We start from the raw sequence: 72,089 nt of genomic DNA on the forward strand, positions 1-72,089 counted from the left end.
GCACGAAGCTCTCAACGGTATGGCTGCGCTATTGGTGGGCCCCGTTAAATGCTGTAGCCAATCAGCATACCCGGCTCCGGGATAAAACGCGGTCGCGCGGTGCTCCTGCTTCGGCGGCAGGGCGTATGCCCCGGCGGCACGGCACGGATGAATGTAGATCGTCGCCCTTTGTTACACGAGTTTAGCGGAGTTTTTAGATATAGCGCGTCGTTTACAAGGTATGAATGACGCTGAAAAACACGGAGCATCTCTGCGGGCCTAAACGCCCGCTACAGGCGCGACCGCGGCAAGCATCTGCCTGCACGGTAGACAAGCAGCCCACTTTGCGGTGTATGCACGATACGGCATACACCGCAGCAGCTAAAACTTGTCACCGCCCGCCAGAGTGGGACTATTGCTGAAAACCAGTTTGCAAATACTTGAAAGGGGGTGACAGTGCAGTGAAAGATTGCGCGGGGGATCGTCGTCGTCGCGGCCTCGCAAAGCAGTGTCTATAACTGCGGCGATGCTAAGCCTTTCCCCTGACCTCGGGCGGACGAGCTCACCGCCGCAGAGCTTTGCGCCGCATGCTGAAAATTTTGAGTTTGGAAGCCCCCTATTTTGCCTTCAAACGCTCGTTTCCGCTCGTTTCCGCCGACGCGAGCACGGCCGGCGCGAGGAGCCGTTCGATGCGGGCCGGCTACCGACCGACCCCGCCGAGCGGTAGCGGATGTAGTAGGCGGAGCTTAGCCGTCATCTTTAGAGACCGGATTTTAGGCAAATGCCTATTTTTTCCCTTGCGTTCCTATCGCCCCATTTCGATATATGAGCACGAATTGGAGGTCAAGGATGGCTTTTATGGTGGGTTTATAGTGCCTATAAATGCCTATTTTGGGTGTTGGTGCCTAAACTCCGATAAATGCCTATAAATGCCTTTTTTTCTCAAATTGGCGCCTAAATCAGCGCTATGTAGCGTCAAGTTTCGCTTTCTAATGCAATTTGATACCTTTATTCATTCTACCTGGAAATATTTACTGTTCTGAATTCTATGGGTTTGAACCTGGTCCTCTTTTTAACACTCACTCCCCCCCCCCCTCCCTTTGCGCCGATGCAACCGGAGCGGCGGCTTCTGCATGCTTTACGGGTGGCTTTCCCGCAGGACTTGGCGGTGGACGCACAACTCTACTCCCCAGGGGAACTATGATACCGTCAGGGGCAAAGAAAGTGATGGGGAAAAATTACGCCCACCTCCCCTCGCGGGAACCGTGGTGTGATGCAACGCATCTGGGTGGTTCCATTGGTGTTTCCGTTGGGTTTATTCTCTAGAGGAACCGTCGCATCAAGCAATCGTCGAGTACTTCGAGAGAGTGCAAACGGAGCACGGACGACCGTCGACTGAGACCGCGTTCGCTATCGGAGAGAGGAGAGGAGGAGAGTGGAGGAGAGACGCACCTGTGCCGCCGCCGCCGCCGCCGAGAGGAGAGGAGGAGAGTGGAGGAGAGACGCACCTGTGCCGACGCCGCCGCCGCCGCCGTTGTTAGGCGAGAGCGTTCTCTATCGGAGAGAGGAGAGTGGAGGAGAGACGGACGCCGCCGCCGTACAGACGCAGGAGTGACATAGCCCCGAGCAAGAGATGCGTTGCATCTAAAAACACTCTGACGAGCATGCCCTTATCTTGTTTGTAATGTACTAGTTGAAAGGTTCACTACCTGGTGAGACATTGGCTCTAGGCGATTGGACCCGACCAATAGGAGGCACCCTTCCCTTCTGGTCCGGTCTTTCAACGCGCACGGTCTGGCCTTCTCCGCTGCCCTTTCAGCCATGCCGAAACGGAAGACGCCCAGAAGTGCGTAGATCCGACAGTGGACACTTAACTCACCATTCTACAGAATAGACGGAGAGACCGTGTTCTGCCAACCGTGCGGAAAAAAGGTGAGCCGACGAATTTTTACGTGGCGTGAGTGTTTCATGTGTTATCCGAAACCACGGCCCCTCGATCAAGTGCGCTTGATCCAGGGGCCGTGGTCGAACTCGAAACTATGCAAAGTTGTCCATTGCGCCGCCTTGGTTGGCGCCTGGGCGTCATGGCCGCGATTCGCTGTTATTGCTTTTTGCTTATACTGCCCCTTCTTCTGAGAAAAGAAAGGAGGCACCTGTGTATTTTGAATACGGCAGACACCGTTCCTTTCGGTGCCTGCATTTGTTCAAACGTTGGTTATTTTGATTGCTAGCGTTGTTTATAAGTTCTAAACTTTCAATACCATTGAGAATATTGAAATGAAATATTTTAGATACCTTGAGAAGGAGATTCACATTTTTATGTACCGTCCCTGTGTGCTGCGTTAAGTGAAAACCCGGAAATTTCTTAATCAAACGAGCAATTGATCGGTTGGTGCTGAAGGATGATTTTTCAAAACTAGCGCTGATGAACGGAGCGTGTTTTTAAGATATGCACTGGACATCCGTTAAATCGAAGTCCACCTCGTAGCTACTCAGTTAATTACATGCAGACGCTAGCTAGAATAACCGAAGTACGCCACACTAAGTTAACACGCAATTGAATCTGGTATCTTAATCCCCTGCCGTGCCACCGTGAAATTTAGGGTATTGATGGTGCGCGCCGAGTCAGTGGAACAGACCGTCAATGGAATCTCACCTTGTTTTTCAAGTACGTTTTGGTGGTACAACACGCGTAGCAGCGCGGTGCTCAAGTGCAGTTATACCATCAAATAGGACGCAGCAGGGGTGTTCGAGCGCTTCTCTGCGGAAGTTAGAATGTTTATTGATGCTTATCGTATTTATTTGTCTTCTGTTAGCATGTCAAGACGCTCAGTATGCTAGCATGTTTATCTGCGCTGTGGTGTTGAATATACGCTTCGTATTTAAGAAATCCTAACGCATTTGCGCAGATTCCTTGCGAGAAGAAGTACTACTTCGCTCAGCATGAGAAGACGGCAGGTCACCTGGCAAACCTTAAGCGGGACAAGCCCTCAACATCCAAACAGTCTTTTTTGACAACAGCCTTCAAGGACGACAGGACGAACGCTTGCAACGTTGATTTGTGCGAGGCCCTGGTGGCCGCAAACATCCCTTGGACCAAAATTGAAAATCCCGTGCTGAAACAATTTCTACAGAAATACTGCAATCACAACGTGCCGTCTGAGTCTACTTTGAGGAAGAACTACCTCCGGCCTTTGTATGAACAGACATTAGCAAGAATCAGAGAAGAGCTTGGCGACTCCTGCATTTGGATTTCCGTAGACGAAACAACAGACGTCAAAGGGCGCTTTGTCGCTCACTTTCTTGCTGGGAAGCTTGCGGCTCACGAGAAGACAAGGGCTTTCCTCGTGTGTTCGAAACCTTTGGAGAGAACAAATGGGGAGTCTGTAGCATTTTTTGTAAACGAATACCTAAAGGTTCTTAACCCTACAGGAGTCGAGGCCACCAAGGTTCTGTTGCTCTACACAGACGCTGCAGCCTGAAGGCCTTCTACCCGCAGATGCTCCAGAGTCACCTTCCTAGCGCATGCGCTTCATCGTGTTTGCGAGGAACTGAGGGAGCACTTCACTGACGTCAACGAGCTTATTGGTTCAGCCAAGGCCCTGTTCCTGAAGGCACCCTCTCGCGTGCGCGTCTTCAAGGAGATGCTGCGTGATGTGTCCTTTCCGCCAGAACCCGTCGTCACACGATGGGGAACGTGGCTAGAAGTTGTTGAGTACTACAACTGCTACTTTTCGGACATCAAGGGCGTGATCAACGGCCTTCCAATTGACGGGTGTGTTGCAGTCACTAAGGCTCAAGCTGTCCTCTCCGTGAATAGCCTTCCAGGAGACCTCGCGTACCTTTGCACCAACTTCACGTTCTTAGGGGATTCTATCAGAAAACTTGAAAGTGCGGGAGAAACTCTTGTTACGAACGTTGGGTTAATTCTCCACGCACAGGAAAGAATCGCCACCGTTCCCGAAGGACCTGTCGCCGAAAAGGCACGTGCGAAGCTGCAATCGATCTTGGACAAAAACAAGGGGCTTTCTGTCCTTAAAGAAGCTTCAGAAGTCCTTGCTGGTGAGCGCTGTAGGATCCCAGTGTCCAAGAACCCATCGAATCTTCCCAAGTATTAGTACGCACCAATCACATCTGTCGACGTCGAGCGTGCGTTCTCCGCGTACAAACTCATTCTCAGCGACAAGAGGTGCAATTTTGAACCCGGAAATCTGGAGCTGCTGGTAGTTACCTATTGTTTCTATAATTTTCATAGTGATTCTTAAACTAGGTTCCGCGTTCTGTCCAAACACAATTCTTAATATTTATATTTCGAATGAGCGTATGTGTATTTGGCAGTGTTGAAAGGTCTATCCTATATAATTAAGGTACCTGTAGAAAATTGCTAAAGTTTGTACGTAAGTTCTCACGTAACAACATGTTAATTTCTTAACAAACCTTGTCTATCTTGCATTTATTATTTTCTTGCTTTATTGTAATTTAATTGCGTGAGGCAGACATAACTTTGCGGTTTAGAAATCAGTATTACGATATTTCAAGTATTGTGTCTCCTGCCTGTTTCACAATATGCGACGCTTGAGTGACTTTCGCATGTGAACATGTATGTAAGCAATGCGCTTGTGAAATTAAGCCAATTGAACGCCATTAGCCCGTAGGCATTACGGGGCAATTGCACGTGTAAGGTCAATATATAGAACTTGTTATGAGATAAAAATAAAGAATTGAATTGAATTGAATTGACCTGTTACTGCCATTGTGGCCTCATAGCAATGACATTTTTGGATTTCCTGTCGTGCTTACAGTTCGCTCACGTCTTCACTTGAAATTATTAGCATTTATTTAAAAATTTATTGCGCCTATTTTATTCTTTTTAGTGCCTAAAACGTTGTTTTTGCCGCGTATTTTTGGCGCCTAAAACGTGCTTTTTTAGTGCTTAAAAATCCGGCCTCTAGTCATCTTCTACAAAAAGAAGCGTGACGTACCGCCGAGGGGAGCCAATGGCTGCGCGCTTCTCAACGCACCCCTGTTTCTCTTGGTGTCACCGACCAGGTCTTGCGCATGGCCGGTGGCGTCCCCGCTTCCACAGTGCTTTGGAGGCGCGGTTTAAGAAGAACGCGCCAGGCCTTGTTGCGGGCCCTTTTTAATGAGCGATAACTCTTTTAGCGAGAACGCTTTTAAAGCATTTTTGCGGCAGGACGTAAATCTCAACTTTTGGAACCCTGTTTAGGGCCCCTTTAAGTGACTTGCTTTTCGTCCCCGCAATTCGCGCGCCAGGTGAGTGCGGAAATTACGACGGGCAGGAGGAGGCAACCGATCGTCGGTCAATCGCGGTTCAGACTTGCAACGCATGTCGTGACGCTGTGTTCGTTCGAAGCGCATCTATAGGTTGTTTTGAAGTTGAATAAAACGTATGCGTCAAACCCGAGCATTCGGCACAAGGCGTTCTCTGCGATTGCGCGAAAGAAGTGCCAGGAGGCTTCAACGCTTTCTTTACGGAACGTAGTCAGGTAAGAGAATATCCATGTCGTGTTATGGCCGTGTTGCATTCAATACAAACGGTTAAGCGTTTGTTTACACTTGTTTGGATAGACGTAAAATGTCCAAGCACTCCGCCACTCCGCCGGCAGATCAGCCGGCAAATCGACGCTGAGCAGACGACACATCTCTTGCCGGAACTGCCTGAAAAGCCGCCCAATAGCAGGACGTCTACCTCATGACGAACATCTGGGAATGGGTGACGTAGACATGTGAAGGTGGCGGAGTCCAAAAACACGCAGGGAAGAGTGAGAAAATAGCGACGAACTTTGCAACAGAAGTGTGAGCTTTCCGCTGCACGTAAAAGAGTAATACTTGGCACAGCTGACGCTGACGACCCATTCTTACGATTGCGCTAGTTCATTTAGTGTGCTCAAAACGCCTTTCAGGGCCCCTTTAACGGTCACCGGGCAGATACGCTTACTAAATTCTCCATAGCTTTAGCGCAGCATTTCAACCAACCAGGCCACATTTTCGATGACCTTAAGTTGTATATACTTGTCAAACTTTAAGTCTCATAGGGACAGAAAATACTAAGAATCCCATGTAATTCACAAATTCAACTCATGAAACCTGCTTGAAATAATGCGTCTAGGTGCAACTTGGAATCCTTGGAAATAATCACAGGGAATACCGCATTAGGCATTGTGTTCCATATACTTTATCCAAAGACTATGACCCCTCCCTCCGCTCCTTACTTGGTTACCTAACTGCTTTTGTTTTCATTCCTTAGCTTCCGGTTTAGTACGCGCCCGCATCCCCCCAACATTTTTTGTGGCATTCTATTTTATTGTTATGTTTTCCTGTCTTTTTTGCTCCGCTTTGTCTTGTGCCCCGTACGCCACTCTAACTTTATCTTTTTATTTTTGAGTTTCAGGACAGGCCTGTTCCAGGAATGCTGCGCTGGCGACACGTGCAATTTCAGATGTGGGGTTATTGCTTTTTCTTTTGTGTGTGTTTGTGTGGTTTTGTCCCTGTTTTTGTTTTTTCCTGGACCTAGTTATTTCCCCCTTCTCTACTTTTTCTTTCGACCGGAGGCTTTCCGATAGTTTCTCATGAGAACTCCTTTCGCCACGTGTGCTGCTTCCGGAGTTTCTGGTAACTATGGGTATGCAGCGCGGAGCGGCAACAAACACTCTCTTATCCATTCTCTCCAATATCGCGGAATATCAACCCCTGGCTGATTTCCCTCTGGCCTCTCTTCGCGGCTCAAACTATACAACCTTCTTTCCCTCTCAATATCTCTCCCGAGATACTCCCAAACCAATCCGCTTTCTCAATTTGACTTCCTTCGCTCCTCACCTGGGGACCTACCCCTATATAAAGCGTGCGAGCCAGGCGAGAGGTTGCCCTGAGGAAAGCAAGTCTCTGCTGAAACGTTGGCAACAATCGTGGATTCTACCTTCATCGAAGTTTTATTTCCTATATATATATATATATATATATATATATATATATATAGCGAATCAGAATAGGAAATGAGGGGCTCGTTGAAAATAACACAGAAATAAGGGTTGGCAGTCGAGAAAACCTCGGAAAGCAAAGGGGAGGATGTGGTAGATCATTGAAACAGATTAAGAATTTGGAAAGAAAGAAAGAAAGTGAAGAAAAAATGCCCGCCAGGTGGGATCCGAACCCACGACCTCCAGAATACCGGTCTGGTGCGATAACCACTACGCTACCGGCGGGGCGATTTTCCCATTCACTTTCTGGGGTATTTATGTTAGGTATGTTTGTTTCCTGTGCTTGGGGGTGGTAGCCAGCGCCATTCGGACTAATCGGGGAGAAGGGGACCTTCTTTTTAACCCCCGGGTCGTGACTCGAGTGTCTACGACATGTCCAGAGTGGTCGACCAGCTTTGAACCCTCTTAAGCTCCCTTTGGCAACAAGACTGCCAGAACAGAGGCCCTCGCTATGCATGTAGCGAATCAGAATAGGAAATGAGGGGCTCGTTGAAAATAACACAGAAATAAGGGTTGGCAGTCGAGAAAACCTCGGAAAGCAAAGGGGAGGATGTGGTAGATCATTGAAACAGATTAAGAATTTGGAAAGAAAGAAAGAAAGTGAAGAAAAAATGCCCGCCAGGTGGGATCCGAACCCACGACCTCCAGAATACCGGTCTGGTGCGATAACCACTACGCTACCGGCGGGGCGATTTTCCCATTCACTTTCTGGGGTATTTATGTTAGGTATGTTTGTTTCCTGTGCTTGGGGGTGGTAGCCAGCGCCATTCGGACTAATCGGGGAGAAGGGGACCTTCTTTTTAACCCTCGGGTCGTGACTCGAGTGTCTACGACATGTCCAGAGTGGTCGACCAGCTTTGAACCCTCTTAAGCTCCCTTTGGCAACAAGACTGCCAGAACAGAGGCCCTCGCTATGCATGTAGCGAATCAGAATAGGAAATGAGGGGCTCGTTGAAAATAACACAGAAATAAGGGTTGGCAGTCGAGAAAACCTCGGAAAGCAAAGGGGAGGATGTGGTAGATCATTGAAACAGATTAAGAATTTGGAAAGAAAGAAAGAAAGTGAAGAAAAAATGCCCGCCAGGTGGGATCCGAACCCACGACCTCCAGAATACCGGTCTGGTGCGATAACCACTACGCTACCGGCGGGGCGATTTTCCCATTCACTTTCTGGGGTATTTATGTTAGGTATGTTTGTTTCCTGTGCTTGGGGGTGGTAGCCAGCGCCATTCGGACTAATCGGGGAGAAGGGGACCTTCTTTTTAACCCCCGAGTCGTGACTCGAGTGTCTACGACATGTCCAGAGTGGTCGACCAGCTTTGAACCCTCTTAAGCTCCCTTTGGCAACAAGACTGCCAGAACAGAGGCCCTCGCTATGCATGTAGCGAATCAGAATAGGAAATGAGGGGCTCGTTGAAAATAACACAGAAATAAGGGTTGGCAGTCGAGAAAACCTCGGAAAGCAAAGGGGAGGATGTGGTAGATCATTGAAACAGATTAAGAATTTGGAAAGAAAGAAAGAAAGTGAAGAAAAAATGCCCGCCAGGTGGGATCCGAACCCACGACCTCCAGAATACCGGTCTGGTGCGATAACCACTACGCTACCGGCGGGGCGATTTTCCCATTCACTTTCTGGGGTATTTATGTTAGGTATGTTTGTTTCCTGTGCTTGGGGGTGGTAGCCAGCGCCATTCGGACTATATATATATATATATTGTAACGAGGGTAATGAACAAATGCAATAGACGCAACATGCCATCCAGACATCGGGGTATATGCCTCACCAGCATAGCCCATGTAGGATTATGCCGAATCCCCACACGGGGATATGCTCCAAAGAGGTGTCAGGGAAGACGATGAACCCCAGGGCGTGCATGCGCCAGAAAAACGCGCTTGGTGATCGCAACGCTCAGATCTGCGTTATCCATCGGCTTCTCTCCTGCAATTAAACAGCCTCAACCGGCTACCGGCGTGTCGGCTGTCTTCTTGACAAGTGGTGGAGGTGAGGAGTTTCGATCCCGCCCTGGAGCTTCGTTCCCGGACGCTAGCACCCCCAATGTCCAGAGAAACCAGTCAGCCTGTGATCGGTCGCGGCTCCATGCGCGAGCGGGAGCCGGCCAAGTTCAGCGGTACAGACGACAGTGACGCGGAGGACTGGCTTGCTTCCTTCGAACGCGTGAGTGCGTATAATAAGTGGGACGACAATGCCAAGCTTAGCAACGTCGCCTTCTCTCTAACGAAAGTCGCGGAAACATGGTACAACAATAATGAATCCGATCTCCGGCCTTGGTCTCATTTCTGTAGTGAATTTATTAGAATTTTCGGCCGCCCCGCTGTACGAAAACTTCGTGCCGAACAGTGCTTACGTGCACGCGGACAGAAGGCTGCCGAGACGTTCACCAGCTATATCGAAGACGTCATTGACCTATGCAAACGCGTCGACCCCTCCATGACGGAAGCTGACAAGGTCCGGAACATCTTAAAAGGCGTTGACGACGACGCTTTCCAGATGCTCTTGGCTAGAGACCCCAAAACTGTTGCGGATGTCGTCCGCTTGTGTCAGAGTTTTGACGACCTACGCAAGCAGCGAGCTCTGACTCGACAAGCCTGTGCTCGCGGGGAGTCCGTGGCGAGCATGGTGGCTACGTATGACGAGGATTCCGCTCTGTTTTCCCGCATCAAAGATTTTATCCGAGAAGAGGTGGCCCGCCAAGTTTCCCTGCTCCCCTGCACCGCAGAGCCGCCTGCTCCACTGGCGCCTACACTCCGGAATATGATACGGGACCAGGTAGCTAACGCATTGCCACCAGCCGAACACACCGCACCAGTAGCTGCCCCTACGCCCCTCTCCCCTCTCACCTACGCCCATCTCACCTACGCTGGAGCGACAGCCAGGCCGTCACCATTGCCTGCTCCATTCTTCCAGTCCCCAGCGCCGCAATCAGCCGTGTCGTTCCAGCCTGCGGTGCGCATTGCGCCGACTCACGTACCATCACGACCACTTCCAAGTCCTATCACCAGTCCTTACGATGCAAATGCGTGGCGCACACCGGACAATCGACACATCTGTTTCGCGTGTCGGACACACGGCATGTCGCCCGCTACTGTCGTCGTCGTGTGGTGCCGGCCGCCAACAATTTTCAAGCACCTTTTTACGCTAGCTCCCACATCCCGTCTTATGTTCCGCCGCAAACTCCACAGAATTTGCCCACCGAGACTTCTGAACAGCCGCCGTTCACCAGCCGCCGATCGTCCTCCCCACGTCGCCGCTCAGTTTCTCCCATGCGTCGCCGCCCGACCAGTTACTGGGAGGAAAACTAACAGCCGCAGTTCCTGAGGCAAGAGCTGCGTCACCGTCGAACTGTACAAGCCCTCAATTTTCACCAAAAAATGTTATTGACGTAATTGTAGAAGGTGCCCCTACCGTTGCGTTAATCGATGCAGGAGCAGCTGTTTCTGTTATCCATGCCCGTCTCTGCCGCTCTCTACGAAAAGTGATGACACCCCTTTCTGGCCTTTCATTACGAGCCGCCAATTCGCAGCCCATTAAGCCGCTTGCTGCCCGCACTGCCCGGGTCGTCATCAAGAACATCTCGTACATCATTGAGTTCATCGTCCTGCCATCCTGCTCCCATGACGTGATCCTGGGTTGGGATTTTCTTTCAAGCCACGACGTTATTATTGACTGTGCTCGGGCTGAAGTTGAATTTTCTACTGATGTCTTAGAGGATTCCGATGATGCCCCTACTACCGAGCTACTAATTGCTGAAGACACTGACGTTCCGCCAGGCTCCTCTGTCGTCGTTCCATTGTGTTGCACCACTGTCCCAGACGCAACTGTTCTCTTTACGCCCTCAGCCATTTTCCTCCGTCGGAAATGTCTCCCTTTGCCCTGTGCCGTTTTAACAACTCGTGATGGCGCAAGCACTATGTTAGTCACGAATCCGTCGGCGACTCCATGTTCCCTTTTTAGTGGAGAAACACTTGGGTTTATAGAGATTGTTGATGCCCGGCTAGTCGTCGACGTACCTGACCATTTGCACCATCTCCAGGTTGACGGACTGAGCGTTAGTTCCGGCGTACCAGAACAATTGCCATCTGCTGCTTTCCACCAGTGCATGGACGCAGACCTGGACGCAACCCAACGAGCACGACTTGCTGCATTGCTTCGGAAGTTCTGTTCGTCGTTTGATCACGCGCAAAGCTCGCTGGGTCGCACGTCCCTTGTCACGCACTCCATTGATACTGGCTCACACGCCCCGCTTCGACAGCGCCCATATCGTGCGTCACCGACTGAGCGCCAAATCATTGAAGACAATGTACACGGATATGCTTAAGCGAGGTGTCATTCGCCCTTCCAAGAGTCCATGGGCGTCGCCTGTGGTACTTGTTCGGAAGAAAGACGGCTCCATTAGGTTCTGCGTAGATTATCGACGCTTGAACACCATTACACGCAAAGACGTCTACCCGCTCCCTCGCATCGATGATGCGCTTGATTGTTTGCAGGGAGCCGAATTTTTCTCATCCCTCGACTTACGATCCGGGTACAGGCAGGTCCCAACGGCAGAGGCTGATCGCGCAAAGACGGCATTCGTCACCCCTGATGGCCTCTACGAATTTAACGTTATGCCATTCGGGCTATGCAATGCCCCAGCCACGTTCGAAAGAATGATCGACAGTCTTTTGCGCGGCCTAAAATGGAAGACGTGCCTTTGTTACTTGGACGATGTAGCCGTTTTCGCTCCAGAATTTGAGACGCACCTGGTTCGCCTAGAGCAAGTTTTGACGTGCATCGCCGCGGCTGGACTGCAGCTCAATCTGAAGAAGTGTCACTTTGCCGCGCGCAAACTGACCATCCTGGGTAATGTTGTTTGCAAGGAGGACTTTCGTCCGGACGAGACCAAGCTTCGTGCCGTCGCGGAGTTCCCGAAACCGACCACCCTAAAGGCACTTAGGAGCTTTATCGGGCTGTGTTCGTATTTTCGGCAGTTTATTCGCAACTTTGCGACCATCATTTCACCACTAACAAAGCTTCTCAGCAGTGATAACGGCATTTTGGCTTGGTCAGCGTCCTGTGACGAGGCGTTTGCGACACTCCGTCGTCTACTCACATCGCCGCCCATACTTCGACATTTTGACCCGTCTGCTCCAACAGAAGTCCACACAGATGCTAGTGGTATTGGTCTTGGTGCCGTGCTCGCGCAGCGAAAATCTGACTTTGCGGAGCACGTCGTTGCATACGCGAGCCGAACGCTGACAAAGGCTGAGTCCAACTACTCAATCACTGAAAAAGAGTGTTTGGCCATAATATGGGCATTGGGAAAGTTTCGTCCATACTTGTATGGCCGCCGATTTGATGTCGTCACCGACCACCACGCACTGTGCTGGCTGGCCTCCCTCAGTGATCCTTGTGGTCGCCTTGGTCGATGGGCTCTTCGGCTCCAAGAGTACGATATTAACGTCGTCTACCGTTCAGGCCGGAAGCACTCAGACGCGGATGCCCTCTCACGCTCTCCGCTGCCGGCTGACGTGCCTCACCTCGCCACTACCGACTGCAGCTTGTCGTCTCTCAGTGCTACTGACATGTGCGCTGAGCAGCGCAAGGACCCATGGATAGCTTCCATGATCAGCTTCCTCTCCGGTGCGTCAACTGCCCGTATATCGAGGGTCCTGCGATGGCAAGCTTCTCACTTTCAACTGCGCGACGAGCTGCTTTACCGCCGAAATTATTTCTCGGACGGTCGCAAGTGGCTTCTGGTTATTCCACGCCATTTGCGCGCAGATATATGCGCTTCATTTTATGACGACCCGAGCTGCGCCCATGCTGGCGTCATCAAGACATACGAGCGACTCCGCCTTCGTTATTATTGGCGTGGAATGTACAACTTCGTACAGAAGTACGTTCGCTCGTGCCCGGAATGCCAACACCGCAAGTCGCCACCTGCTCGCTCGACCGCGCCACTGCAACCACTACCCTGCCCGGAAAAACCCTTTGACCGCGTTGGGATCGATTTATACGGGCCAATGCCTCCTACAGCTTCCGGTAACCGATGGATAATTGTTGCCGTTGACCACCTGACAAGGTATGCTGAAACTGCTGCACTGCCCGCATCCACGGATCGTGACGTCGCCACTTTTCTACTACATCATTTTATACTTCGGCACGGGGCGCCTCGGGAGCTCCTGAGCGATCGAGGAAGGGTCTTCTTATCGGAAGTCGTGAAAGCGCTACTCGTGGAATGTCACGTGGTTCATCGGACCAGCTCATCATACCACCCACAGAAGAATGGGCTCACGGAACGATTCAACCGCACCCTGGGCGATATGCTTTCAATGTATTTGTCATCTGACCACTCCAATTGGGACCTCGGGCTCCCATTTATAACGTACGCCTACAACACGGCCACACAGGCGACGACGGGATTTCCCCCGTTTTTCTTGCTTTACGTACGCGAGCCGACATGCGCCCTGGATGCCATACTCCCTTACAACCGCGATGCCACAGAATATACACCGGTTTCATAAATGGCGCAGCACGCCGAAGCATGTCGACAACTAGCCCGTTCTTTTACAACTGCTGACCAACAGCGCCAGAAGCATCGTCGTGACGACTCTATCGGTCCAAAGACGTTTAATCCTGGTTCGCATGTGTGGCTTTGGGTGCCCTGCCCAACACCCGGTCTCTCCCAAAAATTGGTGGCCAAATATCATGGTCCATACAAGGTCATTGCCCGCACTTCGCCAGTGAACTACCTTCTTGAGCCCGTTACTCCGTCCTCGGATCTTCGCCGCCGTGGCCGTGAAACAGTCCACGTTGATAGGCTCAAGACTTACTACGACCCGCTCGTGTCGACATCACCTTAAGTCGCCAGGTTGGCTCCTTTTGCACCGGGGGCGATTGTAACGAGGGTAATGAACAAATGCAATAGACGCAACATGCCATCCAGACATCGGGGTATGTGCCTCACCAGCATAGCCCATGTAGGATTCTGCCGAATCCCCACACGGGGATATGCTCCAAAGAGGTGTCAGGGAAGACGATGAACCCCAGGACGTGCATGCGCCAGAAAAACGCGCTTGGTGATCGCAACGCTCAGATCTCCGTTATCCATTGGCTTCTCTCCTGCAATTAAACAGCCTCAACCGGCTACCGGCGTGTCGGCTGTCTTCTTGACAATATATATATATATATATATATATATATATATATATATATATATATATATATATATATATATATATATATATATATATATATATATATATAAACAAATATACCTTAACATAAATACCCGAGAAAGTGCTGGGGAAACAGCCCCGCCGGTAGCAAAGTGGTTATCGCACCAGACCGGTATTCTGGAGGTCGTGGGTTCGGATCCCACCCGGCGGGCATTTTTTCACCACTTTCTTTTGGACTAAAAAAATTCTTTCTATGACCCACCACAACCTCCCCTTTGCTTTCCGAGGTTTTCTTGACTGCCAACCCTTATTTTCTGTCTTATTTCACGGAGCCCCTCATTTCCCATTTTCTGATTCGCTACATGCTTATCGAGGGCCTCTCTTCTGGCAGTCTTGGTGCCAAAGGGAGCTTAAGAGGGTTCAACGCTGGTCAACCACGCTCGACATGTCGTAGACACTCCAGTCACGGCCCGGGGATTAAAAAGAAGGTCCCCTTCACCCCGAATAGTCCGAGTGGCGCTGGCTACCACCCCCAAGTGCAGGAAACAAAAATACTTAACATAAATACCCGAGAAAGTGCTGGGGAAACAGCCCCGCCGTTAGCGTAGTGGTTATCGCACCAGACCGGTATTCTGGAGGTCGTGGGTTCGGATCCCACCCGGCGGGCATTTTTTCACCACTTTCTTTTCGACTAAAAAAATTCTTCATCTCTTTCTATGACCCACCACAACCTCCCGTTTGCTTTCTGAGGTTTTCTTGACTGCCAACCCTTATTTTCTGTCTTATTTCACGGAGCCCCTCATTTCCCATTTTCTGATGCGCTACATATATATATAAATATAAATATATATATATATATATATATATATATATATATATATATATATATATATATATATATATATATATATATATATATATGTAGCGAATCAGAATAGGAAATGAGGGGCTCGTTGAAAATAACACAGAAATAAGGGTTGGCAGTCGAGAAAACCTCGGAAAGCAAAGGGGAGGATGTGGTAGATCATTGAAACAGATTAAGAATTTGGAAAGAAAGAAAGAAAGTGAAGAAAAAATGCCCGCCAGGTGGTATCCGAACCCACGACCTCCAGAATACCGGTCTGGTGTGATATATATATAAATATATATATATATATATATATATATATATATATATATATATATATATATATATATATATATATATATATATATATATATATATATTTATATATATATATATATATATATTGTGGGAATCGTGGAGAACCGCGACCTGCGATCCCGAGCCAGCGCGCGCTTCGGGAGAGACGCTTGTGCGCTGGAACCGGTCCGGCGCTCCGCTGGTTCGTCGGCGTCCCCCGAGAGATGGCGCCACCGATGTGTGCGGGGATAGGCGCGCGGGCGCGGGCGGCGCGAGCGTGCGCGCACGGGAGAAGGAGACTCTCGTCGGAGACCCGGTCGGGACGAGATCGGCGGAACGCGGCGGTGATGGATACTTGTGTCTCAGGTGGGAGCTTTGTTTGTCGCGCGCCGTGAGTGCCTGCCTCCCGTTCGCGGTCACGACCCGGACGGCGTGATTCGTGAACGCCGTCGAGCCCTGTGCTCGCATGCTTTGGGATTCCCCAAATAAACGGCTGTGCTTCGGCACTACTGTCTACTGTGTTCTCGTATCGGCGAACCTCGCTGGGCTGCCGTAGCCATGGGAGCCCGCGTGGTTGACACGCCGGGAGCTAGCGTGGTGGCTTACTCCAGGACTGGCTAAGTCGCCCCGAGGATGCATATATCCCACATGGCGCCCGAACGTGGGTCTCGTATTCGGACGAATTCGAGGTTGCTAGCTCTCCGAGAAATGCGTTGCTGCAGTCGTAGCCCGCTACCCTTTGTCCGGAAGACTTCGGACGAAACGCCTCGCGCCAGTCGGTTGCAGGCAGACAGTTAGGATGCCCGATACAGCCGTGACGGCAAATGCGTAAACCTTCCTACACGCACCAGGCGGTGAGTCAGTAGGATACCTCCGAGCACCGCAGTCGCGGCCCGCTTGCGAGACGGGAGGTGCGTAGGCCTTGTTCCAACATGGCGGCGGGTCGCCTTCCTCGTAGCGCCGTCCCCGCGCAGTCGCGCCGGCGGCGCCGGTTGAAGTTTCCCCCAGGCGCGGCGGACACTACCGAGCGAGGGTGCGGTGTTTGGGAGTTCGCAAGCCGCAAGATGAGCCCGCCGCTACTGCGCTTCGAGTCCGAGGCGGAGTGTTTGCCGATTTGACGCCTGACAAAGAGCGAGGGGGATCGCTGAAGAATCAGTCTCCTCTCGCTGCGGGGGGAAGCGGGAGCAATGGGACCGTTGTCTCCGCGCTTCCGGAGTGCGTGCGTCTCGATGCCGTGAAGTCTCCGCTTGAGATTGCGTTTAGGCAGTAAGAGCTTCGCGCGGCTCGGCAGCGGGCTCGTTGGTCGCGAGAGATCGCCAGTCTTAGTAAGAGACGGACTCTCAGGCGACCTATACCGGTGATGTGCGCCCGTAAGCTGCTGGTATTGCGGTTGGCGCTGGCTCTACGGCAGCTTGTATTGCTGCGAGTGAGTTGCAGGAGCCCGCCTGCTTGATGCTGACGCTGCTTTGCCGACCAACGCACCAGGCCGAAATAGCTCGGACGGGCGTTTCGATGCCGACAACCCGTAATAGTCAGGCGAGTTGCCTTCAGGCGGGGGTGGCTGCTGGAGCACAGTTGCCGGACTCGTGATTCCGCGAGCAAGCGAACATGCAAGGGGGAGCCCCCTCGGGCATCTTTGTTACCCTATTTGGCGAGATCGTCGATAAGGTTTCCGGCCAGTCACAGGAGATTGCGGAGTCCCGCTGCTCCCCACGTCAAGTTTGGGAATCGTTTAAACTGGACGGTGAGAGCGAGACCTGCAGCATACGGATACCACCGGGAGCCACGCCAGTCACCACTGCCACGGACAGCGAGGATGGCCTGCTGAACCACCGGCGGGGCCGAGCGCGGTTCGTGGAGCTGCTACTCCAGTTGCTGCTCCGGCCTGCCGGGCGGCAGCCAACCGTTCGGGAGGACCTGCGGCCGAAGCGGCCACGGAACCCAGGAGGCGGCGGTATCTGGCGCCTACGCGAGCGGCGCGAGCCTTCGGGCAGCCGCAGCGGGCGCGGCCGTTCCTGTTGCCGCCTCGAGCTGGGAGTGGGGGTCGCATCATGGCGCGACCCCGGCGTTCGTCGGCTGCGGCTGCAGCTACCCCCGGGCCTGCCAACCTGCTGTGCTGCCCAACCGCGAGAGACTTGGAACCATTGCAATGTGTTTGCGGGTTTGTGAGGCGAGCATCGCGACGGCGGCATCGTGTGGCGAACCTTGGTGTGGAGTGGCGTTCGGTGGCTGTTTTGCTGACTTGAGACGTGACGAGTGTGGTGCACCGTGGCGTCACTCGAGCTCAAGTGGCGTCCAGTTTTAGGGGGGAGGAGTGTGGGAATCGTGGAGAACCGCGACCTGCGATCCCGAGCCAGCGCGCGCTTCGGGAGAGACGCTTGTGCGCTGGAACCGGTCCGGCGCTCCGCTGCTTCGTCGGCGTCCCCCGAGAGATGGCGCCACCGATGTGTGCGGGGATAGGCGCGCGGGCGCGGGCGGCGCGAGCGTGCGCGCACGGGAGAAGGAGACTCTCGTCGGAGACCCGGTCGGGACGAGATCGGCGGAACGCGGCGGTGATGGATACTTGTGTCTCAGGTGGGAGCTTTGTTTGTCGCGCGCCGTGAGTGCCTGCCTCCCGTTCGCGGTCACGACCCGGACGGCGTGATTCGTGAACGCCGTCGAGCCCTGTGCTCGCATGCTTTGGGATTCCCCAAATAAACGGCTGTGCTTCGGCACTACTGTCTACTGTGTTCTCGTATCGGCGAACCTCGCTGGGCTGCCGTAGCCATGGGAGCCCGCGTGGTTGACACGCCGGGAGCTAGCGTGGTGGCTTACGCCAGGACTGGCTAAGTCGCCCCGAGGAACCCCTAATATATCCCACAATATTGATATATCCGCGTATCGATGGTGCTCTAGAATGTCTGGAGGGAGCGAAATTTTTCTCGTCACTCGACTTACGCTCTGGGTACTGGCAAGTTCCCATGGCTGTGGCTTATCTCGCAGAGATGGCATTTGTAACCTCAGACGGGCTTTACGAATTTAACGTCATGCCGTTCGGGCTTTGCAACGCCCCCGCCACGTTCGAAAGAATGATGGACAGTCTCCTAGATGGCCTCAAGTGGAAGACGTGCCTCTGTTACCTGGACGACGTAGTCGTTTTCTCTCCCGATTTCAAGACACACCTGATTCACCTAGAACAAGTCCTGACTTGCCTTGAGAACGCTGGGCTGCAGCTCAACCTCAAAAAGTGCCGCTTCGCCGCACGCAAGCTTACCATCCTCTGCCATGCCGTTTGCAAAGACGGCATCAGCCCCGACGCGACAAAGCTTCGAGCCGTTGCAGAGTTCCCGAAGCAGACCACACTGAAGGCGCTTCGGAGCTTCATTGGCCTCTGTTCTTTCTTTCGACGATTTGTTCGCAACTTCGCGACCATCATTTCGCCTCTTACCAAGCTCCTCGGTAACGACAGCGGCATTTCTGCTTGGTCACCATCTTGCGATGAAGTGTTTGCGACACTGCGTCGTTTGTTGACTTCCCCGCCTATATTACGGCATTTAACCCGTCGGCCCCCACAGGAGTGCACACTGATGCGAGCGGGATTGTCCTCGGTGCCGTGCTCCCTCAGCGGAAATCCGCGGAAATCCGCAAGCGGAAATCCGCAACTTGAGTTGCGTACTCAAGTCTGGCACTGACGAAAGCAGAAACAAATTACTCTGTCAGGGAGAAGGAATGTATGGTCATAATATGGGCGTTTGGGAAGTTCGGCCCGTACTTGTATGGCCTCCCATTTGACGTGGTGACCGATCACCACGCGCTTTGTTGGCTCGCCTCCCTGAAGGATCCTTCAGGTCGTCTTGGGCAGTGGGCTCTTCGCCTGGAAGAATATGATATCCGCGTGGTTTACCGTTCCGGCCGTAAGCATTCGAATGCTGACGCACTCTCCCGCTCTTCAATGCCGGCTGACGTGTCTCACCTTGCCACAGCGGAGTGTAGCTTGTGGTCGCTCAGTGTCACCAACATGACTGCCGAGCAGCGTAAGGACCCATGGATTGCTTCCATCATCGGCGTTCTGTCTGGTCCTTCAGCTACCGGTGCACCCATGGGCTGTGCGGTGACAAGCCTCTCACTACCAACTGCGTGAAGAGCTCCTTTATCGTCGGAATTACAACTCGGACGGTCGCAAGTGACGTTTGGTTATCCCACGCCATCTGCGTGCCGACATCTGCGCCGCCTTTCATGCCGACCCGAGTTGCGCGCACGCTGGCGTCCTGAAAACGCACGAGCGACTACGCCTACGTTACTATCGGAGGGGCATGCATGACTACGTGCGGAAGTACGTGCGCTCATGTCCGGAGTGTCAGCGTCGCAAACCACCCCCTACTTGCTCTACAGCCCCGTTGCAACCACCACCGTGACCCTCGAAACCCTTTGATAGCGTTGGAATCGATCTGTACGGGCCCCTGCCATTAACGGCTGCCGGTAACCGGTGGATAATTGTTGCGGTTGACCACCTGAAAAGGTACGCCGAAACAGCTGCCTTGCCGGCATCCACGGCTCGTGACGTCGCGAATTTTCTTTTGTGTCACTTTGTACTTCGGCACGGAGAAGCTCGGGTACTTCTGAGTGATCGTGGCCGCGTTTTCCTATCGGACGTTGTGAAAGCTCTACTCGCCGAATGCCAGGTTGTTCACCGCACGAGCTCCTCGTACCAACCGCAAACCAATGGGCTCACAGAGCGCTTCAACCGCACCCTGAGAGATATAAGTACGTGTCATCGGATCACTCCAATTGGGACCTCGTACTTCCGTTCATAACGTATGTATACAACACGGCTACGCAGACAACGAGAAGATTTTCTCCGTTATTCCTACTTTATGGACGCGAGCCGACCTGTACACTGCACACCATTCTGCCTTAATACACTGATGCCACAGAATTTAAACCGGTTTCGCAACTAGCGCAGCATGCCGAAGAGTGTCGCCAACTCGCCCGTTTTTTTACAACTGCAGATCAACAGCGCCAAAAGCATCGCCGTGACGATTTCACCACCCCTCCGACATTTGAGCCCGGCTCGCATATCTGGCTTTGGGTGCCCTGCCCAACACCGGGTCTCTCCTCAAAACGTGTCGCCAAATATCACAGCTCTTACGAATTCATCGCCCGCACTTCGCCCGTAAACTATATTGTGGAGCCAGTCACCGATCTTCGCCACGTTGAACAGTCCACGTTCAACGACTGAAGCCCTAATACGGCCGTCTGGTGTCGTCCTCACCCTAAGTCGCCAGATTGGCTTCTTTTCACCAGGGGCGCGATTGTAGCAAAGAGAACGAGCAGCCCTTGTAACGCCATCAGCTTATCTCGGTATGCACCACATCAAGATAGAGTGCCATGCCATCGCGGCCAATGTATGCACGATGGCATGCCCGCACACTGGTAGCAGTGGAAGAAGTACGGTAGAAGGTGCTTGGCGCGTGTATTCGGCCATCGTCAGCACGCTTACACCTGCGCTCGCCTTGCTTCTACTCCTTCAATAAACGACGTTCGGTCTACTACCGGAGGGTCAACTATAGCCCTTACAGTATATATATATATATATATATATATATATATATATATATATATATATATATATATATATATATATATAATGCCAAAGGAGGCATTGGGGTGTGTTTAGGCTCTTTTCTTTTTCACTACGGTTAATTAAGTAAACATTTTTTTTAAATATACAGAAGAAAGAAAGAAAGAAACACATGCGCCCAGAGTTGAAAAGAAGGTCCCCTTCTCCCCGTGGAGTCAGAGTGGCGCTGGCTACCACCCTCAAGAGTCAGATACACTTCTAGTAAATATAATTAGCCCAGAAAGTGAAGGAGAACACAGTCGCCCAGATAGCCGAATTGGTAAGGCATTCGACATGTAATCGAAAGGCGTGGGTTCGGTCCCCACTCTGGGCGCGTGTTTTTCTTTCTTTCTTTCTTCTGTATATTTAAAAAAAATGTTTACCTAATTAACCGTAGTGAAAAAGAAAATAGGCTAACCACACCCCTATGCCTCCTTTGGCATTGTAAACTGCCGACCTACCTTTCCGTATTTCCTCAACGAGCCCCTCATTTCCTTACTATATATATATATATATATATATATATATATATATATATATATATATATAGAATAAGTAAAGAGTCGGATACACACAGCAAGAACAATAACAAACAATGTTTACTTACGTAGCGGCAACGGGACTTGCCTTCATCAGAGTAAAGTTACATGATTTTGCTGTCGCAAACATTTTGAACACATTTCTTATATAGGTTTGCATAAAACTGTGAGAAAGAGCGGAAAATGTTTCGGATATATATATATATATATATATATATATATATATATATATATATTAAATTAGAGTCACCACGAAAAACATAACAATATTTAATACGACGTTTCGGCTGGAAACCAGCCTTTTTCAATTGAAGAACATAGGTCGAATACACGGTATATGTAGGCTCGCAAGGAGCGCTGTGAGCACGTGGGCACATTATTTCAAAAGTGTACAAGAAGGAAATACAGCAAAAAACAAGTGGGAAAAAAAAACGTACTGCACGACTGGGCGCGCAGGTAACACATCTCAATACGCGGCGAAAAGCAAAAGCGAGGCACTTAGGAAGCGTGTTTCCGTCAGCCACCGCCCACCCACGCACAGCAATATTAAGAAAAGTAAACAAAAGAGGAAGGGGTACTGGGCATCTTACTCCAAAGGAGCTGAAACAACCTGCCGCATAAGGCGGAAGCGTAGAATCGACAATTAGTCATCCAGACATTGGGGAACGCAAAATGGCAGAAGGCGACGTTCAATTTCAAGAATGCAGGTGGGAGGATTAGCGAGGGGGCCGCGTCCTCAAAGGAAAGTGCCGCCGCTTTGGGAGGACACCAGATAATAGCCACTAATGGCTTATCCGCGGCCCGCGTCCGGGGCACAAGGCGGACAATGACGACTCCTCGAAGGGCGCCGACGCGGACAGAGCTGTGCGTGAGCCACCCAAGAAGAGCGCAGGCTGTGCGAAGATTTTGAGAAATGACACACAAGGCAGGAAATAAACAAAGAAAACAGCACACAGAAAAAAGCAGTTGAACGAGCCCCCGGCTCATGACATGAAGTGGATAGATACAACAAATTGTCAGCTTACATTTGATATTTTTGCAAGTAACATGGGTTTGCACATTATGAAAAAAGTAAAAGAAAGATGTGGCGCACGTACGAGAACAAATCTCCAATGATCTAAGAAAAAAAAAGAGACACTTTGTAGCTAGTCATCAAACTGTAGTGGCAGAGGCAGGGATAAAGTTGATCAGTGAGCGTGTGTCAGCAATGCATGCGCCAGGCTGAGAAACAAAAGCGGGGGTTCCAGGGCAGAGGGGATCGAAGTGATGATACAAATACTTGGTCTGGGAGTCCCCGATCACAACTGTTGTGGTTTCGGTCTGCGGAAATTTCCAGATGATGCTCTTTGCTTTGATCCTGTCAGCGCTCATGGTAGAAACCATTCTAGAGAAAGATAAACTCACAAAGCGCGCAGAAATAGTATAAGTAAACAGTCGGATACACAACAAGAACAATAAGAAACAATGTTTACTTACGTAGCGGCAACGGGACTTGCCTTCATCAGAGTAAAGTTACATGATTTTGCTGTCGCAAACATTTTGAACACGTTTCTTATATAGGTTTGCATAAAACTGTGAGAAAGAGCGGAAAATGTTTCGGAAATGGGGAGTGTGCATACAGTCAGGCTACGCCTATGTTACAACATTAACAAACAAACAAGAAAAATAAAAAGGGGGGGGGGGGGAGCGAGAGAGAGAAAAAGGGGTCGTGTTAACAATGCAGCGTTCAAGGTTGCACTATGACGGGCCAACGTATGCCGCGCGGGCTGCAAGTTCAGACAATGGGGGAAACTGGACAACCGCGGTTTGAAAAGAAAGGGAAGAGTATACAGTAAGGTATTCAGTGACTGCGGAGACTGGTTCTGGGGGAAGCGAAGATGGGTGTGCCCCCCGCGGGTCAAGAGAATAGATAGGGGGCACAAAAGAGCATTTCACAGAAGCTAGCAATTGAACAGGAAATAGGTAGGGTCACAAAAGGTTAAACATGAATAGATCACAAAGAGTTAAACATTCTTAAGTGGTGGTAGGAACGAGGCCTCCCTCCCCAGGACAAATGGCATTGTTGAGCCGCATTAGGCTAATAAAGCTGCTGTATTAGGAGAGTTTCTGCGAATTCTGATTGCAAACTCGAGGGTAGGAATAATGAACATAGTTATAAAAATTATGAAGCCGCTAATTTTAATCGAGGGATAAGCACGTTAGTTTTCCGTAACTTTCATTAATTCCAAGCGTGGCTGACCCAAACTTATAAATGAGATAAGATTCCCGAACCTCGCGGTCGTGGTGCGTTTTGAAGGCGGATTCTAAAATCGTTGCTTTAAGATGTTCAAATGCATGCCCGGGACTGTTCACATGCCTTGACAGGGGCAAATAAGGGCAGCTTTTTGCATGAGAGCGGTGATTATTGAATCGTATTCGGAAGGGCGTTTCAGTTTGGCCGATATATTGTTGCCTACAAACAGTGCACTCGAGAAGATATACGACATTAGCGGAGTCACAGTTAAAGTTACCTTTTATATTTACGTAGTAGTCTGAAGCCGTGCTGGTGGCGTGCTGTGTAGTGGTCATGTGTGGGCATACTTTACATCGGGGTTTATTGCAGGGCATGCAGCCAGTAGTTGCCGGTCGGTTGATACGAGAGTTAGTAAGAAAGTCACCTAAATTCTTATTACGCCGGTAGACAACGCGTGGTGGTTCGGGGAATATCAAATCAAATCAAATCAAATTTTATTTTCAACAATACAATGTTGAAGGTCACCCTGGCATAAAAGCTGCTAGACGCAGCTTGACGGGGCCAGGGGGCCCAATATACACTTCAATGACATGCATTCGTACAGTGATAATTAAAAACAAGATTTGTACAATCATGTGATATACCAAGTCTATTTAAAAAAAAACATGTGTGTAAAAGCATCATTGAATTTACAACAGAAGGGGAGCAGGCAATCACAGGGAAAACGTTTCCCGTACTTTACACTTACTAAAAGCATTCAACAAACAGACCGACAAAATATGCGAATAAAACTCTGTACACAACATTTACTTATTGACATAAGCATCACGAAGGGCATGTCACGTAAAGCTCTGCTTTGAAAATTCGACGCTGTTTCTGTTTAAAATGGACGGAATGTTATGTGCCAATGCTTGGAAAAAGTAATTAGTTCGGGGAAATGGTACTAGCCACATATCAGGTTTGCGAGTTGAGTAATTCTGGGTCCGGATTGTTAGGCAAGATAATCGTTTCAGGAACTGCTGTTTGAGAGCATCAGAAAAGTAGAATTGGAAAAGCAGGCGGTAATCGTATAGATTATCGATCTTTATGAAGTTATGCTGTGCAAAAAGTGCTCGAGTGGGATGAAGGTAGTGTACGTTGTTAATGCAGCGAACCGCCTTCTTCTCTAACAACATTAGGGTGGTAATATTATTTTTTGTTGTAGTGCCCCAAACCAATGTGCAATAGTTTAAACGTGATCTAAAAATACAGTGGTGAATTTGAAGTTTGATACTGAGTGGGAAGAAGTCCCGGCACCGATAAAGTACACCCACAGCAGAAGATAGTTGTTTGGTCAACATTTGAATGTGTGCATCCCAGCTCATGTGACGTGAAAGCACCACACCCAAAACTTTGTGTTGCTCTACTAGATCGATCTTAGAATTAGCTAGATAAAGATCTTCCGTAACGAATACACGTTTATTTTTTGGTGTGAACAAGATAGCTTTTGACTTTTTTGTGTTGATTTTTAAGCAGTTTGCTTCGGACCACTCGCGCAGTTTATCTAGAACAGCATTTGCAGCAGAGAACATGTCGGTAACGTTATCTGAGGACAGAAACAGGCGCTTGTCGTCAGCGTATAAGACAAACTGTGAGCTGTTATCGATACAAATGAGATCATTCACGTATACGTTAAATAAAAAGGGGCCTAAAACACTTCCTTGTGGTACACCGAACCGTATTTGTTGAAATGACGACTGATACCCATTTATCGCCACGCATTGTTCACGTCCGTTGATATAAGATTGCATAAGTGAATGCGGCACCCCACGAATTCCATACTGATTTAATTTCTGAAGTAATATATTATGATTTAGTGCATCAAAAGCTTTGCTGTAGTCAATAAGTATTCCCAGAGTTAGTCTACTAGCTTCAATGTTTTTTATTACTAATTCCTTTTGTACTAAGAGGGCGGACTCGGTCGAACAGCCTTTCCGGAAGCCATGCTGGCATTCAGACAAAATTTGGTGTTTTTGAAAGAAAGCATTCAGGCGGGACAGAATAATTTCTTCTAGAGCCTTTGAAAAAATTGGAAGGACCGATATAGGCCTGTAGTTGGCGGCATCATTCTTGTCCCCTCCTTTGAATATAACCGACACTTTCGCTCGTTTCATTTTAGCTGGGAAGCATCCGGTTTGCAGGGCAAGGTTATAAATATAAACTAGGTAATAGCAGATGACGTCGAGGACATGTTTGACGGGGCGTATTTGTACATTGTCAACATCGACACTTTTGCTATTTTTTAAAAACTCAAAAGTGCGTTGCACTTCTGAAAAGTCTGTTGGCTGCAAGAACGCGGTATCAGGAATGTTGCACTGAACACGGTACGATGAAACACTGCGAGGTACGGTACTAGGAATGGCGTTGATGTAATGAGCATTAAAGTGTTCTGAGAGAGCAGTATTATTCAGCGCTTGGCCGTTAACAATCATTTCAAATTTATCATTTGGCACTGTACGCGCATTCAAGGCATCATTGATAATTTTCCAGACATGGTCTGGACGCGAAGTTTGGGCCTCATAAAATAGCTTCTGGTAATAAATGGTTTTCGCCTTGCGCAGCTCAGCGGTCACCCGGTTGCGAATTTTCTTAAAGGAAACGAGGGTAGAAATGTTCCGTGTTTTTAAGAATGAGCCATACAGTTTGTTTTTTTCTTCAATCATTTTTATCAGTTCAACACTGATCCAGGGTTTTCTTACACGCCTTGGGGGCTTGAAAGTTTTCATTGGAAAGCAAGTATTGTAGTGCTTTGTGAATATGGTCAGGAAGGAATTGTACGCATCGTCTGCATTGGTGCTGTTCATAACTGGTGTCCAGTTACTGAAGAGTATACCATTTCGGAACTTTTCCAGGCCGCAATCAGTGATGCTTTGATAGCTAATCTTAGGAGCTATCGGTTTACGTCGTGATGCGCATTCCGAGTAGGCCAGGAACACCGGGCAATGGTCGCTTAAATCAGAGTTAATCGTGCCCGCTGCCGTAACAGGCGTGTCATAATTAGTAATAAGAAGGTCGAGAATAGTGGAACTTGTAACAGTTACACGAGTTGGTGTTTGAATAACGTTTTTAAACCCAGAAGCAACAATGCGGTGAATCATGTCGTTTGAACATGAGCTGTCGCCAAGAAGATTAATGTTAAAATCTCCGCCAAGGAACAACCGGAGCTTTTTGTAGGACGCATACTCAAGTAGGCCATCTACAAAGCTTTTAAACAGTTCAGTGTTACCTGAAGGAGGCCGATACAACACACATAAAAGCACGTCATGTTGCTGCACACAAAGAGCTTCATAATCTTCGGTTACCGAAGAGAAATGGGGCACTTCCTCGAAAAAGCCTGTGTCGCAAGAAATATAAATGGCGATGCCACCACCGCGCGAATTGGTGCGGTTGGCAGAGAAACAGTTGTAACCTGGTAATGTAGGTGCTCTGTTAAAGGAATTAAACCAAGTCTCCGTGAGCATAATGACGTTAAATCTAAATGAAAACTGTTCAACGAAGAAAACAAATTGGTCGTATTTTTTACTAATGAACGGGTGTTGAGATGAATAAGAGATGTGGTCTTTTTCGCACGAGCACACAACTTAATACATTGTGGTTGCACGAATTCCTGATAGAGGATGTCATGAGGCGCCGACATCACGCCGACGAGACAAGCTATGCATGTGAGTGATACGTACTATGGCCTACGAAATTTTAGATAGGTCATCTACCGAGTCGATGTGAATGCAATCTTGGCCATCAGATTTCCGTGCCAATATTTTGCCATTTCGGGTTCATACGTACCGCCAGTTGGTTTCTCGCTTCTTTGCAATGGCCAAGGATAGTAGGCGTTTCTGGCTTTGGTATAGGTGTTCATTAACGAAGACAGGAGCACTGTTGTCTAAGGGGGAAGAGCCATCCGCATTCACGCCTGGTTGCCCACATAGCCCCAAGGAGCCGTTAGTGATGCGCTTCTTTTTAGCCTTTTCCAGAACCTGGTCTCGTTTCTGGCGGATCTTAAACTGCACGATGATGTGACGATGTTCCGCATTACGCGTAGGCACGCGGTGGCATGCTTCAATGTCCTCAGGCAACACTGTCTCCTCGATAGCGGTGCCAACCTTCGCAACCAACTCCGTGACATTCTCAGAATCAGTCTCTATGACCCCTTTCAGTTCCAGATTGCAACGGCGAGAATACTGCTCGTTATGCAACATCTTTTTTTCTAGCTCTTTGAGGCGTTTTTCATGTTCGTGGCATTGCTGCCGCAGTCGCTCGTTTTCCTTTTTTAGCTCCTTGTTTTCTTTGACAACAGTAGCCAACTCTTTTCTAATGTCCTCAAAAACTTTGTTTATGTGAGTTTTTTTTAAGCGGTCACTTTGCTTTAGGATATTGTGATGTTTTTTTAGCACGGTTGACACTCTTGGAGCGGAGGATGAGTGGGTTAAAACTAAGTTAGTTTGCGGGTTGCCGTTCGGGGCTTTTTTCTTACAGATTTCGTTAAGGTCTAATTGGTTGGCTCGCACAATAGCGTCGTCGATAATTTTTCCCGGTATTTTTTATTCAGGAGGGCGGTCTTGAGTTCTCGACAGTTTGAGTCAAAGTCGGCTTGGTTTGAGCAAATTCTCCTAAATCGGTGGGCTTGGCTGTAAGGTATTGCTGTCTTGCAGTGTCTGACATGGCTGCTTCGGAAGTGCAAATACTGCCGCGTGTCTGTCGGTTTTCTATACAGTTTAGTTTGAAGCCGACCTTGGAAGGTAGTAACGGTGACGTCCAGAAAGTTTACACTGTGTTTCGAATAGGAATGAGCAAGAGAAATACTAGGATGGGCTAGGGGAAATGCCTCAATGAAGGTGAGGAGCTCCGCCTCACCGTGTTGCCAGATCATGAATATGTCATCAATATACCTTTTATAGTACATTGGCTTTAAATTTTGGGTGTCAAGAAAGTTTGATTCGAGGTGAGCCATAAAGATATTAGCGTACTTAGGTCTGATTCGAGTTCCCATTGACGTTCCGCTGACTTGCACGTAATGAACTCCGTCGAACTCAAAATTGTTAAGTTCAAGAATAAGCCTAAGGAATGTTTGGAGGGAAGAAGAATCGATAGGTTTGTCGCACGATGACTGCTCATACGCAAGGGATACAGCGGCGATGCCATCTTCATGGGGGATGTTAGTATACGTTGACGCAACATCAAGGGTGACTAGAAGGCAGTTATCAGGAATTTCAATTTTTGAGATGTCTGAGAGAAAGTCATTGGTATCCTTAATGAAGGAGGGAAAGCTGGGCGGAATGTCGCAAATGAGATTATCCACATAGCGCGAGAGGTTTTCGGTAACAGTGCCAATGCCAGAAACAATGGGGCGCCCTGGGTTGTTCACCTTGTGAATCTTTGGAAGAAGATAGAATTTTCCGGCTACTGGGCTTAAGGGGATCAGGGAACGAGCCGTGGTTTCATTTATTGTTTTATTTTTAACAAGCTCAGCAAGTTTATCTTTGACAATTTGCTTATAATCATGAGTGGGATCATTGGGTAGTGCTTTATAGAACGTCGATACTGATAGTTGCTTATTGGCTCGTTAACATATTCGGTTTTGTCAAGGATTACGATTGTGCCTCCCTTGTCGGCAGGTTTAATAATTATGTCGCGACAGCTTGCGAGTTCCTCTAGGGCTTTCTTTTCGTTGGTAGTCATGTTGTGGTGGAACGAAATTTGTGTTTGGTAAGCTTTTCGCACATCGCGTTGGACAGCTTTGATGTACATGTCGAGGCAACTATCACGCAGTGTGGGAGGGGTCCAGTGCTTATAGCTAGGTAGGGTTCTGCGGGCTTCTTCCGTCGCGGGGTGATCGTAGAAGTATTCTTGTAGTCTCATGTTTCTGGCGAAGTTATCGAAGTCCTTAAAAAGTTGAAATTCATCAAAACCACCAGTAGCCGGGCAAAAGTTTAGGCCCTTTGACAAGACGTTCATCTGAGCTGGGGAGAGGGTTATACTTGAAAGGTTCATTACATTCCCGGTAAGGTTTTCTTTTGTGACGGTAGGCGAGGGAAAAATATTAGTACAGGGATTTAACTGAACTGTTTGGGGTGCAGTAGTCGAAGCATTTATTACAGTCGTAGTGACATTATCGGCCGTATTGTGAGAGTTGTGGCAGTTACTAGTGCCGGAGCTTGTTAGGTTCTCACGCGTGTGGCCAGTGTTAGAAATCTTATCTCGGTTAAACTTTCGGTCTTTTGTTCGGGATATGGCGGAGGCCGTCTTAGATTCGTAGTTGCTTAAAAGGTTCAACTCTCTTTTGCTTAGTTCCTGACTAAGTAGTTCCTCTTTCTTTCAAAGAGAATGGCCCGTAGTTTCGTAGTGATTGAGGATTATTTCGGTTAGTTGTAAGGATGCTTTATCGAGTACCTGTTTCCACTTATTCATGTTAAACGGGGAGAGTTCGGTATTAGCAGGTTTTATTCTAATCCTAAGACCCCTGGGAGCGACCGCGGCAGTCAAGTACTGTGCAAGAGCGGAAACGTGCAATCCGGAACGTATTTGCTTTTCGGTGATTTTTCTTAGCTCTAAAAACTGTCTTGAAACGGGGAAGGAGGCCGCGTTACCTGTTTTTTTGTGTTGTAGTCAGTTGCACCGCGACCGCGAGGTTCGGGAATCTTATCTCATTTATAAGTCTTATCTCATTTATAAGGGTCAGCCACGCTTGGAATTAATGAAAGTTACGGAAAACTAACGTGCTTATCCCTCAATTAAAATTAGCGGCTTCATAATTTTTATAACTATGTTCATTATTCCTACCCTCGAGTTTGCCATCAAAATTCGCAGAAACTCTCCTGCAGAAAAACCCGCAAACTAACTTAGTTTTAACCCACTCATCCTCCGCTGCAATAGTGTCAACCGTGCTAAAAAAACATCACAATATCCTAATGCAAAGTGACCGCTTAAAAAGCATATTCCCCGAAACACCACGCGTTGTCTACCGGCGTAATAAGAATTTAGGTGACTTTCTTACTCTCGTATCAACCGACCAGCAACTACTGGCTGCATGCCCTGCAATAAACCCCGATGTAAAGTATGCCCACACATGACCACTACACAGCGCGCCACCAGCACGGCTTCAGACTACTACGTAAATATAAAAGGTAACTAACTGTGACTCCGCTAATGTCGTATATCTTCTAGAGTGCACTGTTTGTAGGCAACAATATATCGGCCAAACTGAAACGCCCTTCCGAATACGATTCAATAATCACCGCTCTCATGCAAAAAGCTGCCCTTATTTGCCCCTGTCAATACATGTGAACAGTCCCGGGCATGCATTTGAACATCTTAAAGCAACGATTTTAGAATCCGCCTTCAAAACGCACCACGACCGCGAGGTTCGGGAATCTTATCTCATTTATAAGTTTGGGTCAGCCACGCTTGGAATTAATGAAAGTTACGGAAAACTAACGCGCTTATTCCTCGATTAAAAGTAGCGGCTTCATAATTTTTATAACTATGTTCATTATTCCTACCCTCGAGTTTGCCATCAAAATTCGCAGAAACTCTCCTAATACAGCAGCTTTATTAGCCTAATGCGGCTCAACAATGCCATTTGTCTTGGGGAGGGAGGCCTCGTTCTCACCACCACTTAAGAATGTTTAACTCTTTGTGATCTATTCATGTTTAACCTTTTGTGACCCTACCTATTTCCTGTTCAATTGCTAGCTTCTGTGAAATGCTCTTTTGTGCCCCCTATCTATTCTCTTGACCCGCAGGGGGGCACACCCATCTTCGCTTCCCCCAGAACCAGTCTCCGCAGTCACTGAATACCTTACTGTATACTCTTCCCTTTCTTTTCAAACCGCGGTTGTCCAGTTTCCCCCATTGTCTGAACTTGCAGCCCACGCGGCATACGTTGACCCGTCATGGTGCAAGCTTGAACGCTGCATTGTTAACACGACCCCTTTTTCTCGCTCTCGCTCTCCCCCCCCCCTTTTTATTTTTCTTGTTTGTTTGTTGATGTTGTAACATAGGTGTAGCCTGACTGTATGCACACTCCCCATTTCCGAAACATTTTCCGCTCTTTCTCACTGTTTTATGCAAACCTATGTAAGAAATGTGTTCAAAATGTTTGCGACAGCAAAATCATGCAACTTTACTCTGATGAAGGCAAGTCCCGTTGCCGCTACGGAAGTAAACATTCTTTCTTATTGTTCTTGCTGTGTATCCGACTCTTTACTTATACTATATATATATATATATATATATATATATATATATATATATATATATATATATATATATATTTATATATATACAGGGTGTCCCAGCTATCATGCACCAAGATTTAAAAAAAAAGTAATGGCGTAACTCGAAGAAAACCTAATGGATAATGTTTGCAGTACTGTGGAGAAGCGGACAGCATTTTTTTCGTTAATGAGACTTAATTAGTTAATTGTAATTAATTATCTAACTCGCGAAGTACTGCCCTAATCACTAAAGTGTCAATGAGGCACTTGTAGGTACCCACGAGGGGCATCTAACTGCGGTATTTTCAGCGACGAACTAATTACGTACACATTTATTCTGACTGATAAAGAAAACCCGCGAAATATGAAAAATACCACGTGACGGCGCGTCCGCGCGCATCGTAAAGCAACGCCCTCAAACAGGCTGCCTCTGAGTTAGCCAGAATGAAATAAACAAAAGAAAGAAAGAAGAAATCGCCACCGAGTTTGTGCCTTATCTGCACACGCGCCTTATCAAGGTGATGCGCTGTCTCTTCGGGTGGGTAACACCGGAAGCAGTTGCTTTCAATCAGCTTATTTGGGGACGCTGCTATACAATGCGCGCGGATGCGCCGTCACGTGGTATTTTTCATATTTCGCGGGTTTTCTTTATCAGTCAGAATAAATGAGTACGCAATTAGTTCGTCGCTGAAAATACCGCAGTTAGATGCCCCTCGTCGATACCTACAAATGCCTCATTAACACTTCAGTGATTAGGACAGTAATTATCGAGTTAGATAATTAATTAGAAATAATTAGTTAGGTCTCATTAACCAAAAAATTAGTCACCGCTTCTTCACAGTACTGCAAACATTATCCAATAGGTTTTCTTCGGGTTACGCCATTACTCTTTTTTTAAAACTTGGTGCATGGTAGCTGGGACACCCTGTATATATTGTTACGTGATGCTCCCGAGAAAGAAGAGAAAGAAGAGGAGTACGTTGACCGGCCAACTTGGGAACGGTTCGTTTATGCGCTGCTGCATGCAACCTTCGCAGATTGTGTGAATAGCGCGAATACGCCTCATTTTCATCCTAACAAATATATATACATATATATATACAGTCAAACTCCGCTACAACGAAATTCACGGGGATCGCGAAAAAGTTCGTTGTAGCGAGAATTTCGTTGTCGCGGAAAAATCAGTAAATAAAGAAAACAAGGCAGGCGTCTAATTGGCGTCGCGAAATCTCCCCCCTACCTTTTCGCACCAATGTTGCCAACTTGCTTGGAGCTCGCTCCGCCAAAAATAGCACCCTTTTTATAGCCCAGAGTTTATATCGTAATTTGCGGTCACAACGCGTCTCGCGGCGCTTAGACCAGCGTTGTAATATGCGCGTCGTACTCGTGGAGATCCGCGCAAAAGCAGGCGTCGTGAAATTACAGCGCGGAGTTTATATTTTAATTTGCGGTCACGGATATGCACAGGATATGCACGACACTCTGGGAGCATTTTATTTCCAAAACTTGAAAAAATCGCTGATTTTTGACTGTTTGCGCTTTCGCACGAGCAACGGGAGAATGCGCTGCTCACAGTCTGCGAGGAGCTGCATGGCGACATCATCGTCATGGGCGCCAAGGAAACTACGTAAAACGTCCAAGGATTCCATGACCTGCGACGCGGTCACTGACGTCGGGACCGTCGGAACACCATGCCCGACTTCTTCGTCGTCGGATGAATCGGCGGCGGTGGCGGAGGCGGCGCGAGCACTCTTGAGGATCTCGGCATCACTCAGCTCCTCGTAGACGATCACGTCCGTGTCGGCATTTACGTAGTCGCTCAATGCTACGTTCTCAGGAACAATGCCGGCTTCCTCGAGAGCTGCCCATGCTTCGGTCATTTCCTCCTCCTCCGCCGCCGCCGCCGCCGCCGCTTTTGAGCGCCGTCGGCACCGGTAATCCGGACATCGAGAAGCGGCAGCTTCTCGATGTCCGGATGTTCGGAGAAAATGTTGCTACTAATAATTTACATTGTTAGAACTTTTCAAAATTAGTTACAGTGGTTCAGTCCGTTGCAGATCGAGTGACTTGTGTCCCGGGAAAATTTCGTTGAACCGGGAGAACAATAAAAAAAGTGGTTCGTTGTGGAGGGAGTTTTAATACATTGGGGCCTATGGGATGCGGGCGGGGAATCGAAAAACCTTCGTTGAAGCGGGAATTTCGTTGTAGCGGAGTTCGTTGTAGCGGAGTTTGACTGTATTGTAATGAAGAGAAGTGAAAGGACTAATGGACCTCGATCGTCCAATCCCTGTTCGGGTATGTGCCGGAAGCATCAAGCTGGCATAATCTCTGTGCGTCCTTGTGGTCAGATCAGCGATCCCCTATCCGGTTCACCTGGAACAGACTGCGCTGCTTCCCGCCTCTCGCTTTTACTGCTTGTTAGCCATTAAACCGCCTTTCAAGTGGTGAAGGTGCTGGGTACGAGGTGAACCAACCTGGAGCTTCGCAACCGCACCGTACCAACGCCCGTCAACCCCGTCGACGTAGGCCAACAGCCACCATCACCGGTGCCACCGGTCATCTGTGCCGGCACCATCCGTCAGCGTGACCCGCCCTTTTTCACCGGCAAAGGTGATTATGATGCCGAGGATTGGTTGTCCACATTCGAGCGAGTGAGCGTCTACAACAGGTGGGATGACAAAGCTAAGCTGAGCTATGTCGAGTATTACCTTAGGGAAGTGGCTGAGGTCTGGTTTCGGAACAACGGCAGGACCATCAAAACGTGGGGCGAATTCAAAACCCTCTTCGCAGAGGCGTTCGACAGGCCAGCGGTGCGGAAACTGCACGCTGAACAGTGTCTTCGCGTAAGCGCGCAGCAGCCCGGCGACAATTTCACGAGTTATATCGAAGACGTTGTGGATCTCTGCAGGCGTATCAACATGGATATGTCTGAGCAAGAAAAGATTCGGCACATACTGAAAGGAATTGAAGACGACGCGTTTCAGATGTTGATGTCCAAAGACCCAAAGACCGTGGCTGAGATAACTAAGCTCTGCCAAAGCTATGATGAGCTGCGGCGGCCGAGGAGTTTTGTTCGGCAGTCGCTCGGGACGGGCGCAGAACTGTCAAGTTTATCGTTCAGTTCTGAACAAGCATCGCTTGAGATGAGGATTAAGGACTTCGTCCGGGAAGAGGTCGCTCGGCAACTTTCGCTGGTACCCTTTGTAGAGCAGCCTGCACCAAGTTTGCCTCAAGCTGTTCAGCGCACCGTCAGGGAGCAGGTCGCCGAAGCCCTATCACCTGCACACCAGTCAACTACACCCGCTGTCCCGCTGACTGTTCCAACCATGGCTACCATAGCACCGCCAGTTGCCGCTCCGTTGACGTACGCCGAATGCGCGGCAAGAGAGAGAATAAACTTTTTTTAATGAGAGGAGTCAAGCGGGCGGTTTCCTCAGTTCAGGACCCCGTTGGAGCGTCCAGCCGCGTCAGCTCGGTGGATCAGCCGAAGCTGCTCTTCGAGGCTAGCGCTGGCCAGCACTTCCTCCCACTGCTCAATCGAGGCAGGGCTGCCCCGCCACTTGTCCACTCCTTTGTCCCCTCGTTTGGACCCTACATACCAGCGCCTGTGACGTTCACTCCTCAGCCAGTCTCCCAGTTCCGCCGTCCCGCGCCATTGGCTGTACAGCAGACGAATCCGTGGCGCACTCAGGACAACCGACCTATATGCGTTTCCTGTCTCGTCTCCCAGGACGTGTAGCACGTTACTGTCGCCGTGAAATGCAGCAGGTTGAAGCATCTCATAGTCCAGTGTATGTTTCCCGCCACGCTCCCCGTCGCGCACCTGCCCGACCGCCGTCACCATCCTTTCAATCCCACCATCAGACGTTCGCAAGTCACCGATCGCCTTCTCCTCGTCGCCACTCCATCTCTCCTATGCGTCGTCAGTCAGCGCCTCATGACGCGGGAAACTAATTCCCGCAGTTCCGGAGGCACGAACTGCGTACGTAGCAAAGTGTCAAAGTCCTCGTGTATCGCCGAAAAATGTCGTCGACGTAGTTGTTGAAGGAGTTCCTATTCTTGCTCTTGTCGATACTGGTGCCGCGATTTCTGTTATGAGTGTGAAACTGCCGCTATCTGAAAAAGGTTATGACGCCACTGTCGGGACTTTCGCTTCGAACTGCAAGCGCTGAACATGTGTCCCCACTGGCTGCATGCACTGCTCGAGTAGTGATCCAAGACACTGTCTACAACATCGAATTCGTTGTTTTGTCTTCATGTTCCCATGACGTTATTCTTGGATGGGACTTCTTGTCAAGCCATAACGCAGTAATTGACTGTGCCAAGGCTGAGATTGAACTTATTTCCCAGAGCGATCCGCCGCTGTCTGAGCATTTGTTTGGTAAATGGAAGATTACCGTGGACGAAGACGTCGATATCCCGCCGCTAAGTTCTGTAATGGTTGACCTTGCTAGTGCGCCCGTACCCGATGGACCTGTCCTATTCACACCAGGCGACCTTTTTGTTCGCCGGAAGGAGTTGCCACTCCCATTCGCCGTTCTTACAGTGCAAGGTGGGCGTACGAGAATGCTTATCTCTAATCAAACCCTCAGTTCTGTCAGCCTGCTCCATGGAGAGTCAATTGGCCATGTTGAAGCTATGCGCTCCATCAGCCGCTTCGACGTTTGCGATGATCCCGCTGCGCTTTCGCTCACTGCCCTGGACTCGGCCGTTTCTACCGAAGCTTCACTGTCCGCCGACGTGTTCAAACAGTCCCTGGACGCCGATTTGGATCCAACACAGTGCACGCAGCTTCTCGCCCTTCTTAACAAGTTCCGTTCTTCCTTTGACTGTGCACAAGCTCCGTTGGGTAAAACGTCAACAGTCACCCATCACATCGACACAGACGATCATGCTTCCTTGCGACAACGACCCTACCGTGTGTCGGGGCCGGAACGTGGTGTTATTAGTGAGCACGTGGATGACATGCTACAGCGCGGCGTCATTCGGCCGTCCCAAAGCCCATGGTCGTCGCCCGTGGTCCTCGTAACAAAAAAAGATGGGTCTTTGCGCTTCTTTGTTGACTACCGCCGCCTAAACAAAATTATCCGCAAGGACGTTTATCCGCTCCCTCGCATCGACGACGCTCTCGATTGTTTACACGGTACGGAATTCTTCTCGTCCCTTGATTTGCGCTCGGGCTACTGGCAAGTGCCGGTTGCGGAATCGGACCGCCCCAAGACCGCATTTGTTACCCCGGACGGTTTATATGAATTTAACGTCATGCCATTTGGCTTATGTAATGCACCTGCCACATTCGAGAGAATGATGGATAACATCTTGCGTGGTCTCAAGTGGCATATATGTCTGTGTTACTTAGATGATGTCGTCGTATTCTCTCCCGATTTTGACACACACCTAACTCGTCTCCACCAGATCCTGGCGTGTCTCACCGCTGCCGGCCTCCAACTAAACTTAAAGAAATGTCGTTTTGGTGCGCGCAAGTTGACTATTCTGGGCCACGTTGTTTCAAGAGACGGTGTGTCGCCTGATCCCGATAAGCTACGTGCTGTCGCCGACTTTCCGAAGCCGACTTCCTTGAAAACCCTCCGCAGCTTCATCGGGCTCTGTTCCTATTTCCGACGCTTCGTCAGAAATTTCGCTACCATCGTTTCCTCCCGAACAAGACTGCTGAACGGCGATAACGCTCTTTCTGCGTGGTCCCCGGATTGTGATGAAGCATTTTCTTCCTTGCGACGTCTGTTAATCTCACCACCTATCCTCCGGCATTACGACCCAGCAGCTCTTACGGAGGTGCACACTGGCGCCAGTGGCGTCGGTCTCGGTGCAGTGCTCGCCCAACGGAAGCCCAACTACGACGAATACGTTGTAGCGTATGCAAGTCGAACTCTCACCAAGGCCGAGCGAAATTATTCCGTGACCGAAAAGGAATGCTTGGCCATAGTTTGGGCGCTCACCAAATTCCGCCCCTATATTTATGGCCGCCCCTTTGATGTTGTCACCGACCACCACGCATTGTGCTGGCTGTCGTCTCTCAAAGACCCCATGGGACGACTTGCTCGTTGGGCCCTCCGTCTCCAAGAATTCGACATTCGTGTTATGTATCGATCCGGCTGCAAGCATTCTGACGCCGACGCCCTCTCTCGCTCCCCGGTGTCCGCTGATACGGCACACCTCAGCACAACGGACACTACCTTGTCGTCGCTTACTCTCTCACACATGGCTTCCCAGCAGAAAGAAGATCCATGGATCGCTACTATCGTCAACTTCCTGTCTTCACCGTCGACCCTTCCTCAGCCTAGAGCCCTGCGTCGCCAGGCTGCTCACTTTGCCATTCGCGACAACCTCCTCTACCGCCGCAACTACATGCCGGACGGCCGCAAGTGGCTCCTTGTGGTTCCACGGAGCCTCCGCGCGGAGGTGTGTGCCGCGTACCACGATGATCCGCAGAGTGCTCACGCGGGGCTCTTGAAGACCTATACCCGACTTCGTCAAAGATACTACTGGCGTGGTATGTACAGCTTTGTGCGAAGATTTGTTCGTGCCTGTACTCATTGTCAACGACGTAAGTCGCCTGTCCCCAAGCCAGCCGGCCCGCTGCAGCCCCTGCCGTGCCCCGTTCGTCCGTGTGAGCGCGTTGGCATTGATCTATACGGCCCACTGCCATACTCTTCTTCTGGTAACCGGTGGATAATTGTTGCAGGAGATTACCTAACTCGCTATGCCGAAACAGCAGCGCTTCCCGCTTCCACGGCACGTGAGGTTGGTGCATTCATTCTGCACTCCCTCGTCCTACGCCACGGTGCACCACGGGAACTCCTAAGCGATAGGGGGCGTGTATTCCTCTCTCAGGCCATTGAAGCGCTCCTCGCAGAATGCAAAATTGTGCACCGCACCACATCCGCCTACCATCCCCAAACCAATGGACTGGCAGAAAGATTCAACCGCACGCTTGGGGACATGATCGCAAAGTATGTCGCGCCCGACCATTCGAACTGGGATTCCGTGCTACCGTTCGTAACGTTCGCTTACAACACCGCCGTGCAGACCACTACAGGTTTTTCACCTTTCTTTTTGTTATACGGACGGGAGCCATCGTGTACAATGGATACCATCCTTCCCTACAGCCCTGATCCGTCCGAATGCCATCTCCTTTCCGACGCAACGCGCCATGCAGAAGAGTGCCGCCTGCTCGCACGTTCGTTTACGTCGAACGACCAAGCTCAACAGAAGCACCGTCATGACCATCGACTTCTTACAGTGCTGGCGATCTCGTTTGGCTGTGGATACCATCTGCCACTTCTGGTCTCTCCTCAAAGCTCCTTTCTAAATATCACGGCCCCTACCGTGTCATCGATTCTTCCTCCCCCGTTAACTACGTTGTAGAACCACTGAAGCCAACGGAAGACCTTCGCCGTCGCGGCCGCGAAACTGTCCACGTCTCTCGCCTAAAGCCCTATTACGATCCCATTGTGCTGCACTCGCCGTAGGTCGCCAGGGTGGCTCTCTCTTCGGCGGAGGGTGATTGTAATGAAAAGAAGTGAAAGGACTAACGGACCTCGATCGTCCAATCCCTGTTTGGGTATGTGCTGGAAGCAGCAAGCTGGCATCATCTCTGTGCGTCCTTGTGGTCAGATCAGCGATCCCCTATCTGGTTCACCTGGAACAGACTGCGCTGCTTCCCGCCTCTCGCTGTTACTGCTTGTTAGCCATTAAACCGCCTTTCAATATATATATATATATATATATATATATATATATATATATATATATATATATGTATATATGTATATATAGATAGATAGATAGACAAATAGATAGATAGATAAATATTGTTACGGGAAGACGATGAAGAAGGCCGCAGTAGGGCATGGGGCTGTGCGCCGAACGATGGACGACGAAGGTGCGTGCAGGGCGTGCAGCCTGGACGAGTGCGCTGTAACGGCTGACGTGTAAATGTTGTAAATGGACTATCTCGGCCTACAAATACATCGCGTCAGCATCAATCATGGTTCGCGTCATTTGTTATGCGCCACGTACCAATAAATATATATATATATATATATATATATATATATATATATATATATATATATATATATATATATATATATATAAGTCTAGAGAAAGATAAACTCACAAACCGCGCAGAAATAGTATAAGTAAAGAGTCAGATACACGTTTCATGTATAACCTTTTGTGACCCTACCTATTTCCTGTCCAGTTGCTAGCTTCTGTGAAATGCTCTTTTGTGCCCCCTATCTATTCTCTTCATCCGCGGGGGGGCACACCCATCTTCGCTTCCGCCCCAACGAGTCTCCCCAGCCACTGAATACCTTACTGTATACTCTTCCCTTTCTTTTCAAACCGCGGTTGTCCAGTTTCACCCATTGTCTGAACTTGCAGCCCGCGCGGCATACGTTGACCCGTCATGGTGCAAGCTTGAACGCTGCATTGTTAACATGACCCCCTTTTTCTCTCTATCGCTCCCCCCATTTTTTTGTTTTGTTTGTTTGTTGTTGTTCTAACATAGGCGTAGCCCGACTGTATGCACACTCTCCATGTCCGAAACATTTTCCGCTCCTTCTCACAGTTTTCTGCAAACCTATATAAGAAATGTGTTCGAAATGTTTGCGACAGCAAAATCATGTAACTTTACTCTGATGAAGGCAAGTCCCGTTGCCGCTACGTAAGTAAACCTTGTTTGTTATTGTTCTTGCTGTGTATCCGACTCTTTACTAAGTCTGGTGCGATGACCACTACGCTACCAGCATGGCGATTTTCCCCTCTACTTTCTGTGGTATTTATGTCACTGTAATTTTTCCTGTGCTTGGGGGTGATAGCCAGAGCCACTCTGACTTCTCGGGGTGAAGGGGACCTTCTTTTTAATCCCCGGGTCGTGACTTGAGTGTCTAGGACATGTCGAGAGTGATCAACCAGTGTTTAACCCTCTTAAGCTCCCTATGGCAGCACGATTGCCAGAACAGAGGCCCTCGCTATGCATGTAGCGAATCAGAATAGGTAATCAGGGGCTCATAGAAATAACACACAAATAAGGGTTGGCAGTCAAGAAAACCCCGGAAAGCAAAAGGGAGGATGTGGTATGTAATTGAATCACATAAAGAATTTCGAAAGAAAAAAGAAAGTAAAGAATATATATATATATATACATATATATAATGTAAGGTGTGGCAGTAAAGACTGCCTAGGAAACAAAGGGGCGAAATCGTAGGTCATTGAAATTTATTAAAATATGGTAAAGACAGAAAGTGAAGAAAAATTCCCGTGGCGTGGCATCAGAACCAACAACCTCCCGAATGCGTGTCTGGTGCGATGACCACGACGCTACCGGCGTGACTGATTCCCCTCCACTTTCCCGAGGATTTATGTTAAAGTATTTGGTTTCCTGTGCTTGGGGTGCTAGCCAGCGCCACTCGGGCTAGTCTGGGGGAAGAGGACCTTGTTTTTACCCTCTGGGCCGCGACACGAGTGTCAACGACACGTCGAGAGTGGTCGACCAGCGTTGAACTCTATTCAGGTACCTATGGAACCACGGATGCCAGAACAGAGGCCTTCGCTATGCATGTAGCGAATCATAATGGGAAATGAGGGTCTCGTTGAATGAATACAGAAGGGTTGGCAGTCAAGATTGCCTCGGAAAGCAAAGGGGAGAGTCCGGTAGGCCATTCAAAGAGATGGGGAATTTTAAAAGAAAGAAGGAAAGTGAAGAAAAAAATTCCCCCGCATTTCCCCGAAGGGGAGTATGAGGAAGTGCGAAGCACGGGGGGATGCTATGAGGGGGAGTTTGTTGAAGTTTGGTGGCATTTTGCCCGTTAGTTACATTAACACCCCCTCGTGATCACGTTCGGCTTAACACGCCTCGTTTGTCCCTCTGCGGAAATCTTGGTGAATTAACGTGTATGTTCGAGAGGAGGAGCGCACCGCACCGCTACGCACCGCAGCTGCGAAGTGCCGACCGGAGTGAAGGGAGAGGAGGCGCAGTCACGTGAGAGAATGCAGAACTAGCGGGTTTGTAGTATCACGTGTACACCACGCAGTTATCAAGCCGCTATAACGCCGCTGAGTCGCCAACGCACGCCGGTGACGACGTAGTTTGAATGCGTTACAGATATAAGGAGCGTTACTAACACAGATATCAACGTCGCGTCCGTGGCTTAGTCGGTAGAGCGTCGCGCTGCGGCCGCAAAGTCCGCAGATCGAAACCTGGCGCCGGATGCTGTTTTTTTTTATATAGTGTAGTGGCCTGGCTGGCGCGCCGAGAGAGGGTGTTGCGAGCTGGAGAGTAGTAAAGGGGCTTTAGGAGAGTAGGCGAGGGGGGAGAGGAGGCGCTATGCGATTCAGGCTCGCTTAAGAAGTGCATTCGCACTTATTCCTGGCCAATCTCCCACGTGGGTATGTGCCATGTCAGCGGCCAGGCAGCGCGCGCGCATCTCCCCCCGTTGCTAAGGAAGACGAAGAGCGCGCGCACCCTCAGCTGTTGCTATGCGGACGGCGGAAGGTTCGGGGTCGCTTATAAAGTGCATTCGCACTTAAAATTCTCCACGGGTAGGATACGAACCCACGACCCCCAGAATACGCGTATCGTGCGATGACCACTACGCTTCCGGCGGGGCTCTTTCCCCTCCACTTTCTTGGGTATCATTGTTAGAATATTTTGTTTCCTCTGCTTGGGGTGGTAGGCCGGGCAACATGGACAACTCGGGGGAAGGGGACCTTCTTTTAACCCCCGGGCCGTGACTCGAGTGTTTACGACATGTCGAGAGTGGTCCAAAAGCGTTGTACCCCCTTGGGCTATCTATGGCACCAAGACTGCGACAACAAAGGCCATCGCTATGCGTGAAGCGAATCAGAATGGGAAATAACGATCTCGTTGAATTAAGACTGAAATAAGGGTTGGCAGTCAATATTGCCTCGTAAAGCAAAGGGAAGAGTGCGGTAGGTCATTGAAATAGATTGAATTTTTTAAGACAGAAAGATAGTAGAACAAAAAGTGCAGAACCAAACACTCTCACTATGAGTGTAGTGAATCGGAAAGAGGAAAGAGGAGCTCGCTGTATGAAGACAGAAAAAAAGGTCAGGCAGAAAATGACAAGAAAAAAAGGCAAGGGATAAATAGCTGTATGTCATTCATTCTTGTTCCCACCGGTAAAGTTTTTGAAGAGGTTTGAAAGGTAGAAGCTGGAGAAAAACGCGCCCGCCAGGTGGGGACCGAACCTACAACCTGTATATAAGGGGGATGGTCAGGTTCGATACCAATTACGCTACGAGCGTATTCCATATTTCATGGTGCCAGACCGGCACCGAACCAAACCGAGAACTGAAAACGAACCGGTATTTTTTCTTGGCGAATTCGAACCCGCACCCGAACTATTATTCTTTTGAGCTCGCTGAGCGCACGCCTGCACTTCACCATATAAAAAGTAAAGAAGAGTTACCAGCTGAACAATACACTGCTGACAATAAGAGGTAAAATCCATTCAAAGCCTTTCATTTTCTCGCACCATCAACAATTAGGCACATTTCCCTCACATCAGTTCCAGCACTATCACGCCATCGTCAGACACGCAATGATGAGGATACAGAGGCTCACAAATGTTGCAAAAATGTGCTGCCGCTGTTAGCACGACCACAGTGCAAGGCTCAGTAAACAGAATAGCACATTCCCGGCCGACTATGGGAGATATGAAACATCGGTTTTACCCCTCCCTTGCTGCGACTGTGTCGAAGAATTGGGGTCGACATGTTGCTGCACTGCGCAAAGGCCCACAACCAATACATGCATACTTGTTGGGCTTCCCAATTTTCTTAGAGTACTTACAGGACATTTTCGTGTTAACTTGTTTGCTCTGCTATGGTTGCCTACTAGCATGCTAATTATAGGAATCGCAGAATGGCTCAGATGGTCTACCGCAATGTATATAATTGCTCACAGCCTCGTTTACACACGTTAGTTTCGGTTTCGATTAAACACCAGGATGGCCACCATGACAGAAGCGCGCACTTGACGTCACTCCTGCAGTCGCACCATGGCTGGTGTGGACGCTCGTGTGCGGCGCACACGTCCAGGAGCAAGAAGCAACAGCCTATACATTTCGCCCCCTGACACAGAAGCTGAGCTCGAAACATGGATCGCATGAATACTACATAAAGAGTCGAGCACGTCTCCCATTAACCCCAACATCCGCACCGTATACTTTAACCATCACTTGACTCACCTGTGGAAAACTCAATGTGGCATCAAAAAACAATGCCGTCATCAAATGAGAACTCTCAAACTCAGACTAGCACACCTCCAAACTCAAATACAACAGATATGCCTAACTCTCCCTGAATCCATTTGGAACTCCGTTTACGACGACTTCAAAAGACTTCTTTCAACCAAAAAGGCATACCACATACTTGCACCTTTATATTCCCAATAACACCAAACAACAGCAACACCAACAACCTAATTAATCTATTCGCTCACAACGCCAGCGGACGCCGATGATATTTTTAATAATATCGCCGGAGCGTCAAACGGCCGCTGAGTCAGCGCCTCATCATGGTAGAACACGACCAAACGAGAGACAGTACGTTGCATGCTAAAAACGATGCCTCCAGTGAATCTGCGGTCTACTAGCTGTTCACGAAAGCCCTACACAACCCTTTCATTCTACAATCAGCCGGCTTAATCTCTGTCTAGGTGGCGAAAGCATTTTCGTGTGTGTCTTGTTCACGGCAAGTCGGCTGATCACCAGCAAGAAGGGGTTGTGTCATGGTTCTGGGAACAACCAATCCGACAACGGTTGCCTTGGTGGATTACTTCTGCGTATGCGAAGTATTCTCATTCGTTTGGATGCTTTCTACCATAATAAGGCTCTTAAACCACCGCCGGTCGTCGTTCCAGCGATATTGTTACAAAACATTCGGTGGCTGTACATCTCCCAACAACTACCTTAAAATCACTCTACGAATAGCTATATGGGAACACCAAATGCAACCCTCAATTTCACGATAAGTACAGGAAGCGATTTTGACCATATGAACTATAACCGCGTATACAGCTCTGGGCTACGGCAAAGTCAAAAATACGATACTTCGGCATCTAAGTTCAACCTGATTCAACAAATCCCTTTACCAATTCACAGTGACTGTTAAAATCCGCCCATCTGCATCTCGCGTTCCAAATGGCCTAATCGCGGGTCTCCCTAAGGGGCAGTCCTCTCAGCAATACTTAATCTTACTGTTAATATTACTCCTATATCACTTTCTCACCAGCTCCTCAACACCCCTTCATATCACTGCACCATTTACACAGATGACATCTTCCAATAGGAGAAAATTGGCAGTGATAACCAGATGAAAGATGCCTTGCAAAGTGGGCTTCACCATGACCTCGCACACATCATCCCCACTTGGCTGAGCACACTCGGCCACCAAAGCTGCGAAAGTCACCATGACTCCTCCCAAACACCCCTCCCCTTCTTCCCAAACCCACATTAAACTACTCGTGAAGGGCAACCTTATCGCCCACACTCACGAATGCAGAATCTTGGGTCTTACTGCCCCACACAACAGATCTACGCTGCCAACACTTATCTACGTTAAGAAATACACACTCCAAACTGTCCGCCTCCACACATGTTAACGAAGCTGGACCGACTACTTGTGGTACACGGCTTTATGATCTGCCGCATACTCTAGCAACTCTCCTCCTTTATGCATATTCAGAATACTGAAAAGCACACCATGCGTGCCATGCAGAGAAAAGCATATCTCATGGGCCACGGCCCTGCTCCTTCCTCCCGGGGATCCTTCCCATCGCCTAATAACACTATACATGCAAGACACCATCCCTGAACTACTCAAGGCCGAACAATGTTTGTGTTCTTTGGGCCGCCGTTGTTATGGAAACCAGCCGAGGTACTGTGCAGCAGCATACGTATCTCATTAGGTGAGAGATCCGCAGCAGAATAACGGCAATCGATCGGCCGCCGAGTATGTTTTGGCAGTCGAGGCTCAGAAGGAGGTCATCCTACGTAGGGTACTAGGTGATCTGTCTTGCCATACGCGGTATTCGTCACAAGAACGGCAAGTGTCTAGGCGCCGAGGACCGATGCACCTCAGGCAACTGGTGTTTCGGAGGAGACGGGCCGATGTAGTATCGTCCGTTTTTTTTCGACGAGTAAAATGCCGCTAGCGGTCAGAGCTGTGCAGAGCATCTAAGGTCGGCTCGGTGCCTCTACGCTTTTAATGAACGAACTTCTTTTTTTAAGCAGTACTTAGTAGTACCAGGGGTACTAGCAAGGGGCAAGGGCTCACTGGACAACACCAGTTGACTTATTGGGCTAACAGAACTGTGTGCTCTGTCGACGGGTGGGCTAAGCTTCATCAGGCTACCACTCGTCGCACGCCAGCCGCGTTGCAGCACCACCCCTCAAGCAATGCAGATCATTGTAGACTCGACAGAGATGTCCGTCCCTAGAAGGGCCGTGGTTTGGCGAAAAGCGTGTAGGTGAGCAAGCTGCTGCACACGGGAGCTCAACCCGATACGCGTCAAGGAGTCCCCACCAGACACCGGCAAGGGAGCGCAAAAGCCCGTCTCCTGCAATTCCTCTAACGATATTACTTCGAAAAACAATGTTGCATTATTTTTTTCGTACTAAGCTTAGAAGAGGCTTAGCTCGTGCATTTGTGAACGCAACCTCGTTTCCTACAACATGTCAATTCGTCTGCTTTAGTACTGCCTGTCTACACGCCAGTGTTATTTCCCATTTCCGATTACACCTGAGGTTTTTCAATGACAAAGCCGTGATACTGATTCATTCGCGGTGTTTGAAGTTAAGCTCTCCTACACTTGTGGACAAGACCAGATAATAAGTGCCCCGTTGTGGGCATCCGTTTAGCGAATGGAAATAGCAGAGTACAAAAATTGTTTTTTTTTTTTCGTGTCAATTCTCGCTTCAAAAAAGGAGTGATACACAGCCATTGCCATTGCTAAAAGCGAGAAAACGTAACCTCTGGGACGGTTACAACGCAAAACGCGGCTGGCGCTGCTTTCAAGGGGCTTGCGAGAAATACCAGGTTACCATCTATAGCTGGAGGAAGTTGTGTATACATAGTGCCGAGCCCCACATTCTCTCGGGGAGGGTCGAGAGTCTTCCGCATCAAACTCGCCCAGAGAAATATTCATAATTTCTATTCGTGGCAGAAGGCGAGGTTTGCTGTAGGCGTAGCACCGTTGCAGTGTTTTTGCTACGAAACAAATGAATAAGCGCTACTCTTACCCCTTCCCTTGCGTGAACACAAAGTTCGATAGAAGTGCAGCCACCAAAGGCATGGAGTGATTCGCCACACGTTTAAAACCCAATATTAAGGGAAAGTTGCTTTTTTTGGCTCATAACTGGTGTGCACATAGTGCATGAAAAGAGCATCAAACCTACATTGAAAATGAACGTACTTGCCGGAACAAGCTGACGATCGCCGAAAGGACAGGAAGAGGTAAAAGCAATTGACGTTTGGGGCCCCTACGTGTTCCTTGTACAAATATCAAATGAAAAGCGTCTTGGCCGTATTGGTTGGTATATGATTAGATTAATACTTGTAACCTTACTTCATACAGATTCCGCAGTGAGTGCAACACTTTGTCTAATAAAGTTGCCTGTAGCGAACACTAGGTCATCGACATTTCCCGACCACTTATCACCCACTGCCTACAGTGGGCTGTGGAAACGATCTCCGCGGCTGAGACGTGACGTAAAGACAACCGTGATGAATGTATTATTCCCCCTGGCTTCTTTCATTGCCTACAAGGTGATTTGTCGGCTACAACAACCGCGACTGCTTTGTCGTCACTCACGCTGTTTAAACTATTTGTTCGTCTGGCATTTCCTTGACATTGTCTTGAGCATTTTGTGGGTTGGCGCCCGGAGCTTCCCTTGTGATAATCATGGAGGTCGGTACCTTATCAGGGCGGCGACGTTTACGCAAATCGAATGTTACGAACAGAGGTTTTCTATGAGCACGGCATCGCTCACAATATAATATTGCCCTCAACCGGCAGAACATGGACATTCGCTGTGAGGCTTGCGTGCAAAAGTTAGCGAAGCATGCCTGATAACGTGCTTGATATGAAGGAAATAGCGATCGAACCGCTTTTTGTTTTATACGTGAACAAGGGCCCAACGAAGCATTTTTTGTTTATACCTATTTTTCTTCTTTTGGCGAGTGTCAGCTTGTTCCGCCAAGATGATTTCCTCGCCAGATAAGCGTTCGTCAAATTTTGCACGTGAACGCACTTCTTCGATCTCTTCTACAATCAGCCATGAAAAATCTCATCAGAGAAGTGCATCTCTGGACTAGATGTGAAGGTTTTAGCAATAAAATGTAAAGAACTAATACAGAACTGTTGCTCCGTAATCATACTGCACAAAAAAGTAATCCGAACAAAACAAGGCCTATGATATTTGGAGCAAGAAATAAGCCAGTATAACAAAAGCATGTTCTTGGTACAGCGGGAAGCGAACTAGCGCTATGCATGGACAGAACATTTCTGGGGATAATTATTGCTTTAAGTGGCTTGGTTCAGTCTTAACATTGAAAACAGCGCAAAAACACGGGGACTAAGAGTGAAGGAAGCACAGACAAGTTCTGACAATCAGCCAAGCGCTTACAGACAAGCGCACATGCAGCGCCTGATCGCGCTTCCTTCACTCTTAGATCTCGTGTTTTGCATGTGCCGGGAACGGTAAGGGTGCCTTTCTCGCACACTGGGATTCGCCTATAGGAATTCTATGACACACTTCCTCAAGTTACCGTTGGGCTATATCTTGTTGCAGACGGCATTTGCCCCCCCATTTACCCAGCCAAATCTGCACATTTACCATGATTTGTCTTGCGGTGTTATTTATTAGCAGTTAGGTTAAACCACTACAAGCGAAAGGAGCTAAGATTTCGTTTTGTTTGCTGGCAATGGTTATTATTTGTGCTATTTTCTCTTGTGGGATGTGAAGTGAAATTCCTGATGTGGTGGTGTTTTTTTCTCTCTGGTATATGTACAGTTGTGTATTCGTATCGAGTTTGCTGCTAGTTATTTAATTGGAAACTTTTGGCATGTCTTTTTTTGTGATTTTCAAAGTTATCGTGGGCATTCGTCAGAAAGTCGCTGCCTTTTCATAAGTTCACAGGTCTCGTCAAGGTATGTTATGACTCATTTTAGCCTGGGCTCCTGCCAGAATTTCTAATTTTTTTGTGAAAGTAAAAAAAAAGTTGCAATATTTGTTCAAACCACTCTGATAGGATTGTAACATCTCTAAAATGCCCCTCGCGAATGTGGTCTGTGCCTGTTGAAGATAACTACAGTCAAAACAAAATCTAACAAATCCCTATGTTACAAATTTCCCGATAAAACGAACCTATTCATATTTTCCGGCAGGTGCCTATAAGGCTCAATGCTTTATCGACAGGAACTAACGAAATAGCTTCAGCGCGACATCCTAATAAACGAAGTATTTCGAGTTCTACCAGCCCTCAACACGAACAAGAAGAAATCAAGCCACTTCCTGCGAACAGCTTCGTCGGCTTAACAATGTGGCAGCTAGTGCATCTAAGCTACCCCGACAATCTGAGCGCCGACGCAGACGCAGACACGACGGAAATTGTGAAGGATGAAGAAATCGTACGGTTCGTTTCGGGCACACGAGAGCGGTCGGGGGGTGCTGGAAAACCAGAAACTGCTGAAGCTCCTTCGTGCACTTTAGGCCAGGTGACGGACGCCATTGACTTCATAAGGTCCTGGGTTGAGGCTCACGAAGGAACCGAGGTCGCGTTGAACGCGCTTGCAAGCTACGAAAAATCTATACGCCCAATGCTAACAAAGCGCACGCAGGCGAAAATAAAAGGTTTTTTGCCACGAAATAAATTCGTTTTCCCCAGAACCTCTAGCATTATGTTATTATTTTCAGCGCGGACTTTCAGAACACTGATTTATTATCGGCAGGAGAACACGGCGGCTGCTGCCTTTAGGATGCCATGGTAGGTGCTGGAATCCGCCTTTCTTTAGACATCGAGTTTGTGGAATCAAGTGCTTGTAAAAAAACAGCACCTATTTTACAAAGCTGTCGGTTTAATGTAATAATTCGTGATTCTCGGTAACTTCGTTAGATGGGGTTTTAACCGTAAAGCGAAGCTTTGGTGAACACTGGTGTTACATAATATTGTTCGCGTCAACATTTAATTACACTACAGAATGTGAACACACCGGGTGGTGGCCATTCATTGCGCGGTACGAATAGAATACCAATCTGAGCTTCTGCTTCTGTGCATTGCCTGTTTTAAATATTCCGCGCGCAGTGCTCTCCACATACCTAAGACTTGCGACCTTCACCCTATAAAATTTTTCGCTGTCCTCCTGATAACGTCACCATGATTGCTCACCACTAAGCTGCCTCAGAAGCAATGACGCCCTCTGCTGGTAAGTGGCGACTACTTACGTACACCGTCACCATCATTGTCGTGAGGTTTCCGCGTAATAAATTGTTATAGGCGATTTGATGGAGGACGAGCTACGTCCGAGACTTCAGTGAGAAGCATTGTGTAGAAAAACCGTGTTGCGGGATTTTGGCGCTCAGAGCACGGTGACCACATCAGGTGGACACAAGTTCGTGGAAGGGGGGTCGAGATGCTCACTCACGGTTTAAAGCCAACTGCAGGTTCACGGCTATATTGCAGGGGGAATTGGACGACGAATCTATTCGTACCTAAGCAATCGGTAATTACTATTCTTTATAGTCCTATTACGCAATGGTTAACTACTTTGATTGCGAATCGGCAAATTCAGAAGATCTATGTGCTCTCTTTTTTTCTTATATACGCTACCTACATTGTACTGAATGTTTGAATGAATGCAGCCTTTGTGCTCTAAATAACGTTTCGTAATTTTATTTTCTGTAGGGAAATCAAGAAAACGTATCTATAACACATGTAAGATACACTAAATGTAAGCCAGAGTGAAGTTAATATTCCCCCCCCCCAAAAAAAAGCCTAAAAATTAGGACCTGAAGTTCAAAACAGAAAAAGTCGAGTTGATGGCCATCGGCTACTGCAGATGTTTAGGAGTGCCTAGATCTGACCGAAGTCGGAGAGACCACGTTGACTACCTGCCTAAAAAGATATCCAGGTGCCTTGTATTTATATTCCGATTACAATACCTTTTACCCGTATCCAGTGAGAAAACAGCTTTACTTTTCTTTAATTCTCCTGGAGCTGGCTTACTGCCATCTGCTATAGGTAACGTTGATCAGACAAATTCAGTTAAGCTGTTTTTCACTCCAAACAAAAGCCTTAAAATGGCTTTTTCGTCTGCATGGGCCTCTGTCATTGAGCTATCTCGGTTAATTAGTGCGGTACCTTCTCATGACCCGTATCGAATCTCCTTATCAGCTCTATTTTATCATCACATAAAAGATGACTTTACCTTAGTTCCAAACAAATATTTATTTAGGAATGTAATATACAGCCTGTGTAAAAACGCTAGCGGGGTTGAAGTCGAAAACAAATTGTACTAATCAAACAATTGATTACGAGTTGGTATCTGTGTAACATTTATCCCCGTCGTATTCAACAGGCTTAGAAAATTCCTCGTGAAATATGTTCAAAAAGAAAGGAAAATACTGCTACCTTGAAGAGCAATTATTCCGGAAATTTCCCACTTCTATGAAAAATCATCGTTATTCCTGTTGTATTTTATTTATTTTGTTTTGTATGCTTCACCTTTGTGATCTGAGTTAATGCGACGACTGCGCTAATATCGGCAACATTTTTCTACGCATCAGCGCTATCACGCATTTTGATAAAACACGCATTGTACGCAGATGACATAACAATTTGGACTGGCTCTGATTCACTGGGTGGCCTTCAACACAGCCTTCAACAGGCAGCCGACATTGTTAACCAATATGCCCAGGAATGCGGCCTTTCCTGCGCCCCGCAAAAATCAGAGCTACTACTAGTAAGGAAAAAAGGCACCGCCAAGGACTCCAATGACATTAACGTTAAACTGAACGGCCACACTCTAAACCCTTGCGAACACCTCAAAATTCTCGGGCTAATAATCCAAGCGGATACCAAGAACACTATCCTGGTGAACCAGCGTAAGCACTCAGCAAAACAAGTAACGCACATGATTCGCCGAATCTCCAACAGACAGCGTTGCATGAAGGAGCAGGACACAATACGACTCGTGCAGGCATTTGCCATCTCCCGGATAACGTACGCAACCCCCTACACAGTCCTATCCAAGGCAGAACTCGAAAAAGTAAACATAGTCAGCCGAAAAGCCTACAAGCAAGCTTTGGGATTACCCTTGAGTACCTCCACGGCCCGCCTGCTCAGTCTCGGCCTTCACAACACTACCAAAGAACTTATCGAGGCCCACCTCCCAAGCCACAAACTGCGATTAGGCTTCACCACTGCGGGGCGACTACTGTTGGCTACATATAAATGGCAGGCTCCGGAAAAACAGCAACCGCAGACGCTTCCACCAGAAATTAGAAAGAATGTTTACGTCGCCAACCTCCCAAAGAATATGCACCCAGACCATTATGAGGGGAGGAGAAAAGCCAGAGCAGCGGCCCTCGACAAGCAGTATTCTAAAGACTCCTCAGCGGTGTACACTGATGCCGCTCCATACCAGCGTTACCGCGGAGCAGCGGTTGCAGTGGTCACCTCAAGGGATCAGCCACTCACCAGTCTCACAATCAAGACCGGTTCCATCCAGGAAGCGGAAGAAGTGGCGATTGCCTTGGCCATAACTGAAACCACCGCGACTACGATAATAACCGATTGTCAAGCGGCATGCAGAAGCTACGCGGCTGGAGCGGTTTCTTCAACAGCACTGCACCTCCTGAGCAAAACCCCTCCCTCTCGCACGGCCAGAATCGTCTGGAACCCTGCCCACTCCCATCTCCCGGGCAACGACACAGCCCATGCATTGGCCCGCGCTCTCACCAACCGGGCCCCAGAGAAGGAGCACAGTACCACGCCGATCGAGACCTTCCAGGAAATAACCGAATATTATCGATTAGGTACAAGGACCTTTCCCCCGCCCGCAGTTTGTCTAAAATGCAGGAAAACACATTAAGACGAATTCAAACGAACACGTTCCCAAATTCAGTACGATTAAATCATCTATTCCCCAAGCAATACTCCCCGGAGTGTGCTTTTTGCGGCAATTCAGGCACCCTCTACCACATTGTCTGGGAGTGCGACCGAAACCCCGACCCTCCCCCCATTCCCAACCCTTCCCGTGAGCAGTGGGAGAGCATGTTGTCCAGCTCGAGCCTCGACGACCAGATGATCTTGGTTGACCGAGCGGACAGAGCCAAGGCTGCCCATGGACTTCCGCACTAGGAAGCCACCCCACAATTTATTTTTGCTCATTAAAGTTTCTTCTCTCTCTCTCTCTCTCTCTCTCTCTCACGCATTTTGTTCTCTCTTCGCGAAGCTCATTACTGTTGCCGTGCGTATTGTGCTCCTAATACTTTTTATTTGTTTTTTGTACTTTTTATTGTGCCATACTGGAATATGCTACTACTAAGCACAGTGTATGTACTGCAATATTTGTAATTACGCCGCCATGTTGCCTGTTGTGCTGGTCTCGAGGGGAGCAAAAAAGTTTGCTTTCATCAGGTCACGTGGAAGTTGACGTCACTGCATGTCCCAAATAACTTATCGCCATGAATACCTACGTTGCCACTCCAATGTGGTGGTTTTGCTGAGCACGAGGTCGCGGGTTCGATTCCCGGCCGCGGCGGCCGCTTTTCTGATGGAGGCGAAAAGCAAAAACACCCGTGTGTACGAGATTTCGGCGCACGATAAAGATCCCCAGGTGGTCAAAATTAATCCGGAGCCCTCCACTACGGCGCGCCTCATCGCCTGCGTTGCGTCGGCACGTTAAACCCCACAATCAATCAATCAATGTGGTGGTTTGATGTTATGATATCTTATGGTAAAAGAAATACGTCGCCACTACGCATTAGAATGCCGAAGAGTGGACGGCTGTGTACCAAGATTTGCAATAAATTCTTCGCAAAAAAATTGCAAAAGCTACTACAAACCTTAACACTGCCGACCGAATTTACCAAAACTGAATTGTCTTGCCGGAATAGGTAGGTGTACACATTCAGTATGCCGAAGTGGTAGACATGGCTATGTACGTGGTTTTTCAGGCGGTTTCTTGCAGCCGGACGCTTAAAGTGCTTCATGAAAGTCTTCACGTGGCTGAAAAAGAGATCAAAATACAAGGGTGAACAAAGTCCTTAGTCGGGACTGTGACTGTGCTCAAGCGACTGTGCTTCCAGGTTATTAATATAAAAAAGTACGCCCGTGCACTCCCTATAGATAGTTTTTGTGCAAAACTGCGTCTGGCGGCAGCTGTTTCAAGTATGAAGCCAGCTTAGCCATTTCCATGTACAGTCGGCGTCAAATGAAACGCGAACACGAAAATATGAACCAGAACGTGCAAAATTGAAAAATACTCTTCGTAGAGCTCATATAATGGCACGCTATAGGTATATTTGGAAATCCACATTTCCCAACTTTGTTTTTGTAACTAAGCCACGCGCAATTTTGGCTTGCATGGAAAGAAATCGCGCTATTTGTGTGTTAAGGTTCATATTTTCGTGTTCGCGTTTCATTTGACACCGACTGTACATTCTTAAAGTAAGGTTCTGGCATTCACTAACGGAACATTAACCAGATACTTGTCCCAGTATACACTAGGTACTTAGCAACTGGAGGTAGTAAATGCAGCAATAGTCAGGGTGATTAACTGAAGCAGGCGGTAAGCACCGCTACCTCCAGTAGTAAAGTCCCAGCGAAAGCACTGTTCTAAGCTACATGTGCTTACTATCTGATAATTCATAACGTAGTCATAAGCCCGACCTAAATCTGCTGTCTGCAACTTTTTACACCCAGTTAGTTTCCACACCACGCAGTTGCTAGTGGCAGAGCCTACGTACCGTACTACGGGGTAGTCAGGTTCAAAAAGAGTTCGTAACTACGGCCGTTACTATCCCTTGAGGATGTTTTTCTTCAGTAAGTGACGTGCAGCCGTTGTTTGCCATTGACACGTTGGCGCAACTCCATCTGCCATATTTGACATGTTACTTAAACAGGGATTCACGCAAGGCTTACTTCGCGCTCACTTCGCTGCAGTCAATCTCCTAGTCTCTCTCCTCTCATTCCAATTCTTCTCCTACATAGTTTATTCGCGATTGCGCACGGGTTGCGCTAGGGGAGGAGCTTTCTGCGGGGGTGGAATCCCAACACTGTCTATTTTTCCTGACACATAACGCGTTGTTTTAAAATTTTTCGGGGCACATTAGTCTGCCCACGTGCTTTGAAGAAGGAAACTTTATGAATCCCCACTTATGACGTACTCGCTAATTTCCCCATCGTGTTTGCTTCTGAGATTTTGCTTCTTCGTCCTTTAGCGCAAGTTAGTTCTAGAGAGAAACAAGCTTCACTTCACGCAAGAGCTTCCCAAGAATCAGAGTTCTCTATATATGTGGGAGTTTGTTTTACGGCTCCAGTGCCGAGCTGATTTCAATGAAAAGCCCCTTTCCACTTAAACGGCCCCACGTTCAACTTCAGCGATATATTACATAAGCGATGCGTCCGCTTGGGAACTTCTATTACGCCTCCGACAACGTGCTCATTTAGTGTGGTTGTAACGCTCTCGACGCCAACTCTGGCGGCCGCGCTGGACTCCCAAACGTACTTCATGAACGCAAATTTCTTTTGATACTTCTCATGGACTCTATAGAAATAATTACCAACTCACTTCAGAACTACTCGGTAGACTTTTTTGATGTGAATTCTTTTCAACAGCGCCCATTTCGCTACGCGAACACGGAAATGGCAGCCAATAAACAAATAAAATTGGTAGGCTGTTTCCCAAATTGGGCGCCTCTCAGTGACCAAATGACTGCAATGACAGCAAACGTACTACAAGAAAAACTAGGGTAAACGCTTAGAACTTTTCGACATATGAAAGAGAGCCCAGTTGGGCCTACCTATTGTAATAAAATAGTTGAATGAGAGAGAGATTAAACGTTTATTAATAAAAAGGTGGTGGCGCGATTGTCTTAGGGCTGGTGCCCTCCTTCCAGGGCCCCTGACTTTTCTGCTCCTCTCCGGGCTAAAAGAATTAAGTACTTCTGAATACCGAAGTCGGAGCTGGCTAGAGCACTCCCATAGCGCGACCGTAGAACCATTCATCAAGTCACATCCGCACCGTCTTCGCAACCGCTTCCTCCCGACGGCAGTTACGACAAACGTAAATTCTACCTGCCCTAAACTCTTCCGGCGTGCTGTACGTTCTCGGTTTATCGCCTGCAGCCAGGCCCTGGGGCGTCGCCACACAGCGACGTTTAACTCTACTCTAACCCCACGCGGAAACATAAAAGGTGCACATAGAACATTCCACGATCCCTCCTTCTTTTTCATACGCCTCCATTGGCGCGACTGTTTCCCTTTCACGTATCACAGCCCCAAACGCCGCTACATTTCTAACAGCGATGCTGTTTAGGCGGCTCGTTGGGCCAGCGAACGAGCGAAAAAATGGCAGCATCTCCACTGCGTGGATAGCGAGGGTGCGGAGTACGGGAACACGAAATGACGTCCAAGTTGCACCCCGACCGTCATTCGATTTGAGCCGTGAGAAGCACCTTCGGCTATTCCCTAAATTAAAGCGCGTGTCCCTGTGCCTCTCGTCGTCCCTCGTTTTACGTTTTGCGCTTTGAACAGTCTTGCAAATCACGGCCAAAGTCGAATTTCTCTTGATTTTCGCTTGATGGTGGTGTGCGCATGGATGGACGCGGAGGGCCATTGGGTGGTCCGAAGGTACACCAGATCGTTACAGGCGAGGGAGTAAGCCGTTTGACAGTCGGGTACAAAGACACGGTCGTAGCACAATGGGTAAGACGGCTGACAATGACTCTGTCTAGTCTACCAGGCACATGCTCGAATCATGCCGGGCCTGTGTGATTGTTTGCGATTGTAAATGCTATGCACACGGTCGCGGACGGACATTGTGTGGTGCTAAGGTACTCCGCACAAAAAAAAAATGCTCACCGAGTGATTACGTCATCACACGTGTCGGCACCCTAGCTTTGGCTCGCCCCACTCGGCCGAGACTCATGTCGCCACCTATCGGGGGCGCGATACAAATGGTACAAGCACTGTTTTGGAAACGCGTCACGTAGTAGCTCACTCTCGCCTGTTGCGACGGGTGTTTAAATTATTGTTTAAAACGCCACACCTCACAATACTAACTGTGACCACATATGGAGATCAGAAACGTTCAGCAAACGCTCATCCCACTACGCCCATTCGCTATACATGTAGCTTCGCCGCAAGGGCGCTGGGTAGGCGTACAATGCATGTAATTTATAGAACGAGTGCTCATTGCTCGTTTGGGAGCTAACAACGACACCACGGAGAAAACTCAACCGAGTCTCCAAGACTCACCAGGCACAAACTTAGCCATACCAAGAACCAGTAAGGTGGGGCCTCCAGCTTCGCCTTTTTTTCTCCAATCTTCGCGCCACTATTGCAAATGCAAAGCGCCTCCAAACTTTTCAGCGCCGCAGAATTTGTGCACCCTTTGTAACCTCACCCATTTCATTGGGTGTTTCAGTGTTAGAGAAGAGATCGAAGCATTTCGCTTAAAAGCAAACTCATCAATCACAATATTCCATTTGGATTCAGCAAGTAATTTGTCAGCGAAAAAAACTATATGTATCTCCTCGGTCTAAGAACTGAGCCTTGTGAACTTCGGATAGCGGATGCACGCCCCATGATGGTTCAGTAGGTAAGGCGGTGCGTAGCTGAGCCCAAAAACATGGGTTTGATTTCTGTCCGTGGCGCCCCCTTTCGAGATAAAGGCGAAAAGCAAAAAAAAATTCCAGGTGCTCTGCACTAACGCGAAACCTGGCAAGGGGGGAGGCGTTCATTTTATAAGTGCATTCTTGGCGCCATGGCGTTTTTGCCCAGGGAAATGAAACCGTGGGGTCACAGGTGTACCGCTTTGATGTTAAATTCTTTTCTTTCCAGCAATAAAAGTTCTACCCGAGGATTTGGAAAACTAGTGTACCGGTGTGTATTTATTACATGTTTTCGTCGACGGAGACGGAACGTTTTAGTGGTAGGGGTTAGAAAGCGAGTGTCCCGGTGGGTTCTTTTAGAAACACGTTTAGAAACACGTTACGATCCAGCGCCAAGCACCGGAAAACGAGTGCCCCAGTGTTCTAGTACCATGACTACTTGAGACAAGCACGAATGGGAGGCGGACAGCCCAAGCCGCCCAGGTGCTTCGCCCCTAAAACGCCGGTTTGTCGACATGTTGGCGCCTGTTCAAGGTCCCCACGTGCACAAAATTTACCCCGAGTCATCCCTATAGCGCGCTTCCCACGCATCTGTAGTTTCGGAGCACAAAACACCACTACTATGAAAAAGTGGATTGGCACAAAATCGCAATTCATCATCACCATCATCATCTTCCTCACCAGCCTATCCACGGCCACTGCAGGGCAAGGTCCTCTGCCAATAATCTGCGGCCAATTAATCCCGGAAAACGTCTCGATCTCATCTGCCCATTGTTATGACTCGCTGGCGCCATGTTTGCGCGGGTCAGTCGCCCGCCGGTCGACCACCCCACTGCTTGTCGACGGAAACGAAAGGAGGCCGACACGACGCTGCGGCGGCCACTGATTGACAGCGGCTTTTGAGCGGCGTTGAGTGTTGTTGCCCCAAAAGGGATTAAGGAGCCGCCGTTCTTCCCCCGGCCTGAGCAACTGAACGCGTGTGCGCGTGAAAGCCCAGACGGCGACGACCGGACAATGGCACCCAGTGGCGGCGGCAGCACAGCGAAGAAGGCAGTGGCAATGGTCAAGCCATTAACCCTTCCCGGAGTGATTCCACGAACCTTGTTAATCTGTGCTGTTAGGCTCCCTGGGAACGCAGCGCGCGGCACACACCAAAAGGATACGCGGCGCCCACGCGTCTTCCGTTCTTCCCCTCTACTACAGGCTCCTGACGAGTGGCAAGGGTGTGTGTGTGTGTGCGTGTGCTGTGCATCTGCCGACATACCTGAAAGGCGTGTCCCTACCCGAGGGCGGTGCTTCACAGCGAGGAACGTACACATCACCATTGGTCCGCATTGTTTTGTATGGGGATCCCTAACCGAGGGAACTAGTGATCGGGGGTGAACAAAAAGGGTGTTCTGCGACCCGCCAAGATCTGTCTTCTGTCTTCATCTCGACAACGCACTGTAAAAATGTAAATAAACCTGTTGAGTTTGCTCTAAGCTCTCCCCTAGTCCTGGCTCGACGAAGCGACGGCGACCGGCCCCGCTACCAGCAGACTGCGGTCGCTACAACTCGCAACAAGACGCAACACCATCTAACTTTCTGACGCCCCATGCAACGCTTGCCTTCTCTAGGGATCCACTCTGTTACCCTTAATGACCAACGGTTATCTGTCCTTCGCATTACATGCCCTGCCCACGCCCATTTCTCCTTCTTAATTTCTACTAATATGTCTTTAACACAAGTTTGCTCCCTGACCCACTCCGCTCTCTTCTTGTCCCTTAATGTTACACCTATCATATTCCGCTCCATTGCCCGCGGAGGTGTTCTCAATTGAAGATTAACCCTCTTAGTGAGCCTGCAAGTTTCTGCCCCGTAAGTGAGTACCACTATGAGGTAGCTGTCATACGCTTTCTTCTTCAGGGGCAACGGTAGGATGAATGAATGAATGAATTTGAATTTTATTGGCGCAGCAGCAAAATTTGGCTATAATGCGCCAGACACAAGGTAATATATTAAATTTGAACACGCTACCGCAAAAGGCTTATGTATATACGATGCAAAGTGGTAAAATCAAAGTTTCTGTAAAAGCTTGATTGCACTTAAAAATTTAAAAACCACTAATGTAAAAATGACCTAACATGGTAAAATGAAAGTTTCTGTAAAAGCTCCATTGCACTCAAAAATTTAAAAACCTTTTCCAAAGGGAACCAGGGGTTCATCGCCTAGTAGTAAAACAGGGTGCAAGGGAACGTGAAATTTATAAGTGGGAAAAAAATTCACGACGCTTGTCTTCGTAACAAGGGCACTCTATAAGTATGTGTATCACTGTAAGGCGTTTCCCACATTGCTCACATTCTGGAGGGTCTTCTCCCAGCAATAGGAAGTTGTGGGTCAAGCGCGTGTGCCCAATCCTTAGGGAACATAACACCACCTCTACAAATCTTTCTTTATGTCTGCAGTCTGCCACTCTCTCAGGTGTGGCTTCACAAGGTGGAGCTTGTGAGTTTGTGTTGGGTACCGAGTCATGTAGGAATTGTCGGCAATGAAAAGGCAGATCCCCTTGCAGGACGGACGAAAGAGCTTGAGGTGACGGAAACTCGTTTACCCTACCAGGACTACAGATGGAGACTAAAATTATCAATAACGAAGAAGTGGCAGTCTGAATGGAAAGAAATACATGAAAACCACGGTAGGATCCCATTCATTATCTGAGAACGTATGCCGTATGTACGCCAATCCATTCTTACACTTCTAATTATGTCCGCCTCAAGGCTGGGATCTGGGGTCACAACTTGTCCTAAGTAGATATAATCGCTTACCACTTCCATTGCCTCGCTATCTATCTGAAACCGCTGTGCTGTCTCCAGGTTGTTGCTCATTACTATGGTTTTCTGCATATTAATTGTCAGGCCTACGGTTCTACTGTTTCTCCAGAGCGGGAAGCGTGCTTTGCAATTCGTCCCACTAGTTACTTAGCAAGGCAATGTCATCAGCAAATCTGAGGTTACTGAGGTATTCTCCATTAACCCTTACTCCCACCTTTTCCCAATCCAACGTTCTGAATACTTCTTGTAAACATGCTGTGAGTAACATTGGAGAGATCGCCCTGTCTGGCGCCCTTCCTTACACGTATTTTACTGGTCTCCTTGTGGAGGATGATGGTAGCTTTGGACCCATTGTAGATACCCCGCAGTATTCTTACATTATGCTCATCTACCCCCTGGTTCCATAGTGCCTGAATGAGTGCTGAGGTTTCGAGCGGGTCAAATGCTTTCTCGTAATCTATGGATCTCATAATGTAAGTGCGTACATAAACACTTGCCAACGATAGTTTGCCAAGATGAGAAAACAGCATATAATTACTTGGAACCCTAAGTATGGTTACTTCCCTTGAAGACGGAAGCTTTGTGGTACCTACGATTAACTTCTTAACTGCGACATAGTTTTTCGTCCGTTCGCTCACTTTCATTTCTTCGTTTTCCGGCGTGAATCGCTTAAATGCGTGGGCCGGACCACACGCTGCAACTTTTACTCAATCAGCAGTATTCACTACTAAAGTGCCCCTGTTTTATTCGAGTACCTCATTCAAGTTTCACGCAACATGCACATTTGCGAGGTGAAGACATGATAAAACTGACGCGAAACTAGCGCCACCACAGTCTACAAGGAGATATATGACCGGCGCTCCATATAGTGAACCAGTCCATTTTTCAAAGCTCTTCCTCAAATTTTTTCCCGTGGCCCTTCCTCAAAGCTCTTCAATACCACAGCCCTCCCCACAAACTACTGTATATATTTCGTATATATACTCCTTTGCCTCATTCATCAACGTGGCACCGAAGGATGAACCGGGGTTGACTGCGAATACTGCCGCGAACCATGTACGGGTTTGTGTATTTATCGTTTGGTTTATAAGCCCAGAAGCGGCAGGCTCTGTTATCTGTCCCATGCGAAGCGCGTGTTCCATTTTTTATTTTTATGCCACACGGGCTATCTCATTCAGATAAGCAGACTGTTTCGCCCTAAGGTCGCAAGGCCCGAATACTGTTCTGTGATCTACAATGTTCTGGATGTGAACCGACGGTTCCAGGAACACTCGCGCCGAAAGATAAAAGCCTGCAGAACAGACGCCGCGGCACTTCGATTCGACGACACTCGCCTGTGCAAGTCCCTTTGTTAACCGCTGCTTCGCCGCCTCTGTATTCTTTTGAGTTGTTAGGGGAGCACAAGCTCGCTCCAATAAATGTGTTTCTCCTTCAAGACAACTGCGTCGTCCTTGTCTTCATGACATCTGGTGAGGTGCTGGGTACGCACCTTTCATGCCCACTACAACCTCTGGAAGCCGCCAAGCCAGTCCAACAAGAGCAAGTCTCCACCTGCAAGATTTACCACCCGAGTTCGGTCTCCTACCGGAGAAAGCGAAGAAGAAAGACGTCGCAACCAGCACCATGGTCAGCCAAGCCAATCCTCCCGTCGTTCTGCAGCAGCCAAGGGAAGCGCTATCATTCCGAGGAGCCCCCGCAGAAGAGCCACAAGAATGGTCGGAGAAACTGGAGCGCGTCCGGAAATTCAACAGGTAGGACGTCACAGAAACGTTTCGCGATGTTTTCTTTTACTTGGAAGATTCGGCTCGCACTTGGTTCGAGAGCCACTAGAGCTCCTTGACAAACTGGGCTCAGTTCAAAAGCGAGTTCACTAAGACCTTTACTACCGTGGTCAGAAAAGAGCGCGCAGCGCTTTTGCTTGAAACGCGTACGCAGCATCCCTACGAAGGGGTCGTGATCTTCGTTGAGGAGCTGAAGCAACTATTTCGCCTCGCGGACCCCGAAATGGCGGAAGAAAATAAATTACGCTTCTTGATGCGCGGTGTGAAGAAGGAACTGTTTGCTGGACTTGTCCGCAACCCGCCCAAAACCGTCGCCAAATTCGTGACCGAAGCTTGGACAATTGAGAAGGCCCCCGAATTGCGGGCTAAGCAGTATGAGCACAACTTTGTTGAGCGGCCAATGCGAACTACGTCGACAGCATGCTGATTTAGGCAGACAGCCTACGCGAGACAATCCTTGCAGTAGTGAGGTAGGAGCAGCGGAAACTTCTCCCAACGCCGCCACAACTCCAAATCGCTTCCGGTACCGACGTCATCAGGGAAGAAGTTCAGCAAGCCCTGGGAACATCAACAACGCCAGAAGCACCACGCGAGCCGCAAGGTATGACCTACGCGGCTGCTGCTCGTCGACCTCACCCACCTGCACCCTATCGTCACGAGACTCTGTATCGTCGTCCCATGTCACCGATCCGACCATCTGTGGTGCAATCCCCGCCCCGAGGAAAACCGACGTGTGGCGAACGCCAGATAATCGTCCGCTGTACTAACACTGCTGAGAGGCCGACCACATCTACCGCCGCTGCCCTTAAAAAAGGCTCGGTTTGCGAGGGTTCTCCGTCGACGCACCCCGCCCCCGACCCGGCCAGTGCCCATCGGAGATCTATAAATACCTATCCAACAACAGCCGTGGACCAGCCCGTTTCAACCTATCGCCGTCCCCTACCCATACCAGGTGCCCAACCACCGTAGCAATGCTGATTTCGCACATGGAAGGTCCCCCAGACCCCGCGGGGGAAACTAAAAGCAGCAACTTCTGGAGGTAAAGTTGCACGACGACAGAAAAATGAAAACCCTCCAACAACGCAACGACTCGCGGAAGACAGTGATTCACGACATGCCATCATCCCGAAGACCCGACCTAGCCCTGACGATACTCCTGAACACGATGACAGCTACACGGCGCGACGCGTACCCGACATGACCGAGACGTCCGCTGAGAAGCCGACGACAACGATGACGCACTGTGTCCGACCATCAACACGTACAAGCAGAGATACGACGCCCCGACGTAACGGAACTCGAGGAAGACGGCATCCGACCTCAAAGTGTCCATCGACGGCTTTGACGCAGTCGCCTTCCTAGAGACGGGAGCCGACTACTGAGTAATGAGCGGACCATTTGCGTCTAAGCTGAAGAATGTTATGACCAGATGGGACGGTCCGCACATACGCTCAGCAGGAGGCCACCTCGTGACGCCCAGCTAAACGGGCACATCGCGCGTCACCATAGACGGCACAACGTGCCCGGCGGCGTTCGTCGTTCTAACTAACTGCTCCCGCGACGTAATTCTTGGAATGGACTTTTTGATAGACAACGGTGCAATAAACGATCTTCAGACCGAGTCGATAACTTTTCCCCCCATCACTCCATGACGCCGAAACCGAACACCGAACGACCTGCCGCTGTAAGGATTGACGATGATCATGTCACCCTGCCACCCCGCGCAAGCTTGATGATCGCAGTCTACAGTAAACATTGTGCGCCTGACGTCGACGCTATCGTAGACATTCATCAAAGGTTGCTCCTCGACCGTGGTGCCTCTGTCGCAAGTGGCATTGCGCGCTTCAAGGAACACTGAATCCCACGTTTTGGTTACTAATTTCACCGAGGCGTACCAGCATTTAAACAAGGGCGCTGCAATTGCATTCCTCGAAGAAAGGCAAGAAGCAAGTGACGGGATCGCGGTCGCCGACTTTAACGCACACCCGCAGAAACCTTCAAGCTCCCGCACCCCTTCGACGTGAATTCGGCGTTACCGCAACAACAACGGAACAAATTATTGGCTTTGCTGTGTCGCTATAGCGATTTTTTCGTCGAGCGCAAAACTACATCAGACACCTCTAGCGAAACACCGAATAATAACAGAAGATGGAGCCCGACCTACCCTACTGTCACCGTACCGCGTCTCTTCACACGAACGGGAACCCAACCGGACTCAAGTCGACGACATGCTCAGCGACGACATTATACAGCCATCAAAAAGCCCCTGGGCTGTGCCCGTCGTTCTCGTAAAGAAAAAAGACCGCACATTAAGGTTCTACGTTGACTACCGGCAACTGAACAAAATCACGAAAAAGGACGGGTACCCCCTCCTACGAATCGACGACGCCCTCGACCACCTTTGCCACGCGAAGTACTTCTCATAGATGGACCTGAAGACCGGCTACTGGCAAATTGATGTGGACGAGAGAGACCGAGAGAAGACCGCATTTATAACCCCGGACGGCCTATACGAGTTCATGGTGATGCCTTTCGGGCTGTGCACAGCACCAGCGACGTTTCAAAGAGTCACGGACACTGTGCTAGCTGGCCTTAAGTGGCACACCAGCCTCGTATACCTCGACGACGTAGTGGTATTCGCCCGGACTTTCGAGGAACACCTTCCAAGGTTGGAGTCTGTACTCGAGGGCATTCGCATGTCGGGGTGGACGCTGAAGCCTGAAAAGTGCCGTTTCGCATACGAGGAACTCAAGTTCTTGGGCCACGTCATCAACGCCGCGGGAGTCCTACCTGACCCGGCAAAAACTTCAGCCCTTGCGAACTTCCCAAGGCCGAAAGACAAGAAGGGCATGCGAAGATTTCTCGGGCTGTGCGCATACTACCGGCGCGTCGTCGCAAACTTCGCACGCATTGCAGAGCCACTCATGCGCTTGACCAAAGATAGCAGCACCCCTTTAAGCTGGAAAACGACCAAGAAAAAGCATTCTGCGAGCTGCAAAAACGCCTGCGAATCCTACCCGTGCTCGCTCATATCGACGAAAATGCCGAAATAGAAATGCACACGGACGCCAGTGATATAGGTTGGGTGCCGTCCTTGACCAAAAGCAAAGCGGTTGCGAAAAGGTAATCGCCTATTCCAGCCGTGGTCTGTCGAAGGAGGAGGAAAAACTACTCTGCCTCTGAGAAAGAGTGCCTTGCTATTATATGGGCGATTTCAAAATTTCGCCCATACGTGTATGGAAGGCCGTTCAAGGTTGTAACAGACCACCACGCGCTGTGTTGGCTCACCAATTTGAAGGACCCCTCTGGCCGTCTTGGGCGGAGGAGCTTGCGCCTGCAGGAGTGCGACGTTAAAGTCGTTTATAATTTCGGCAGGAAACACTCCGACGCCGACTGCCTGCCCCGCGCCCCGGTCGACCCACCACCACAGAACTCTGATGAAGACAGCGCGTTCTTCGGGATCGTGACGGAGAGCGACCTAGCCGCCCACCAGCGTGCCGACCCCGACCTACGCGTCACAATCGAGTATCTCAAGGGATGCAACGTTGCCCTTCCTAGGACCTTCAAACGCAGCTTACGGCATTCATGCTGAGAAACTCCGTCCCCGTGAAGAAGAATTTCAGCCCCGGAACAAGAGCGAATTACCTTCTCGTCATCCCCGCGGACCTTCGTGACGAAATTTTGGAAGCGTGCCATGATGACCCATCTTCCGGACATCTCCGCACAGCCCGCACTATTGGAAAACTCGAGGCGAAGTACTACTGGCCCGGCCTTACCTGTAACGTCACCCACTACTTCCGGAGCTGCCGTGACTGCCAGCGACGAAAAACGCCACCGACGAGACCCACCGGACTTCTGCAACCAAACTCCGTCCCGTCGAGGCTATTTCAACAGTTTGGAATGGACCTTTTAGGCCTGTTCCCTACGTCACGATCACAGAACAAGTGGATTGTCGTAGCGACAGACTACATGACGTGCTACGCAGAAACCGCCGCTCTTCCGAGGAGGACTGCTCAAGAAGTGGTAAAGTTCTTTATAAGCCAAATTGTGCTGCGACATGGAGCCCCGGAAGTCCTAATCACGGACCGCGGAACGGCATTTACTGCGGAGCTGATGCAAGGTGTATTACGCTACAGCAACACGGATCACCAAAGAACGACGACGTACCACCCCCAAACGAACGGACTAACAGAACGTATGAACAAGAAAATCGAAGATATGCTGTCAATGTCCGTCGACGTTGAACATAAGACATGGGACGAAGTGCTCCCGTATGTCACGTTTGACTACAACACGGCTATCCAGGAAAATACGCAAATGACGCCGTTCGAGCTTGTCTACGGAAGACGGCCGACTACGATGCTCGACGCCATGCTTCCCCATGTTGAAGACGACGACGTCAAGGCCGACGTCCAAGATTACCTTCAACGTGCGGAGGAGGCCCGCCACCTCGCTCGAGTTCGTATAACGGACCAGCAGCTGGTGGATGCCAGCCGCTACAACCTCCGATGGCCAGGCGGCGAGTACCAACCACGGGTCACATGTGTGGGTTTGGACTCCCATCCGACGACGCGGACTCAGTGAGAAGCTTATGCGACGGTATTTCGGACCCTACCAGATTCTACGACGTGTTGGCCAATTAACCTACGAAGTGATCCCCAATCATGATTTCGGCACATCACGACGACGCAGGCGACCCGAAGTCGTCCGCTTGGTTCACCTCAACCCGTACTTCGCAAGATGACTGTTTTGTTGTTGTTGTTCTGTTGTTGCTGTTTGTTCGGACGGTGGTTTTATTTTAGCATCGGGTCGATGCACGCTTAGAGGGGCGGCAATGCCGTGAACCATGTGCGGTTTTTTTTTTATTTATCGTTTGTTTTTATTGCCCGGCAGCGTCGGGCTCTGTTGTCTGTGTCCCATGCGAAGGGCGTGTTCCATTCTTTATTTTTATGCCTCACGGGCTATCTCATTCAGATACGCAGACTGTTTCGCCCTAACGTCGCTAGCCCCGAATAATCTTGTGTGATCTAAAATGTTCTGGATGTGAATCGACGGTTCCAGAAACACTCGCGCCGGAAGATAAAAGCCTGCGGAGCAGACCGCGGCATTCGATTCGACGACACTCGCCTGTGCAAGTCACTTTGTTGACCGCTGCTTCACCGCCTCTGTATTGTATTAAGTTGTTAGGGGAGGACATGTTCGCTCCAATAAACGTGTTTTTCCTTCAAGACAACTGCGTCGTCCTTGTCTTCGTGACCATACGTAGCCTTATAGCAGATACAAGGTTTACACCGCCCCACACGTGCTCCTTCGAAACGTGTACTTTGAAACCGCTCGGGTCGTCACAAGTCCAGTCGTCATCCTGTCAAAGCCTCGCTACCCGGGGACAATCTGTGGCACCGATTCCGTTGGAGTTAGGGACTGGGAGAAAATGTATCAGCGGAGCCTACACAACACACGTGACCCGGCATGAATGCTCGCAAATCTTACCTTTGATGTGAAAGGCGGAGCAAAATTCTCACACAATATACATGAATGTGAGACAGCGTTCTCGAACTCAACCAAGCAGGAGCTCAAACTTTCGCCTCCTGTATTTTTTCAATGCCAAAGACATACGTGCTCAGCTGCCAACCGAGCCCTTTCCTGCTGCTGCTGGCACTATCCGCCAATTTGTACCCTTCCCATTGTTTTATTCACGTGGCCGGTTAACCTATACGGGACGCGAGGTGGAAAGTGGTAACGTACGCATGCGGTGCTCCACAGCTGCGCTTGCCGCAGCGACACTCAGGCCAGACTTTGCTGGGCAGAGCGTCACTGCTTGAACAGTCGTAAGCATCGGTTGCCTTGGCAGCCAGACCCAAGACTATCTCCGAATTCCAAACAATCGGATGAGTATGATAATAGAGGGTTCTCGTGCGGTTAAGAACGGGACCTCAACGTACGGCACATAAGCGAAACCGGCGGCCTAATCACTTCATTTGTAAAGCTAGCGATGCTTTCGGTATCAAAAATAGAGCATGCGATTCTCGAACATGTATTCGGGCAGACATGTGGTTTCCAGCTGGCCGCCAAGAAGCCACTTTCATCTATATTTCAGTGTGCAACTGAGTGGGCTTGGCTGCGCCGCGTGAGGACGAATGCTCTTGAGCTTCTATTCTTTCGCCCGGATTAACCTGCTGGGGGTGGATTCCGTCGTGGGGAGACCAGCTAGGAGTCCTTCATCGCAAGCAAGTTTCATCGCGCAAGTGCCGGAGTGTTCCTTTGATGGAGCGTCGTAGTGAAAACCTGTGCCTCGAGTGCTGTTTCCCCGCCATGTCACCGCCAGAGTGACGTCAGCGGTCCCAGTTTTGACATAAAACCCTGAGCCAGCTTCAGTGGGCTTGGCAGTACCGCGTACGGACGGATGCTCATGAGCTTCTACTTTTTCGCCCAGGTTGGTGACAAATACTTTGTGTATTCAATTAGGGACGATTCACGTACCTTGACTGTGCTTCCCAGGCCACGGAGTCTGCATGCTTTCTTGTGTGATTGCTCGCAGGTTATCAAATTCATCTTGTTAACATCTGGAGAGTTGGAGCTAAACCAGTACCGACATCTGACCCGGATGCTAAAGCTACCGTAAATAGCGGGAGTCTGACCAAAATACTGAAAGAGCGAGCGAAAACCAATGAGATGCTCACCGCGCTATCCAACAATCTAAAACAGGTTGAAATAACTATAGGTAATGTACAGGAAAGGGTAACCTAAAGGGTAACTTCGATGAAAAACGATCTTGCCCGCTTTAAAAAAGGGGAACACAATGTTTATGATGATAATGATGTTTGGAGTTTCACGGCGCAAAGCTACCGAGGGCAATGAGCGCCAAACAAAAGTGATTTCTTGGGAGTGTTATGACAGTAAAAGTAGAACATTTCAGTAAAAATAGACGAAGTAAAAGACCACCTAATGAAGATGACTGGTGTAAAGGGACAGGTTGTCATGATGCATGATAAGAGATGAGATGTAAAAACTTCACATCAGTGAGAAAATTAAAAACACGCTTGATCGATAACATGCATGGGGTCTCTCTCCCGCTTTTTCTGTTTTTTTTTTACCGAGCCACGCATCATTCTGGCTTGCATGGAGATAAATCGCGCTGTTTGTGTGTTGGGTTCATATTTTCGTATTCGCGTTTTATTTCACGCCGATAGTACGCCGTACATTGGCCAGATCTATTTTGGTTTCACTCGTTGTTGCCAACCCTCACTGCTGAGCGCAGTCGTTGCTTGAATAACTAATGACCTTATTAAAAGATGTAAAGTGAACTTCACAAGTTGAAGTGAAACGTAGATTTTTTCTGCGCTACTTTGAGCTTGTCGGCGGCTTTAAAACGAGATTTATGTTAAATATTGGCTTCTTTCCAGCATGAAGCCTTTGCTAAGTTGCCGTTACGCCTATATGTAATTGCAACAGATAATTTTAGGGTTGTTTAGCCACCTACCCAAAAGCAATTTTCAGTGATGTTTCGGCATACTTTTGGCAGAGAAATTTCGGTTAAAAAGGGTTCTCAGACGTTTCACGCACGGCTTGAGGACGTTTGGCTGTAACAATTATGTGCAATGTCAAAGGTGCAACATTGCAAAAAGGCAGGTGCAGTATGCGAAGAGCAACTTACAAAAAAAGAACGAAACTTGAAAAGTAAAAAAAGTGGCTGGAGTTGAAGGAGAGGACTTCATCAAGCAAAATTATAATAGGTGATATCTGAAACACTGATGGCGTGGCTCCTGCATGTGCGTAAGGGTCACACGTTTTGTACAACCACGCAAAACGGGTGTGTGGGTGCCTTGCTTACATGGAGAGTAAGGGTAGGGGTAGCGTGGGAAGAAGTTTCCAAATTTTATTGGACCACCAGTTGCATTGCAAACAAGGCGTTTCAGTTAAGTTGGAACTGCGCCTCACCGCTTCGTCGTCACATGCGTCGAACACACGGCAAGATGTTTCCTTTTTTATCAGAAAAAAAGCGGTGTGCGTCCGCGTGCGGACGTTGATATTTTTTGCGCGGTGGAAGGACTGCCTAGCAAGTAAAATAACTAAAATTTGGTCATACCTTTCACCTCAATTATGTCACCCCTATGTGTAGAGCTAAAAAGCGTCACGCATTATCCACCTCCACAGAGTGTAATTCCTTATGACATTTAAACAGAGGAAAAGCACCTCTAGCCTCATCCCACATCCACTAGCCCTTCTTTTCTTTCAGTTGCATTAAGCCAGACATTTAAACCGACAGTAGACTTTCACTTCCCACCTTAAGTTTTAAACAAGCCAATAGTCACGCACAGAACCAGTCCTTCTATTTCTATCTTCTAACTGAGCAAAAATCTATAGAAGGAGTTCAAGAGCGTTTCAAAAACCACAAAGGTCCGCTATTCCGAAAATGTTCGTGAAAAAATCGGAAGAAAAAAGTGCAAGGGTGGCGCTCATATGGGAGAAACTGGATGGAGGTGATGCACATGCCTCAAATAAAAGGCTGATGTGAATCAGTGGCGCCACGTGTATCACGGGCAGTTAGCTATATGTAAGGAGCGTATGCATGTGCGTGCTAGGCGGGGAAAAGGAAAATAAATGACTTGTCTTTATGCTCGTTGCCTGTTTTTGCTTTTATTCATGGGTAGCACACCTGAAGTAACCACAATGGCGCGGTGCTTTTAAAATACAACTGGAATGCTAGTTAGATCCCTTGCAACAGCTGCAGTTTTTTTTTTTGAAAAAAGAATGCCCTACATCGCCTTTGCGGTGCTCGCTTAATAACCTCGCATGATGTAAATGTAGAATTTAGGTGTACCTTGTTGTTTTAAGGAGCCACGAAAAGAAAATGCAACTTCGTTTAATTTGAAAGAACTAGGATTCCGTATCTCACTCAGCTCCATTCCCGCCGCAAAAGATGTTTTTTAACGAAAAAAATGAAAGAAGTATTGAAAAACTTTCAAATTTCGCGCCACAGGGACGTCATATAAGAAGAGTGACATCATTTGAGCCAGCACTAAAAACAATTTTCAGTGCGTTAACCACACGTTAGCATTCAAGTGATGCGGTCAAATGGAACTAGAGGCCCCATTACAGACGTCCAGTCATGTGTTGTCGCGACAGGTCAGTTAGGCGGCCGCCAATCGCACAAACAAGGTTCCGTTACGTCATAGAAAAGTTGCGGGAAATTGGCTAAGGAGTTGCGACTGCTTCGCATGTTTTCTTTATATATCTCCGTTATTTGTACGAAGATTGTGATGATATTGGTATCATTGTTATCGCGACTAAGCAGTCTTTCTAATAAACCCAACTTGTATTTTGTCTTCACGGCTCCTTTAAGCGAGCTTCGGCTCAAAAAATGTTTGAAGTTCACGTTAGCATTCCACGCACTATTATTTCAGTAGAAGCAAGTCTGTTGTGAGTAGCTGTACCTGCTTTATCAGAGCTTATCTAAAGGAGAGATCTTTCTGCCTATAATGGCCTTCGTTAGCTGACTCACAGAAAGGGAGATTCGCGGTAGAGGTCACTGCCCCCGCCAGGTGCTCGCGAAGCTACATACCAAGTTACTGCCTGCCATACGGTCCCCGCGGACAAGCGGCTCCTTCTCCCGCATCATTGCATTTCCCGCCCACCGCGACCCCTTCTTCCAGAGGTCATCACGTACATACGCGTAATTCTCTGTC

This window comes from Haemaphysalis longicornis, unplaced genomic scaffold (genome assembly GCF_048455015.1).
Source record: "Haemaphysalis longicornis isolate Haplotype H1 unplaced genomic scaffold, Haemaphysalis longicornis Haplotype H1 scaffold_35, whole genome shotgun sequence".
In the NCBI taxonomy this organism is placed as follows: domain Eukaryota; kingdom Metazoa; phylum Arthropoda; class Arachnida; order Ixodida; family Ixodidae; genus Haemaphysalis; species Haemaphysalis longicornis.